Here is a 72089-nt window from a genome sequence, read left to right as displayed (position 1 = left end):
GGGCTGCGAGGGCCATTGTTACACCACTGTATTTGTTTACACAGGCCAAGAACCTAAGGAGGATGAGGTGGAGGAGGCAGAGGATGAGCCCGACAGCCCTCCCCAACCAAGTAAGTACTGTATACAGTAGTACAGTACATTGTGTTTCACTACTGTACTGTACTTCTCTTCCTTTGAGGAATGTCCTGTTCCTTCTATACTTTGATGATATTGTCAGATTGGCAATATTATTCGAAGATATCATTATCATTCATATCATTCATAAGATTCATCTAGTGCAGCGTTTTTCAACCGCTGTGCCGTGGCACACTAGCGTGCCATGAGCGATTGTTAAGTGTGTCGTGTGGTTTAATCTGACCATCAGAGCTGTCAGTCAGATCTGCCGTACTGTGGACCGGGTAGCGCTGAGCTCTTCAAGTAGTCTCAGGTGTGCCCGGGCCATCACCTATGCAGACACAGCAGCGTGACATCACATGTCACGCATGCCGTGTTTCCAGTCAGCCCACTCGCCTGACAGCTCTGCAGCCTGCCCTGCATGAAGGCCACCAGCACCCCCAGTCAGCCAGCACCACTAGCCAGCCAGCCCCGCGGCCACCAGTCAGCCTACCTGTCTCACCGGTCAGCCCCGAAGCCACCAGCACCACCAGCCAGCCTGCCTCAGCATTCAGCTAGCCCCAAAGCCACCAGCACCGCCAGCCAGCCTGCCTCTGCATCCAGCCAGCCCAGCAGCCACCAGCACCGCCAGCCAGCCTGCCTCAGCATCCAGCTAGCCCCGAAGCCACCAGCACCACCAGCCAGCCTGCTTCAGCATCCAGCTAGCCCCGAAGCCACCAGCACCGCCAGCCAGCCTGCCTCTGCATCCAGCCAGCCCAGCAGCCACCAGCACCGCCAGCCAGCCTGCCTCAGCATCCAGCTAGCCCCGAAGCCACCAGCACCACCAGCCAGCCTGCTTCAGCATCCAGCTAGCCCCGAAGCCACCAGCACCGCCAGCCAGCCTGCCTCAGCACTCAGCTAGCCCTGAAGCCACCAGCACCGCCAGCCAGTCTGCTTCAGCATCCAGCCAGCCCCACAGCCACCATCTCTACCAGCACCCCTAGCCAGTGACCACCAGCCTGCACCCTGAACTCTGCTGACAGGTAGGGGCAGAAAAATGTATATTAATATTTTATGTGGGAGCCAATGTACTTTTTTTGGGGGGTGGAGCAATGTGGGGTTTTTTTTCTTTGAAGGCCAGAAATGTCTTTTTTTTGTTTCTGGGGGTTTTATTCCTGTGGGGGCATTGGCCCTGATTCAGAGCCAGACGCTCTGACAGAGCGCTAGCTCTGAATCAGGGCCGGCCTTCTTGTTTTGTAGAGCGGCCTCCTGGCTGCTCGCATAGCTGTGGGTGACCACCCACAGCTATAGCGAGCGGCCAGGAAGATGGTTGCGATGGTCAAGACCATCGCGACCATCGGCTTGCAATGAGACCCTTGTGGTAGGGTCTCGTTTCCGCAAGCCCAAGAGAGATTTCGGCTCAAACTGAGCTGAAATCTCTCCCACTGACATCACTCGTGATGTCAGTGGGGCCACCCCCAAACGGAGGCGTTCACCTGGGAATGCCTCCGTTTGGGCAGCCACTACCCCAGCCCGCCCACCAAAGGGGGCATGCTGTCACTCAACATGGACAGCACGCCCCCTTTGGTACGAGACCCGGAGCGACGGTTTGCCTGTCGCTATCCGGGTCTCGTGCATGCGCACGACGGAGCCAGCTCCATTGTGCACATGCGCACTGGGCCACCATCGTCCCACTTGTGAGCGCATAGCGCTCATGAGCGGGTCTGAATCAGGCCCATAGTGTATGGGTTTTTTTATGTGCGAGCCAATATTTATGTTTTTTCATACTGTAGGTCACGCATGCAGCATCGCTGGATGGTGTGCCTTGGCAATTTTAAGATCTTGTGTAGTGTGCCTCGGGTTAAAAAAGGTTGAAAATCACTGATCTAGTGTGTATGCCCTTTTATTTAGTAAACAGTAATGTTATGTTTACCCTCTACTTTCCCGCTGAGTACGTTACTGTGTTTTTCTTATCTTTACACAGAACACCTCCATATCATAGTTGTGGAGCTGGAGAATGTGGAGAGCAGATATCCTGGTAAGCTTTAACCTTGCATTTTTTATAAAATTACATGATTTACTGTAACATTAAAGCATTTTTTTTTACACACAGACCGGCTAATCATTGACGAGTCAGCTATGGAGTCGGGGAATTCCACAGCTTATGAGATGGTCACATTTATGTAATGTACTGAAGGTTTTTCTGCTGCTGCTCCAGACTCCCAGATTTGGTCCAATGCTACATTCTAAAATATGGTGACCTAAAAATATGAATAATAAAAATATTAAGCTAAGACATGCACCATGCATGAGGCAGATTACTGTATATCTTATGTGATTTGTGGGCACTACAATGTGTCAATGTGAATTGATGACACTACAATTCAACAGTACATAATGTTACATTGCATAATGTAAAGGGTATACTCAATAATCATATCTTTTTTTTAAAACAGAGCTAATTCCTGTGGTACCACTGCGGCTGGACCAAAGGGGCCACGCGGGTCACGAGGCCCACGGACCAACTTCCAATGGGGCTACACCCGAGGTAAAGTACATCAATGCTTACTACTATAGTGTAGTATAGTATAGTACTTATATTTGTGTTGTAATACTGTGCAATTTTCTTTTTATTGGCCCTGTTTCGGGTGATTGCCCACCTATTAATTGATTTATTTTTTCATTTTCTCATACGTTTTGTTTAAGTTCTTTATTTATTGCATTTTTAATTTTTTTGTAATAAACCTTTATGTTATACACCATGTTTTGTATTTTTTAATTTAACAATTTATAGAAGAGAAAGTTCAATTGCCTTTATCGTAAAGACGTCAACAGGTTTCTGTCTACATTGTCTAAAGAAGTTTCCCCCCCCTCACTGTACTGTGTAATCACTAGGGCAGACCTTGAGCAGACAGCTTAAATGGCTAACAAAGCATCCTTGATTATGGTAATGAAAGGCTCTTGCTTGCTTTATGGGAAGGTGTCCCACAGAGCAAGTTCTTATGCTGCGTACACACACTGATATTACTGGAAGATTTGAACAATAATGATATCGTTCATATCGTCATTGTTCAAATCGTTCAGTGATCGTTCAGGTTTTGGCCCCTGCCAACCCCTGAAGATCAGCGACGCGCGGGCACGTATGAACGATAGCGATATTTTCCATCGGCCATGCATGCTGGTTACTATAGGTCCCTATAGTTGTTGGGCAGTTGGTGGTGTATTGGACTATCTATATAGATCATCCAACACACCAAGACAGTGCATGGCGTTCAGCCAGCGATATCGCACTGCTGGCTGATCGCTAAGTGTGTACGGAGCATAAAGGTTACTCACCATAGTTGCCAAGTCCACTTATAACTAGCGGAATTGGGCTTTGTTCAAGTTGCTTGTTTGTTTTTTCTGGTTGCTTGTTTTTGGGCTTGGGTAGCCAGGTCCCAGTAATAAGGTAAGTTACATAGCTGCTTCACCAATCCTTTTTGTCCTACACTTTACCAGAGAGGGGCCTGATTCAGCAGTGAACACTAATGCGCTGCTGATCATACATTCCTGTTGTTTGAGCATGTGCAAAAAGGGTCCTGCGATATCGCATGCAGGCCTGTATGCCTCTGTCTGATTGACAGACAGAGGAGTTTGCGGGAAGGTGTGGGGATGGCCTGCCTTCCCGGAAATGGGGACATGTTGCTCCGTTTTCTGACTTGAGAAAATAATGCATAAAGCAATATTACCAACACATTGTAAATGGACCCAAGGTGCATCTGAGTAATGCACCTTCATAATAGCGGAAGTACAAAATGTCCCATAGTTATAATTAGTTAACTCAATGCCATTATGTCACAATGTAAAGATGATGTTATCATTCCCAGAATAACCGGAATTACAATTAATTGAGTAATCTGTTACTTAAAGAGAAACATAAATAAATAAACTTTCTGGGTTAAAATGTGCTAGAACAATAATAAACCTGTCATTATCCACATTCACTACTAAGCATCAGTGAAACAAAGTAATTATGGATAAAGCAAGCCTATTGTATACATGGATATTACAAAAAACAGAGTAACGTTCAAATTGTGAGATGGCAGAAAGATATATAGCAGTCAGAATATCCAAAGAATCTTGGTTTTAATCACATATAAAGAATTATAAGAAATACAATAAAAATACACGGCATACTGTAGAGTTGCTACTAAGTGTAGTGCTAATTTGTAAGCATCTGAACATCAATCCAGGCAATCATTAAGATTTTCAACATATGGTATAAAATGTTATCCCACAGGAACATATCATACTAGAAGTGTAGGTATTAATCTCCTTAGGGTACATAAAAGTTCCTTAATAATCCATGGTAGATGGTATGCACAAATATGAATGGCCCATATATAGTGTCCATCTACACAGGATAAGAGACTTTTTATGTAGTAATATGTTAGCTCCTGCAGTGTCACGGTGGACGACCGCGTAAGATATACCTGGTCAGCTGAATAGTTCCAGGTGGCAGCCTGAATTGGGTAGTCCTGCACCAGAAGTTCTACTCGGCTCCCACGATCGTCAGATAGTCAGGCTGCAATGTGACCAGGACTGACTGTGCGTGTAGCGGCAGGCGGCGTATATGTGCTCGCTGCGTCTCCTCCATTTGTGGGCAATTGGACCTAAATGACACTCCATTGTCTCAATCACAGATCCAGGTGCTTTCTATACAGAAATCCACTGATGCGTATTGCCCTTACATATGAGGGCTTTATCAAAGAGGCGCAGTCGTCCACCATGACACTGCAGGAGCTATCGTATTAAAAAAAACAGCCAAAATTATTTATCTCATTCAGCCTGAATGGCTGTACTGTCTTCAATTTGTATATCCATCGGGTCTCTAATTGAAGGAGAAGGTTATGCCTATTCTCTCCTCTCACATTTTTGGGCACTTGGTAAAAAAATTTGTATCGAATAGTGGCCAGCAGGTAAGTACAGTATGTTTGAGTGAGCTAGGTACTGTAGGTGTGTAATAATGTTTTACTTTCGAAGGTGTGTGTGTACTGTGTTTTTTAACTATTTAATTTACAGTGGAGGTACGGGTGCTGGCCACATGCTGGCACTTGTAGTTCCACAAGTGCCAAAGGGCAGGCATACTGGCACCTGCAGTACTACTGTAATAGTTTGGAAATATATACAACATTATTACCCTCGTACCCACTGCTTCAGGGGTGCAGGGAAGAGCCCCGGGCTTAATCCTAAGCCCGGGGTTTTGGGAGAGGGGGGACACTGTTTTAGGGGTTCTCCACCTCCCCTGAGATTCCCACCTTAGGCTGGCCCTGCAGCCAGGTGCTGGTTCCAAAATGATGGTGGAACCCTACACATTTTTTTCCTCATCATTTTAGGAACCAGAACTGGCTGAGCAGTCCGGGACTGGTTATTTATTTTGGGGGGGGACCCTATGTAATTTTTTTTTAAATCAACTGGGCATGTGCCACAACATAGCGTGACTAGCAGGGCACTACATGGCATATGGAGCAGCTCCACTTGGCATGGGCCAGAGATCCCATGTGCAACCCCCGGAGCTGGCAGCCACACAAGCGCTGACATGCCAATAGTGCCGCAAGTGTGCAGATTAAAACGCATAGTCAATTTTTAATACAGAGACACCACATTCACTCAGACCCCATTACTAGTTTCTAAGTCATGAAATCACTATAGTATCTAAGTTTTGGACAGTGCCACAAGTGTGCGCCTTAAAACGCTATTTTGCAGTGCCGCAGTGACCGACACATTCATAGCAGCACATTAGTTGTCCTAGCAGATGGGGGATGGTGTCCATGGCAATGGTCACCATTCCTCGCCTTTTCAGGACACAAGGACAGACCTTGAGCTGACTACTTAAATGGCTAATAAAGCATCCTTTATTATGGTAATGAAAGGCTCTTGCTTGCTTTTAAGGAAGGGACCTAATGCACTGTGTGTTACTTCCGACTGGCTCCACTGGGCATGCGCAGTACTATGAGACTCCATAGCCACAGCATAGCACAACTATCAGGGTGTTAAATGGTGTATGGAGTGGCTCCACTGGGCATGTGCCAGAGATCCCATGTGCAAGCCCCAGACCTGGCAGCCACCACAGAGCAGACATGCTGACAGTGCCGCAAGTGTGCACTTTAAAATGCACAGTCAGTTTGTAATACAGAACAGTGACCCCACTTTCAAACAGAGCCCATTACTAGTTTCTAAAGACTTGATATCACTATATTGTCCTAGTCTGGGACAGGGCCGACAGTGCCGACATTGACAGTCACTTTGTGATACAGAGACCCCACTTTCAAACAGAGCCCACTACTAGTTTCTAAAGTCAGGAAATCAATATAGTGTCTAAGTCTGAGATGCACTGTGTGTGCCCGGTGGGCATGCGCAGTTCTATGAGCCTCCATAAGCCACAGCACTCCGCGACTAGCAGGGCGCTACATGGCGTATGCAGTTCCGAACACCACTTTCTTGTGCACACAGTGCATCAGCAGTACAGTGGCATAAAGTAGCATAGAAATGCCAGGTGGTGTGAACATTATTGAGTTCAGTAAGGGTTGGATAACAATACTGAACTTCAATTGCTTGGTCTTTATGCAGCTGGGAGTGAGTCTTTTTGGTTAACACAGATATCTGTATAAATGAATTAACTCACACACAACTAAGTGATTTCTTTTTAATCCTGTTGTGAAGATTTAAAAAAATATATATATTATTTTCCAGATCTCGAACCTGGGCCAAGCACTTTTGCAAGATGATCACCTAACCTTCTGTCCACACGCCAGCCATATCAAGAACGGCACCTGTTGTGTATGTGATGTGACATCTGTGAATTACAGAAGGCAATGTGTACAATGTCAATAGCAGGCTCATCCTTGTGCACTACACCCACCCGCTGCTGTTTTTAATAATAAAAAAAATGTGTCTTCCTTTCAAAATATTACACTAGTACATATATACACAGTACCCCACCATTAGAGAATAATTCATCCCGTCTCATTGAAAGCTGTGCATGCATTATTAATCTACAGTATCGGTAATACCATCATAAGAACATGGCAATTACACTACTGTACAGTTATGTACAGTATGCATGCTGATTTTTGTCCCATTCTAAGAGCTTATGTGATAGTAAAAAGATTGGTTGTGTGAACATGCTATATTCAAATACACTGCTTGAATGTGATATCCATCCAATTTAACAGTATGGTAGTTAGTGCAAATGACATCAGTGGAGCACTCGCCACCCAGCGGTTATGTGGTGTATTACATGCCGTAACGTATCTTTCACTGGAGAATACCACAGTATGCCAAAGTACAGCCATCACGTAATGTTCTATGGCACGAAATAGAGGCCTGAATGGCGCACTATAAGCAACAAACTAGCTGGGCCCATCTGTAGGTCTGTGAATGAGGACCATGGCAGCACCATTAGATTTAAAGGCATAGGTCAGCGTGGTCAGATGGAACCAAAGAACAAGATTAGAAGCAGAGCAATTGTGTGTGTGCATGTGGGGCGGAACTAAATCCCGGGAGCAGTTCCTTGGCTACTCCAGATGATTACAGTCAAGATGATGGTAATGCTAGAACCCAGTAAAGAGGTAGCTAGGGCACATCTACTCAGTACAAAGACCGTAAGTATAAAAAAGTGACATCTCCTTGGCCATGAGTAGATTTTTGGTCATTTTAGTTTGCTCAGCCTTGGTGGAGCATAACGTATGGAAGCCTGACTGAAGAGGGCTGGAAAAAGAATGGATGGGGAGAGGGAGTGAATCAGGCAGTTCTAGAAATGATGCTAAAATAATTTTGAAGCAAGGGGGAGGAATGAAATGGAAAGGTAGCTAGAGAGAGAGATATTGTCAATAAATTACTTAAGCTGGGTATACACTGACAGATACATTGGCCGGTCAATTGATCGGCCAATGTATCTGCTGCCCGTCGGCCAGTGTGTACCCGCGATATGTCCGTGAACATCTCTGTTCACCGACATATCGCATTATCTGTGCTGCACAGCCGATGGACAGATATGTCTGCCAGTACACACAGCGGCAGCCATGAGGAGGGGGGAGGGACACACCCACAACATGCTCACCAGCTGCCAGGTCCCGCCCTGGGCGCCAGGACCCAACGGCACAAGCAGATGATGGTCATTTACTGTGTATGAACAGCTATCATCTGCAGATTACTCACCTTACAGCCATCATCTGCAGATATATCTGCAGTACCCACCTTTAGGTAAGAGACAGGAGAGATAAGCACATTTATCAACAATGCATAATCCCTTTAGCACTCACTAAAGGGTATGGTATAAGAGATAGTAATTATTAGACAATGTCTAGATAGACACCAGATGTTAGACAGCCAATAGTTAGACAGGGAAAACAGTTTGACACAGAAAAATCAGACACACTAAAGTTAGACATGTAAAAAGTTCGACAGGTACAAAATGTCAACAGGGTCAAAAGTTCTACATGAAAATGATCGACACAAAAATGGTCGATAATTTTTTTTTTGTTTTTTTAGCCCTAGTCTTCATCCTAACCCTCCCTTTGGTGCCAAACCCTAACCCTCCCTCCTGGTGCCTAACCATCTGGGTGAGTGCCTAACCCTAACCGTGGGGGTAATTGCCTAACCCTCCTCTTGGTGCCTAACACTAACCCTATCTCCTGGTGCCTAACCCTAACCATCTGGGTAAGTGCCTAACCCTAACTGTAGAGGTAAGTGCCTACTCCTAACCCTCCAGTAAGTGCCTAACCCTAAACCTAACCCTAATCCAAAAAAAAGAAAAAAAAATGTGTTGACCATTTTCATGTTGAACTTTTGACCCTGTTGACCTTTTGTACCTGTCAAACTTTTTACATGTCTAACTTTAGTGTATCTGACTATTTTCTGTGTCGAACTTTTATCCTTGTCTAACTATTGACTGTCTAACATCTGGGGGTAAATTTACTAAGATGGGAGTTCTATTTAAGAAGTGATGTTGCCCATAGCAACCAATCAGATTCTACTTCTCATTTATCTAGCACCTTCTAGAAAATTATACCTGGAATCTGATTGGTTGCTATGGGCAACATCACTTCTTAATAGAACTTCCATCTTAGTAAATGTACCCCCTGGTGTCTATCTACACATTGTCTAACTTATTATTGTCTATCTATAGTCGGGAACCCCTCATTAAAGGGGTTATGACATCCTTTCTGTATTTAGCAAACAGCGGTAATTTAAGATTACTGCTGATTTTCACTGCATCGCTTTTGCTTTCTTTAGATGCCACCAATAGGGACCCGGAAGCAGCCTTTCCGGTCTCAGCAAAGTCTTCCAGGCAGTGGCGGGTTCCTGTTGCGCATGCACATGACAGAGTAGGCCATCACTTTCAACAATAGGCTTCCACCAGTTGAGCAGAGCACCCCACCGACAAGGAGGACTATGCTGGACCTCACTGGTAGGGAAAGTAATGATGACTTCTTATAGTGGCATATTCGTTTGTATCACTGTGATACTAAATGAATTTGCCGCTGGTACAGTGGTGGACCTCCTGCAGACAATGGAGTCATATGCTGCCGGGCGCCAGCCCTGAAGGGGGCACCTGGCTCCATTGTCATCCAGGCCGGCCACTGCTGAGGAGGAGCTGCATGGAGTCACACCCCTGCACCCTCATTTGCCGGGTGCCTGCTGAGTGTGTTACCAGCAGACGCCCACCCCTTCACTCCCCCCTATGGTGCCAGCGGCAGCCAGAGCTCACTACTGAGTTCCGGGTCCCACAGTGCACTATGGGAGTGATGTCATGACATCACTCCTATAGTTCCGAGGAGCGGATGCAGGGGACAGACAGCAGCAGCACGGGAGTGGGCTTTTTTTCTGTATATGTGTGTGTGCACGTGTGGGGGGGTACAATACTGGGGGCACTACAGGGGGCTTAATACTGGGGGCATTACTGGGGGCACTACAGGGGGCACAATACTGGGGACATTACAGGGGGCACTACTGGGGGCTTAATACTGGGGGCACTACAGGGGGCTTAATACTGGGGTCACTACAGGGGGCTTACTACTGGGGGCATTACAGAGGGCTTACTACTGGGGGCATTACAGGGGGCTTACTACTGGGGGCACTACCGGGGGCTTAATACTGGGGCACTACTGGAGGCATTACAGGGGGCTCACTACTGTGGGCTTACTACTGGGGGCTTACTACTGGGGCACTAAAGGGGCTTAATACTGGGAGCTTACTACTGATGGCATTATAGGGGGCTTACTACTGGGGGCTTAATACTGGCAGCTTACTGCTGGGGGCTTACTACTAGGGGCACTACAGGGGGCTTATTACAGGGGGCTTACTACTGGGGGCACTACAGGAGCTTTACTACTGGTGGCATCATATGGAGACACTACAGGGTGCATTACAGGGGCCTTACTACTGGGGGCATCATATGGGGGCACTACAGCGGCATTACTATGGGGGCATTATATGCGGGCACTACAGGGGCCTTACTATTGGGGGCACTACAGGGGCCTTATTATTTGGAGCACTACAGGGGCCTTACTACTGGGGGCACTGCATAGGGGGACAACTACTGGAGGCACTGCATAGGGGGAAAATTACTGGAGGCACTGCATAGGGGGACCATTACTGGGGGGTTCTACATAGGTGGGCGCTGCATAGGGAGACTTCTACTGAGGGCACTGCATAAAAGGGACTGCATAGGGGGGGCGGAAGTTGGGGGGGTAAATTTTAATTGGGGGGGGCACCAAAATGTATCTTGCCTCCAGGCACCTGGGATGAAGTTACGCCACTGCGCTGGTATTTAATATTTGTTAATAAATGGAGCCCTTCGTTTGAGGAATAAAGGGAAAGTGTCAGTGGAGAGGGACAGGCTGAGGTGCAGAATACACAGAAAGCTAAAAGCAAAGGAGGTTGCGGACAGAGAGCCGGAAGATCAAACTGGAGAATCTGCATATGTCACAGAGAAAGGTGAACATAAGGTCGAGGGAATGTCTATTGGAATGGATGGGAGATGATGTTTACTGATGATGTTTACTACAAACTGGAAAAAAAATATCACCCCAATTAATCTTCACTTTCATAGCCCTATCTACCTTTTGATCATAGTAATGATGTTTACATTTGAGAGTAGGCATAGCAAATGGAGAACTGTTTGTATAAAGTACACAAAGTTAGTATAGTTCCCATCAGAAAGACTAGTAAAGTATATTTAAGAGTTTGCACTAACAACATTAATGTAACTAGGGCATAAGTCATGGCGTGCTATTAGTCAAATTATTTTGCATTATGCAATGTTAACAGTTCAGGTTATGTACTTCTTCTGAGATAGTGCAGGCTCAGGCAGTATACAATCTCTCACAATTCCTATCAATCCTGATTAAAGTAAATGTCAGCAAGATAACACAGCATATAATAAAGGAATTGTCCAGATCCACGTTTGTGTTCTGTGGGCATTATCTCCAGGGGTCATGTTTGTTTCAGAAGGCTTCGGGTAAAGAAATATAATGTATATACCTTTTAATAACTCTACCTAGAAAAAAAGAACCTATAGTTTCTTCCCACCCTTTAACCACACGCAGTCAAGAATTTACAGTTTTGTCTTCGTTCTGCCTTCGGTGTCACATAAAGGATTGGACGTTTTAACCACAAAGCAAAATATGGATTTATATTAATCTGATGTACGCAGAGACAAAACATATTCCCCATTGTATAACAAGTAGATAGGTATATCTCCTAACCACCGCATCTGGTAAAGCCTGTAGGAGCCTCATGCAGGTTACTCCGCATGCTTTTTCTCTCATCCCCTGCGGCTCCTCTCCACCTCTTGCGGTAGGATTTTCCATCTGGACATTTGCTGTTTCTTTGCAGAAACATGCTAATTAATATGTAATACTCATAGCCATATGTTTGTGTGTTAAGCGAACTGTCTCTAACATTTTATTGTTGCAGTGTGACTGGTTTTCTCTGCTATAGTTGCTACTTGTCACTTAGTAATTAGTATATGACTATGCTAATGAAGAAGAAACCCCTCTAACTGCTATTTTTATGTAGGTTACTGTGTGACAGCATCCCACTGCCACACTTGTGTGTTTTACTTTCTCCTGTTTTATCTAAGGAATATTGGTACATGTTCTGTCAATTATAGACAGCTGTCAGCAATATCTCTTGTCAGTTACATAACCAAAGATGACTAGCATTTTATATATTTATATTTAGCAACTTTGATTATTGCCTGAATTGTGTTTTAAATAACTTCACATCTTATTGACTTCATCATTCTTATTGCTTAAGGTGCATACACACACAATGATTTAGTAAATGAGCGATTTCAGTAAATGATTTTCACTAATTTTTTCAAGGGAAAAATTAACGAAAATCGTTTACTAAAATCGTTCATTTACTAAATGTAATGAACGATATTTTTGAACTACAAACGAGTTTTGCATATTCCCTTACTGAAAATCATTGAGTTGGTCAGTCTGACTGAACTACAAACTACAAACGTGAACTCGCATGAACAATAATTGTTCATCATTTTAACTGAGAAAGTGAACGATTTTTTCAACGATTGAATGATAAACGATATCGTTAATGATAATCATTTAAAAAATCATTGTGTGTATGCACCTTACGTATTTGTTTATCGGCGTGTAATTAATATACACTTTTTACTGTCTATTGGACCACATTTTGTTGGTTTACTGGGCAGCACCAATTTATATGACATCATTTCATTTCCACGTTTGACTCGTTAGGTTTCACTTGGGAAACCACTTGTCATATAGGCTTGCTACACCTAGAGCAGCGCTCATACACCTCTTTTATCATATCTTCAAGCTGATCTAGGAGAGAAGCCGAGATTCAAGGCTGAGAAGTCGCTTCTTCACTATATTCAACTATTTTCTACTTTCTTTTCATGCATTCATTTTTATTTTACTTTATTTAAAAACAAAGGGCCTGATTCAGAGCCGCTCGTAAGCGGTCGCTCGTTCGCTCCGAGCGATGTTTGCCCAACTGCGCATGCGTACGGATCGCTATACGCATGCACGAACCAGTCAGTGCGGTCGAAATTCATGTGCTCGCAAAATAGCGAGTGCCTGATAATTTGAGAGACAGAATGAGGCGTATATGGATGGTAACAGGGGAAGGTGCTTGAAAACGGGGAGTGGTGATCCGATCGCAGGCGTGCTTAAAGGTCAAAACAGCCGTTTTATGGGTGTGCATAATTAATACAGCAGCGTCATTGACCACGTCACTGGGTTATTTTATAGCCAGAACTGCTCGCAAAATTGTGGTAGCAAAAACCAACCACAAGAATAGCGAGCAGCTCATACCCTGGTCGATGTACTCGATTAATCTAATAAATAGCGGACATGACGTAGGATGCGAGCGGCCAAGGGGGCGTAGTTTCCCAAAAAACGACCGCAAGTTTTGTTCGCTCGTTCAAACCTAGAGGCGTGAACAGACTGCAAAGAGCGAACGGTTCATTTGAATAGCCACCGCTTTTTTTGAACGAATGACCGCAAATAGCGACCGGCTTTGAATCAGGCCCAAAGTCAGTACACAGCATTGTAATATGATTTTCTGTGTATGAATATTGTATTCGGCTGTAAGATGATAATTATATGATCATTATATTAACTAAAAAGAAACTGAAGGAAAACAATGGTCTGTTCATTGCTACACAAAGATGTGCAGTCTTGTCTATTTTATATGAAACTGGAGAGGTGATATATTTATAAAATACTTATACTGTATATGCCTTTGGAAATATGATTTTATTATTTGTTAATTAATTATAAGAGAAATATAACATATTGAGTCCAGTAATTAAGCTTGAATGCTTGGCAATCCATTATCTACTTTGAGAAAGATTACAGTACCAGTTGAAACTCGTCAAAGTGAAGATTAGATTGCACAAGATATCCAGTTTCCTAACAGACTCGTACCATAGAAGTCTTGACGGCCCACCCGGGTATACATCTGACCCAACTTCTGTTATATATGCCTACTTACATCAGAGGGGTCTATTCATTAAACCTAAATTTTAATTTTTCATGTACTTTTTAACAAATATATCTATCACCTGTATTCATAATTAGACTTAACGTAGGAGATATGATGAATATCTCCTGGTTAAGTAAGTCTCCGTTAATTTCCACACTCCCCACATAGTAATATGGGGATGTGGAAATTACTGTATTTTTCAAACACAGAAAATCTTAGATTATTGCTAATGCTGGCCATACACGCTACAATTATCGGGGCGATCTGCCTGATATCGGCGGATCGCCCCGATAATTGTAGCGTGTGTGCGGGTGACCGTGGGTTAAATATTGCTCGGTCGGGCATGCAGGATTGTCCAGCATGCCCATCCGATGCGATATTTACCTGGTAACTGTTGGCCGCATCGGGCAGTGTATGCCCAGCGCAGCCGACAGACAGACATTTTCTGTTTTCCTTCCTACGGAAGGAACAGGGAAATTTCTCCTCCCCCGAGGGCGGAGCGCGGATGTTCGGCTTTACACTGTGAGATTTCTCTCACAGTGTATGCCGGCGACATCTGCGGCTGGCAGCCGGCCAGATAAAATGTCTGTCGGTCTGACAGACATTTTATCTGGCTGTGTATGCCCAGCATAATTGATGTTGTTAATGTACGCCATATGCAGTAGGCATACACAGCAACCCGAAAGTGCTAACAATCTGCCATTTAGATGGCACCACAGCTTGTATAGCAGATATTCCCCCAGTCTGTGCTCTCCTCCTCCCTCTCCTCTTATGGCAGCGGCCGCCCTCTCCTCCCGTAGCAGGACAAGCTTACTCCGGTCGCTGGGCTACTGATTATAGCAGTCTTCTCCGGGACCTCACGATTCCTCCTTCAGGTCCCTCCGGCTCCGAATCAACTTGCATCCATCCCCGGTGCTGCATCCTGCTGCAGACAGGAAGCGTCTCCCCTCTGCTCCCCGTTGGCACTTGTAAGTAAGCTTAATAATTAACTGTTTATTTACTATAAACAGTTAATTGAAGAAGCACATACAAGAGCCACCGGTTTGCAGAGGGGAAACGCTTCCCATCTGCAGCAGGATGCAGCGCCAGGCAGAGCATGGATAAAAGTTCCTTGAAAAAATAAAAATAAATATATTTTATATTCCATTACCGCAGCTGTAATCTGTGCTGCACAAGCACCGCTACTGTGATTAGAAGTGGCGCATGCGCAGCACTGACTGCAGCTGTGGTAAGGTAGGAGCAGCACTGATTACAGCTGTGGTAAGGCAGGAGCAGAACTGATTACAGCTGTGGTAAGTTAGGATGACAGCAGCACTGATTACAGCTGTGATAGGGTAGGAGCTGAACTGATTACAGCTGTGGTAAGGTAGGATGACAGCAGCACTGATTACAGCTGTGGTAAGGTAGGAGCAGCACTGATTACAGCTGTGGTAAGGTAAGAGCAGCACTGATTACAGCTGTGGTAAGATAGGATGACAGCAGCACTGATTACAGCTGTGGTAAGGTAGGAGCAGCACTGATTACAGCTGTGGTAAGGTAGGAGCAGCACTGATTACAGCTGTGGTAAGGTAGGATGACAGCAGCACTGATTACAGCTGTGGTAAGGTAGGAGCAGCACTGATTACAGCTGTGGTAAGATAGGATGACAGCAGCACTGATTACAGCTGCAGTAAGGTAGGAGCAGCACTGATTACAGCTGCGATAAGGTAGGATGACAGCAGCAGTGATTACAGCTGTGGTAAGGTAGGATGACAGCAGCACTGATTACAGCTATGGTAAGGTAGTAGCAGCACTGATTACAGCTGTGGAAAGGTAGGATGACAGCAGCACTGATTACAGCTGCGGTAAGGTAGGATGACAGCAGCACTAATTACAGCTGTGGTAAGGTAGGAGCAGCACTGATTACAGCTATGGTAAGGTAGGATGACAGCAGCACTGATAACAGCTGCGGTAAGGTAGGAGCAGCACTAATTACAGCTGCGGTAAGGTAGGATGACAGCAGCACTAATTACCGCTGTGGTAAGGTAGAAGCAACACTGATTACAGCTGTGGTAAGATAGGATGACAGCAGCACTGATTACAGCTGTGGTAAGGTAAGATGACAGCAGCACTGATTACAGCTGCGGTAAAGTAGGATGACAGCAGCACTTATTACAGCTGCGGTCAGGTAGGAGCAGTACTGATTACAGCTGCAGTAGGGTAGGATGACAGCAGCACTGATTGCAGCTGCAGTAAGTTAGGATGACAGCAGCACTGGTTACAGCTGCAGTAAGGTAGGATGACAGCAGCACTGATTACAGCTGTGGTCAGGTAGGAGCAGCACTGATTACAGCTACGGTAAGGTAGGATGACAGCTCTTCTTTTCATCGCCAAAATGACAGCTTTTCGGGATACATACTTATGGAGAGGAGGAATGATGAATTCCTCTGAAAATTAGGTAGAACTTAATTTGAGTTCTAAACCTAATTATCTTCATCAATCTTTGAGTAATGATGAATAGGTTGTCTGGTAGGAACTGATTGTACACTTATGTATTTCCTGTAAGGAACCATATGGAGTGTTTTCTATATGCCGTCACTTACTTAACTGTCCAATAGGAAGTGATTGTTAGCATCATTTGACATTTGTGAGTTGTGCACACAGATAATAACCCTGTCTTAGACTAATGCACAAAGGGTCTGATTCAGAGCCGCTCGCTATTTGCGAGCGCACGCTCTGAATCAGGACGGGGAGTATTTTATTTTTTAGTTTTTCCTGTCTGCTCCCTAAGCTGTGGGTGCCCACCCAAAACTAGTACGAGCGGGCAGGAGATGGTCGCGATTAGCACGACAATCAGCATTGCGAAGAGATACTAAGATAGGGTCTCAGCACTCGCAATGCCAAGTGGACTTCCAGCTCTAATAGAGCCGGAAATCCACTACTGACATCACGAGTGATGTAAGTAGGGATGCCCACAAACAGCAGGCATTCCTTCGGGAATGCCTCCATTTGTTCAGCCACCCCCCCTACCCGCCTATAAAATGGGGCGAGCTGTCGATCAACATCGACAGCCGCTATGTTTTCCTGCGAGCTCCGGAGCGAGTGAAGGTCTCACTCACTACGGGGCTCACGCACACGCGTTGCGCATGCCGTGTGTGCGCACTGGGCCACCATCGACCAGCTTGCGATCGCAATGCACTTGCAAGCGGGTCTGAATCAGGCCCAAAATCTTCATTTTTTTCTCTTAAGAATGTATAGGAGACAGCTTTACTGAGTTCCATCTGAAGGAAGAGAGTCTTGTCTCATTAAAGGGTTGTCTTATGTGCCTCTATCAAGGGAAACTACCCCAGGAAAATTCTGAAGCAGCCCTAAATGGGGGGTGGTGTCTGTGGAGGAAGCAGGGTCTGATGGCATATATGGGGCATCTAGATTGTCTGATGTTATATAAGGGGCATATGGAAGAGTGTGATGGCATATAAGGCCACATGAAAAGGTTTTATGGCATATAAGAAGCATCTGGATGGGTCACACAAATGGCCTGATTCTGAGATTCATGCAATGCTCATTTATTTGTGCAGATTGAGCTATTTTTAGACATTGCACATGCGTGAAAGCCGTACTGTGAATGTGCAGCAATTGGTTTGTGATTATGTTTGCACAGAGGAATCACTCATAAAGTGAGTGACAGGTAGTAAGCAAATGGGGGAGGTAATAGGGGGTGGCTAAGGAAACACAGGTGTGTCTGACTGTTCTAATGTCGTTTCATGGGTGTGCATAAATTATCTATTGCAATCTCTTTCATAGCATGAGAGCTCTCAGCATGTAAGGAGAGACGCTGTGTTTGAGACAGGTCAGACTTCACTCAGAAGCTACATGGCTGAACGATCTGCTTTGATGTTCCCGATGTTTACTATGTTACACTTTGTCAGACTAATAAGAGAAGGCATCAGAGGGTGTTCCTTTGCTTGGATAAGCTTTGGAAGATATTAGCATATTTTAGCACCTGCGATCTGTAAGAGATTGCAGTTGCGATTGCATTAGCTTAAATCTTTGAATCATGTCCAAAGAGCGATCATTCAATATGCTCGGGCAAAACTGAGGTGTTCATCACTAATAAATCTAGAGACAGTGTAAGGCCTCATTCAATGCACTGTTTGTGGAAAACATAGTAATTACCCAACCCTCATTTTAATTACTCGCAATGATACTGTCACTTAATTTTACTCTGCCCCCCCCCTTGCCCTCCATATAATTTTATTTGCTAACAGAGAAGTTCACTTCACTGTTATATTGTCTCCTGCTACAAGTAGCTAGCATAATGCTGATGTGAGAGGCTAAGTCCCTTTTCCTAACAATACAACAAATCCTATATCCCCGCAACCCATGCACCTCCCCATTCCCATCTACACCAAAAACACAATCTCTTGAAGCCAAAGCAGTTTCATACTTATTAATACTATTAACTACTTAACAGAAAACTTCATCCTATGCATTTTGTATCTTCTCCACAGTCCAGAAGACAGCTCCTCTACACTGATATATGCCAATTCCACAGTGTCACAAAACTGACAGTACTGGGAGGGGCTGGGTACATCTCAAAGTTGTCCATGAATGCTTAGGATATGCCCCAATAGGGTAGGGTTGGTGCCCAACACAGTCCTGGCACCCTAGGCCTAATGGTTGATCAGTAACTGATCATTCTCCTTCCCTCATACCCTGGTCACATCATCTCCTACATCACCCTTCTTCCCTCACATCCTGGCCCTCTCCTCTCCTTCATCACCCTGCTCCTTCTCTCGCACATTTGCCCTATCCTCTCCTCCATCTACCTGCTCTTTCCCTCACACCCTATGACATATCCTATCCTCAAATAGCCAGCCACATCCTCTCCTCCATCATCATCGTTCCCTCACACTGTGGCTACATCAGCTTCTTCATCATCCTTCTTCCCTACAATCTCATCCTCCTTCCATCACACTCCATCTCCTTCTCCTCCATCATCCTCCTTTCCTCATGCCCTGGTCCCATCCTCTAATCCATCATCCTCCTTCTCTCACACTCCAGCACCATCCTTTCCTCTGTCATCCTCCTTCGCTCACACCTTGACCACTTCATCTCCTCCATTAGGCACCCCGGTGGGAGGTTAGGGTTAGGCAACCCCCAGGAGACTTAGGGTTAGGCTGCGGAGAAGGGGGGGTTAGGTTTAGGCACTTAGAGGAGGGTTAGGTTTAGGCACTTGGGGGGAGGTTAGGGTTAGGCATCCCTAAAGGAGGGTTAGGGTAGGGAGTAAGGTTAGCGATACTTACCAAAATTAACAATCAGGATCTTCACCCCTGCCAGGCTGCCGCTATCAGGATTAGAACCGCTGGCATACTGATTCCCTCCAGTGTCCCAGCAGCACTTCCTCTCATGCTTTCATGCCCACCCCATCTATCGCTACAGCTGGCATGGCCAGTGTTTGTAGTACACTGAGCCTATGCAGGCTGCTTGTCACTGATTGGCCCTAGGCACAGCTTAGAGAGCAGTGCACTGAGCATAGCTGCGGTGCTGGCACTGTGTGACAACCATCCACAGCCGATCAGACTGCTAAATTGACTGCCAAACCAATTGGCAGCAGGTGGCCATGGAAGGAAGTCCAGCCCAGTGCATGTGCACCCAGTGTCCCCCCTTAATCTGTTGAAAGAGTGAATATAGCCCAGTGGGAAATGTCCCATTCTTCCTGTGGCCCAATCCGCCCCTGCCATCTATTTGACATGGGCCTCTATTCACCCATTTTTAAAAAGTTATTTTTACTATAAGCATGTCATTGCAATGGGTTAGGGTATTGGCCCAGGTTGTTTTTGTTCCCTGTTTCCATGAAGGGGTGGTGGTTTAAATCTCACACCACCTGGTTGCAGTTAACCACCAGGTGAAAATAAATTGTTTTGAGGTTATATGCCATTACATTTGTTATATTTTTCTTTGCTCTTACTTCGTTTCACTCATTTCTAAATATAAAAGTTCCCCCTTGTAGCACCTTTCACTTTTACTGGGCCACAATAATGTGATTTAGAATTAAATTAGTCATAATGACCCTGAACCTCACACTTCATTGGAGAAATGGGTGTGTGTGGGAGGGTTACTCACTATCCCGCAAGCCACATAAGGAATTCTCTTGGAGATTCTTGGAGAGTACACTATGGCCCTCATTCAGAGCCACTCGCTATTTCCGGTCGTTCGTTCTAAAACAAGGGGTGGCTATTCAAATGAACCGTTCGCTGTTTGCGGTCTGTTCACGCCTCTAGGTCTGAACGAGCGAACAAAACTTGCGTTCGTTTTTTGAAAAAATACTCCCCCTGGCCGCTCGCATCCTACGTCATGTCCGCTATTTATTAGATTAATCGAGTACATCGACCAGGGTATGAACTGCTCGCTATTCTTGGGGCTGGTGTTTGCTACCTCAATTTTGCGAGCAGTTCTGGCTCTAAAATAACCCAATGACGTGGTCAACGACGCTGCTGTTTTAAATATACACACCCATAAAACGCCCGTTTTGACCTTTAAGCACGCCTGCGATCGGATCTCCACACCCCGTTTTCAAGCACCTTCCCCTGTTACCACCCACATACGCCTCTTTCTGTCACTCAAATTATCAGGCACTCGCTATTTTGCGAGCACATGAATTTCGGCCGAACTGAGTGGTTCGCGCATGCGTATTACGATCCGTACGCATGCGCAGTTGGGCAAACATCGCTCGGAGCGAACGAGCAGCGACTTGCGTCCGGCTCTGAATCAGGGCCTATATTTTGTAGACTGTCCAGAAATGCATTTTTTATATGTCAGAAACCTCTTCGATAGTTACAACCACCCCAGGCATGTCAGTATTAGTAATGCCATCGGTGGGCTAAACACTGTTGATGGCATAAAAACCATTGATGTTTTTCACCTCTCGATGACCACCACATTGAGAAGGTCATTCGTGACTTTGGTTAGGAGAGTTTCAGTGCAGTGAAGGGTAAGAAAACCAGATTGAAGCAGGTCAAGGAGGACATGGGAGAAATGAAAAGAAAAGAAAAGAAAATTAGACCAAGAGTCAGGTTGTGGCCTAGGATTGGCCGATACTCACCGCAGTGCCAGCTTCCCCTGATATCTCGGGTGGTCAGACGCCAGGTGCAGTGGCAGGTGGCACGCTAAGCATTATTCTTAGAGCCATGTGGACATCCGTGTGCCGTGCCTTGGTTACTGTGGTTGATATGATAGTTCACATCACCTGACTACCCTTTACCCAATGGTAGCATGGTAGTGGTCAGCTGACACTGTCCACCAATGATCTGCTACCTTAGGGTATAAAGCCTGTCTCCGGACAGAAGGAAGTTGCCTGTGCAACGTTGTTGCTACCTAGTGTCTGCTGCTGCTACCTCATTCCAGGTTCCCTCTTCGTAATATCCCTGAGTCTACGAATACCAACTCCTTGTGCAACAGTGCATCCTAACATCTTGCCTGTGTGCAAACAAGTGCCAACTCTTTGTGCAACAGTGCACCCTAACATCTTGCCTGTATGCTAACAAGTGCCAACTCTTTGTGCAACAGTGTGTCCAAACATCTTGCCTGTGTGCTAATCATTGCTTGTGTTCCCACCAAGTGCCCTCTTGGTGCGCAATTGTGTGTCAGGACACCACACTGGTGTGTGATCACCAGTGCCACCCCTTGATGCAACTCTGCATCTAGCCACCTTTATTTGTGTACTATTTCGATTGACACCTCTCAGTGCAACTGTGCGTCAAAAGACCTTTCCAGTGTACAAGTTGCAATCTCCTCATTGGTGCCGTTTACTTCTTACTGAAGTAGTTCTCTAGGGCCACTGTTGTAATTTCTCTATTCCTGTGGGTACCGGACACCTTACCAAAGGACCACGACCTGCCAGCTAGGTACAGCTAAACCCATATCCCGCTTGGAGGGGACACTGGTGAACACCTCCCAGCTGGTTAGACTCCGCACCATTGGTCAGGTCTCCTCAACGTCCAGTATTCGTGGATGAGGCAATTTTACATACAGGCCCCATGCCTCTAATTCCTTCCTCAGCCCGGGACCTCAGCTTTCATCCCTTCAGCAGGGGATTCCGCACAGCCAGTCGTGACACCAAGACTGCAACCAGACAAGCTGGAACAGAGAGTGATGGTTAAATAGAGATGTGACTGAATAAGACCAGAGGGCTTTATTCATAAAGAATATTTAAAAGGGGCTGTTAAATATCATAAAAGATCAAGTCATATCAATGCGTTTGTTATGGGAGAACAAAATGGCTGCCAAGGAGCCATACTTGTATTTGAATTTTATCTGTGTCAGCATTCATAAGCATATAAATAGAAATTAATTGTCCCAGTGAGGGAATGTGTCGTTTGGCCCACATTCTCACCATAGATTTGTATATTCCAACACTATGTGCCTTTTGTTTGCAGTAGTAGAGAGATATATACAATTGTAACATTAGATGCCCTAAATGTTGCTATTCACATATATTCTCATGCACAACAGTAAACCGTTTACACATTGTTATGCATTGTAAGTCATAGAGAAATCTAGAATCCAATGGTTGAATCCCTTAATTAATAATAACAGATTAGGCAATACTGCTCCCTATTGATATTACAGTAGAGTACCAACACATGGACCTTTAAAAGGAGATTATATTATCCTTGCCATGCCAACAACTTGGCCTCATGGGAAGAGCGTAATCGGACTGCATGTCTTCCATTTGAATCTCTAGGCCAGCGGTGGCCAACCTGTGACTCTTGAGCCACTTGCGGCTCTTCCATTGTTCTGGTGTGGCTCACCTGCCATCTCCGCTCACTGACACTGACTGCCTCCTCTGATAGGAGTGCAGCTGTTCAGAGGAGGCTTGTCCTTTGTTGCAGCAGTTTGCTTTGCTCCGGAGGCATGTATATTGGGATCTCACACCGCAAACAGGAGGCAGAGCTCATCTTGTGACTGAACCTGCAGCCATGAGGAGGACGTGATCACAGACGCCATAGCCTACCTACGTGAGCTGTGGGAATTTTACTTTTGTTTTTTAATTTTATTTGTGATGTGGGGGGGGCTGGAGTGGCCCGTGTAGTGGGAGGGAGTGTGAGGGAAGGTGGCTGGACTGGAGTGGCCCGAGGAGAGAGGGGGGGCTGGAGTGGCACATGAGGGTCTGCTGTTATGACACATGAGGGGCTGCTGGAGTGGCATATGGAGAGCTAAAGTGACACATGAGGGGGCTGCTCGAGTGACACATGGGTGGTTCCTGGAGTGACACATGGAGGGGCTGCTGTTGTGACACATGAGGGGCTGCTGGAGTGACAAATGGGGGGCTGAAGTGACACATGAAGGGGACTGGAGTCACACCAGGGGGGTTGGATTGTATTATGTGAATCTGTTTTTTTTCAATGTATTTTTTGTGGATGTGGCTTTTTCGGTGTATTGTTTGTGAATGTGTCTTTTACAGTGTATTTTATGTGGATGTGGCTTTTTCAGTGTATTATTTGTGTACATGGATTTGTCAGTGTATTTTATGTGGATCTGGCTTGTTTCAGTGTTTTTTATATTGTTCTGGCTTTTTCTTTCCCTTTAATAGTTACCTTCTCGGTGATTGTGTATGCGCGTTTACATGCTCCTACAAGTATCATACCAGGGGTGTGGCCAGCTATGATGTAGTTATATTACCACTGCCAGAATGCCGGCCATCAGAATCCCGACAGTAGAATGCCAACCTGGGACTAAAGATAGGCATAGAAATCCTGATGCCTATCTTTAGCCTGGTGATGAAATTCTGACGGCCTGCATCCCAAACTAAGGTAAGTTGGGATAGATAGCTCCTAGCCGCGGAGGTGGAGGGTTAGGTTTAGGCATCCACGGGGGGACATATGGTTAGGCACCCCCTGAGAGGGTTATGGTTACGCTAGGGAGTGGGGGATTTGGGTTAGGCACCCCCAGGGGAGGTCATGGTTAGGCAACCCCCTGGAGGGTTAGGGTTAGGCACCCCTGAGGGAGGTCAAGGTTAGGCAACCCCCTGGAGGGTTAGGTTTAGGGTGCAGAAAAGGGTCAGTTAGAGTTAGGCACCACCAGGGGGGGTTAGGGTTAGGAACCACTAAGGGAGGGTTAGGGTACTTACGTGCCCTTGTTTGGAAATGTCTTCATCTGGCTCCTGGCATCAGTATGAGAACTGGCGGCTCTTGAGCTGTCGGTATTTCATACCGATTCCCCCTTTTTTGCACATGCTCCTTCAGTGTGCACATGATCTCAGCTCTTTGACATACCTACAGGTATTTTTGGACTCTTTGCCTCTGACTGGTTGACCACCCCTGCTCTAGGCGGTTGCTGGGATCAGGGGTCTGTAGAATCATTGTTAGTGCCCTGTGGGTCAGTGCACAGCATACCTTCTGCCTGAAATCTCTAGTCTCATAGCGAGAGGAGGGCACCCAGAGTGTGATTTTTCATAACACTTGCAGTATCCAGAGAAGAGTAGTGAAGCTTAACTGCAGCTAAGTATTTTTGGGCATTGTTTGTATATTTTATATTCACATTAATATTCATAATATATTGTTTGAACTTTGCTAGTATTTTTAGTGTATTTAGTGTGATTACTCATTTAGTGTAGTTACTTACAGTATTCATTAATCTTGTACTTTTCCATACACAAATATATAGTTAGATAAGTTGATTTAAACTCTATTTTCAGTTATACTTCATAATATTCAGTGTGTTACTTATTTTTATTAAATCAGTTGTATATGATCATTTACTTACATTTTTTAATCTTTTCATAATAAATCACCTTTAATTCAAATGTTTTGAGTGGTTTCATTAACTTTTGTATCCAAAGAACTTAAATTCCACCAGTTACAGTGATATATCTTGAAGTTAAAGGATTATTCATGGACACACCTCTCCTGTGATGCAATGTGAAAAGTTGGGGCCCCAGCAATGCACTTACCAGGCATGGAACAGTAGAATAAAATTCCATCAAAAAACATTGGCCCTCATTCAGAGCTGCTCGCTATTTGCGGTCGTTCGTTCTAAAACAAGGGGTGGCTATTCAAATGAACCGTTCGCTAATTGCGGTCTGTTCACGCCTCTAAGTCTGAACGAGTGAGCAAAACTTGCAGTTGTAATTTTGAAAAATACGCCCTCTTGCCGCTTGCACCATACGTCATGTCCGTTATTTACTAGATTAATCGAGTACATCGAACAGCGTATGAACTGCTCGCTATTCTTGTGACTGTTTTTTTCAACCGCTATTTTGCGAGCAGTTCTGAGTAAAAAAAACCAAGTGACGTGGTCAATGACGCTGCTGTATTAATTATGCACTCCCTTAAAATGCCCGTTTTGACCTTTAAGCATGCCTGCATTCGAATTCCACACCCCCGTTTTCAAGCACCTTCCCCTGTTACCACCCACATACGCCTCCTTCTGTCACTCAAAATAGCAGGCATTCGCTATATAGCGAACAAACGATTTTCGGCTGCACTGACTGGTTCGCGCATGCGTATTAAAATCCGTACGCATGGGCAGATGTGCGAACATCGGTCAGAAGGAACGAGCGGCCGCTTTCGAGCGGCTCTGAATCAGGGCCATTGATAGTACATATGCCAGAGTAAATATGTCTCTGGGACTGGAGGTGGATATTTTATTGGTTGGATGCTACTGTGTCTGCTCCAGCCCAGAGACCTATGCAGTACAAACATAAGGGAAGTCATTGGTGCATGGTGTAGAGAGGGCAAGGCTTATCAGCTGAAGTCCCCTAGAAAGTTTTATTCAACGGAGAGGGCAGATGGCAGAAAAGTCAGGAGCTCAAACTGGGGTTTTACAATTGGAAAATGTCTGACAGCTTAAAATATGAGTTTATACCCAGATCCTGTTTTCCATTCCCTGTTCTTCTCTTTGACCAGCTAGCCCTGCCACTAGAGGCACTCTGATCAGTGATTATCAGAGTCAAGTAAGTACCAGGAGATGGGTAATGAGGGGAAGAGGGTGATAAATGGGAGCTTTGCTATTGGACAATGATGAGGAGAATAGAGGAAGACCACAGTCTTCACTGCTTTTCTCTCTCAACAGGCTCATTATGTAATCCCAATATGGTGATAGATTCTAGGGAGGAGAAAGGCAAAGCTGAGCGTTCCATTCTTCTCTGAATTGCAGCCATCTGGATAAATCTAACATTTCTCCATAGTAACCCCTTCTCTAAATTAAACAAAGCCGTGGAAAGACCTGTTATCACAGGAAAGGAGTGATAAAGGGCTTTTAATTGCTTTATTAATAGAACCCAGATGGTGGGCAGCAGGCATGTCTGAAGTTTCTGCAGGACCACGTTGGAGAAATGGAGATGAAGGGATGACAGGCTAAATGGAGGATCCATTAAGCTCTTCATCAGTGCAGAGGATAGTTAGGTGGGTGGTTGTAGGAGCAAGTTGAGGGCTTCTTCTGATTTTTTAGGAGCACAAGAGATGATTGGAGAAGAATCAGGCAGCTGTAGCATTACTTGCAGACTGGAGCGAGAACCAAAATGGCATCAGAGTGGCAGGAGGAGGATCCAGAGTGATAAAGAGGCAGGTGGGTGGCCATAGTAGAAGCCTCTGGGATGCTTCCTTAATCAGGGACAGCAGGAAGAAGAGTAGGCTGAAGCCCAGCCTTAACTAAAGAAGCTGAAATAAAAACCAGTGCTGCACTTGGGCTTCTCTTAATGCATTTTGAGCCCATAAACTAGTAAAACCTGGGCCCAAGAGGAAAGCTCACCAAGGACGTCACTTTACCAGGGCCATCGACTTGTTACAGTACAGAATTCCTGCACGTATTCATAACATTTCCATAGCATGCTAAATAGGTTGTGCTGTTGTTTCTGCATGTTCTGCTTACATTTTTCACAGATGGCTGTCACCCTTATCATGTTTCCATCAGTTCAAATACAATGTTGTTGCTTTTCAGTCAAGAGCCTAATTTAACAATTTCTGCCATGTTACCATAATTCGATGCTGTCACTGAGTGTAATGCAAACAATTATTTTCAACTGTATTTAAAAAGAAAACATTCCTAAGGGGTCTATTTACTAAGCACTGTTAGGAGACAGAGTGAAAAGTGATAAGGTGCCAGCCAATCAGCTCCCAATTGTCATTTTTCAAACACAGCCTGTGAGATGGCATTTAGGAGATGATTGGCTAGCACCTTATCACTTTTCACTCTGTCTCCTAACACTGCTTAGTAAATAGACCCCTTAGGAATGTTTTCTTTTTAAATGCAGTTGAAAATAATTGTTTGCATTACACTCAGTGACAGCATCGAGTTAGTGTTTTGTTATTTACTTTTAAGATTGAAATATTATTGTAATTTGTTAGCTTTTCTAGCCATGACAACACATCAGTTTGCGGAAATAGAATTCATATTTTCCACTAATCATTCAAAGAGATAAAGGCAAAACCCATTCTTGCGCAATAAACCTAAACAACCTGCACCTCAAAATGCACCTGGGGAATAACACATAAACCTTCCTATATACTGAAGCAAAAAACACAAAGAATAGGTGAATCTATATGAGTGCTGGGTTAGGACTATGAATGCATTCTAATGAATGAAATACTGATATCTGTGATGATCACAGAAAAGATATGAACTTAATGAATATTAAAAACAGACATACAAAAATGGAATAACAGAAACAATACACAAATGGACAGGATAAGGACCACCTATACACTCCCTGGTGATCACTGGGTAAAAGTCCTCGCTCACATGGAGCAATGAACAGCAATGTTCTCACCCTTGGTGGTGGATGTGGTGGGCTAGCTTCCTTAGCTCTAGGTCCCGGGCTTTGATGCATGGCACCATCACAACAAGCAAAACAGGGGGGAGCCCAGATGGGAATGATGGTGTATCCAAAGCAGTCCTGGTAGCAGAGGTCGTCCGCACAACGCGTTTCAGATTAGTCCTTCTTCATGAGCGGATGCTTTACCTCTCATTTCGTTGGGGTTTAAATACCCATCCTCATTAGTTCATTTCTAATTGCAGCTCATCTGGCGCGACGTCCATAACCGGAAGTGACTCATGTGTTCACCAATTCACTTCCAGTACGGGAGTATGCGTTCCATCTGATGGAATCTCAGAGCAAATACTTCCTGTTCTCTCATATAATGGAACAAATGTCCACCAGGCAACATCCAATATGAGAGCATGTGTTCCACCTAATAATGTGTGGGATATGGAACTTCCTGTTCTCACACAGTAAGGGAACAAATACAAATTATTTGTAGGTTCCCTTTAATCTTCTCAGAGACATTACAATCTAACATCATGGAACGATGTTTGGAACTCCATAAATAATTTTCTTGTCCACCTCCTCTAAATACCCATCTACTGCCATACTTCATTCCTGCAGAGTCTTACCCTATACCAGCGGACGGGATTAGATGGTATGATCCTAATTCATAGAGGTATCCTCATTCATTCCAAACACATGTAAAAAAATAAAATAATTAATAAATAACAAACATATAGCATACAATCCACAGAAAATATTAAGAATATATCAAAATGGTTAAATATGAACATGCTTACGAGTATGAATGCCAGATATAAAGTACTAAAAAAACTTAAAAAATCAGTCTAAAAACCATTTGACCTCAAATTCTACATTGTGACCATTGGCACTTAGGGTGTCAAGATTAAAAATCCATCTCTTTTCATTTTGAGCAAGGTTTTTTTCAATATTTCTATCTTTCCAATTTCCTTTTGCTTGTTCAATTCCTAAAAATCTCTTTATATTTCCCTCACATTTATTGTGTTTGAGACAGAAATGGTCTGATAGAGGATGTGTAGTTAATCCTTTTCTTATATTGTATATATTTCCAGTGGATCTGACTTTTAAACTCCTAGAAGTTTTCCCAATATACATCAGACCGCAAGAACATTCCAACAAATATACAATATTTTTAGAATGGCAAGTGATAAAATCTAAAATCTTATATTTCTTTCCCTTCACCTCAAATTCCATAGTTTTCTTACTAGGGTTATTTTTAAATATTGTCCTGCACATGAGGCATGAATCACACCAGTGGAAGCCTCTATTTCTTTCACTGACCACTCTTTTTTAGATAATGCACTTTGCACAAGTGTGTTTTTAAGGGAGGGAGCTTTTTTATATATGAAAAGTGGTTTGTTTGGTAATTGTTTTCTTATAATCAGATCATCACAAAGAATCCTCCAGTTTTTGGATATTAATTGTTCAACATTTTTATGATGGGCCCCATACTGCGATATGAATGCCCATTCGTATGTTGTTTTTTTATTCCTTTTTCCAATTTTTCTTTTAACAAATTAGTTCTTTCTATTTTTTGTATTTCTGTTTTAGCTTCATCTAATAGGTGTTTTGGATATCCTTTTACTTCAAATCTCATATCCATCTCTTCCATTTGTCCTTTTAAAACCTTTTCAACTGTGCAGTTTCTTTTTAATCTTTTGTATTGTCCCAAAGGGATATTTTCAAGCCATCTTCTGTGGTGTTCACTATTCATCTCTATATAAGAATTGGAATCGGTGGGTTTTCTGTGAGTTTTGGTCTGGATTTTATTTTCTTCTATATAAATATTCAAATCTAAAAAGGCCATACTTACTTGACTAATATTAAAAGTCAGGGAAATGTTAAAATCATTTTGATTAAGATTTTGTTAAAAAAATTGTAAACTTTCTATATCACCTTTCCAAATATAAAAAATATCATCAATAAAACGCTACCAACATACCTGGTTCGCCCCAGTAGCTCTAATGCTGTCTATGGTTATCATCTCCCAATAGGACATAAATAAATTAGCGTAGCTGGGGGTGAACCTGGTACCCATGGCTGTGCCTTAGGTTTGTAAAAAATAGACACCATTAAAATAAAAGTAGTTATTGGACAAAATGAAAGAGATACCTTCAATAATAAAATGTTTTAAATCCCCTGAATAATCATTCATTTCTAACAATATTTTATGGCTTCTTGACCTTTATTCCAGTCAATTATGGTAAATAATGTACTGAAGTCTGCACTAATCAAAGTATAATTTTCTTCCCAGTGAATGGTACTTAACTTCCTTAAAATGTCACCTGTATCTTTCAAAAAAGATGATGTTTTTGATAGAAGTGGTTGCAGAAATGAGTCTATAACTGCAGACAAATTTGAGGTAATACTATTAGTTCTGGTTATGATGGGCCTTCCTGGTGGTTTTACTTTGTTCTTGTGTATTTTTGGCAGTATGGATATCATAGGGATCGAGGGGTTCTGGATATTAATAAAATCCATCTCATCTTTAGTAATAACACCTTTTTCCCATGATTTTTGTGCATGTAAAGTTATCTTCCAATTGTCTATTTATCTCTTTTATATAGTCTTCTTTTTTCATAATCACAACACTACTGCCCTTGTCTGCCATTTTAATTATAATGTCATCATCTTTCCGTAAGGAGATGATAGCCTCAAACTCTTTTTTTGGTGAGATTTTTCTTTTTAGTTTTTGGTATATTTTTTAATCCTTTGGTTACCATGGAGTTAAAACAAGTAATGTTTTCTCCCTGGACATGATTCGGATAAAAAGTTGACCTTGGTTTAAACTTACTTATAATAGTACTGTCTTGTGTGTCAGTGTCCATACTGTTGGGTTCTTTCCTAAGGAAAAAAATTTTATACTTAATTTCCTTATAAATGTTTGCAAGTCAACATAAATATCAAAGGTGTTGACTTGAGCTGTAGGGTAGAATTTAAGGCCCTTCTCTAGGACCTTTTGTTCTTCTTTGGTGAGAATATGGTTACTGAGCTTGAAAACTCTGCCCATTTCTTGTACATTTTCTACTATAGGTGGATTGGTTTTTGGAGTATTTTCCTGAATAGGCATTTCTTCTGTTAAATTTTCCCTTATAGTACTTTTCTTTTTTCTTTTGTAGCCCGCCCTTTTACCCCTACATTTCTTGTTGTGATTATTCTCTACTGTGTGACCACTGGGCCCACCTTAAAAAAGGTGGTTCTGGTTCATTCCTTCTTTGTGACCTGAGAGTCTCAAATCTATTTTTGGTGGGAAGCTTACAATTATGTTCTCTGTTGTCATATATTCTAACTTTGGAATAATCATCCCTATATTCATGGAGAGTGTGGGGTTTTCTGGAATATTTATGTGGGGACTCAAATCTATTTTCACTTTTTGTTCTCCATCCTTCATTTGATTTTATTGGAGGAAATCTATATAAAGGTTGGTGTTCCCAATGGTTGGATCTCTGAGTGTTATGAAAATTTGTGTTATTTACACTTTGGTTCTTGACACCTGGATTTTTTGCAATTCTGGAGAGTGAATCCATCTCTATATGCTCATTCATATCTCTCTTAAACTTATTTCTTTTTTTTAATTTTAATTCTTTGGTATTTTTTTCTAATTTATTTAGTATAACTGTTTCTCTATGTTTTAACACTTCTGAATTCAAAAAGGGTTCAATAAGTATTTTCAGTTGATCAATTTCTTGATTTAATTCTATCAGGTCTGTATTTCTTTCTATTATAATCAGATCCATTAGAGCTAATGAACAAATTTTTAATATATTTTCCCATTCTTTCTGGATTTCCTCCCTAAGATTATTGAAGGAGGGTTTTTTTATTAATTGTAAGCCCATAGGGACTAAATTGAGTTTCCTATAATGTTCTAGTGAGATTACTTTCCACCATAAACGATTCTCTTTAATCATATACCCTTCTAATTTCTCCAAAAGGGAAGTGAGATCTTCTTCATTAAAGTTAGAATTGTTACTCTCAACTGGTAGGAATACTTCCTTCACTTGATTCCTTCTGGAATCTCTAAAAGCAAACATATCTGCAGCAATACAGGTAAAGTGTGTTGGTGAGTAATATTCAAAGTGATAAAGGCAAAACCCATTCTTGCGCAATAAACCTAAACAATCTGCACCTCAAAATGCACCTGGGGAGTAACACATAAAACTCCCTATATACTGAAGCAAAAAACACAAATAGGTGAATCTATATGAGCACTGGGTTAGGACTATGAATGCATTCTAATGAATGAAATACTGATATCTGTGATGATCACAGAAAATATATGAATTTAGTGAATATTAAAAACAGACATACAAAAATGGAATAACAGAAACAATACACAAATGGACTGGATAAGGACCACCTATACACTCCCTGGTGATCACTGGGCAAAAGTCCTCGCTCACATGGAGCAATGAAAAGCAATGTTTTCACCCTTGGTGGTGGTTGTGGTGGGCTAGCTTCCTTAGCTGTAGGTCCTGGGCTTTGATGCATTGCACCACTGCAACTAGCAAAAAAGAGGGGAGCCCAGATGGGAGTGATGATGTATCCAAAGCAGTCCTGGTAGCAGAGGTTGTCCACACAATGCATTTTAGATTAGTCCTTCTTCAGGAGCGGATGCTTTACCTCTCATTTCATTGGGGTTTAAATACCCATCCTCTTTAGTTCATTTCTAATTGTTGCTCTCCTGGCGTGATGTCTGTAACCGGAAGTGACTCATGCATTCCACCAATTCACTTCTGGTACAGGAGTATGCGTTCCACCTGATGGAATCTCAGAGCAAATACTTCCTGTTCTCTCATATAATGGAACAAATGTCCGCCAGGCAACATCCAATATGAGAGCATGCGTTCCACCTAATAATGTGTGGGATATGGAACTTCCTGTTCTCACACAAAAAGGGAACAAATTAATTAATAATTAAACCAGCAGATAATGGCAGTAGTGTTGTCATTATGAAATAAGAAGACTATATAAACGAGATAAATAGACAATTGGAAGATAATGTTACATAAAAAAAATTGAAAGGGGATCCTACCTCTAAGATTATCAAAGATCTCACAGAATTGATTAAAAAATCATGGGAAAAATGTGTTACTATTAAAGACGAGATGGATTTTATTAATATCCAGAACCCCTCGATCCCTACGATATACATACTGCCGAAAATACACAAGAAGAAAACCACCAGAAAGGCCCATCATAACCAGAACTAATAGTATTACCTCAAATTTGTCTGCAGTTATAGACTCATTTCTGCAACCACTTGTATCAAAAACATCATCTTTTTTGAAAGATACAGGTGACATTTTAAGGAAGTTAAGTACCATTCACTGGGAAGAAAATTATGCCAGTACTTTATTTACCATAATTGACTGGAATAAAGGTCAAGAAGCCATAAAATATTTTTTAGACATGAGTGATTATTCAGAGGATTTAAAACATTTTATTATTGAAGGTATCTCTTTCATTTTGTCCAATAACTACTGTTATTTTAATGGTATCTATTTTTTACAAACCTAAGGCACAGCCATGGTACCAGCTTTCCCCCCCCAGCTACGCTAATTCATTTATGGCCTATTGGGAGATGATAACCATAGACAGCGTGAGAGCTACTGGGGCGAACCTGGTATGTTGGTGGCGTTTTATTGAAGATATTTTTTATATTTGGAAAGGTGATATAGAAAGTTTACAATTTTTTAACCAAAATCTTAATCAAAATGATTTTAACATTTCCCTGACTTTTAATATTAGTCAAGTAAGTATGGCCTTTTTAGATTTGAATATTTATATAGAAGAAAATAAAATCCAGACCAAAACTCACAGAAAATCCACCAATTCCAATTCTTATATAGAGATGAATAGTGAACACCACAGAAGATGGCTTGAAAATATCCCTTTGGGACAATACAAAAGATTAAAAAGAAACTGCACAGATGAAAAAGTTTTAAAAGGACAAATGGAAGAGATGGATATGAGATTTGAAGTAAAAGTATATCCAAAAAACATATTGGATGAAGCTAAAACTGAAATACAAAAAAAATAGAAAGAACTAATTTGTTAAAAGAAAATTGGAAAAAGGAAATAAAAAAACAACATACAAATGGGCATTCATATCGCAGTATGGGGCCCATCATAAAAAGGTTGAACAATTAATATCCAAAAACTGGAGGATTCTTTGTGATGATCCAATTATAGGAAAACAATTACCAAACAAACCACTTTTCATATAGAAAAAGCTCCCTCCCTTAAAAACAAACTTGTGAAAAGTGCATTATCTGAAAAAAGAGTGGTCAGTGAAAGAAATAAAGGCTTCCACCAGTGTGGTTCATGCCTCATGTGCAGGACAACATTTAAAAATAACCCTAGTAAGAAAACTATGGAATTTGAGGTGAAGGGAAAGAGATATAAGATTTTAGATTTTATCTCTTTCCATTCTAAAAATATTGTATATTTGTTGGAATGTTCTTGCGGTCTGATGTATATTGGGAAAACTTATAGGAGTTTAAAAGTCAGATCCACTGAACATATATACACTATAAGAAAAGGATTAACTACACATCCTCTATCAGACCATTTCTGTCTCAAACACAATAAATGTGAGGGAAATATAAAGAGATTTTTAGGAATCCAATAAGCAAAATGAAATTGGAAAGATAGAAATATTTTAAAAAAAACTTGCTCAAAATGAAATGAGATGGATTTTTAATCTTGACACCCTAAGTGCCAATGGTCACAATGTAGAATTTGAGGTCAAATGGTTTTTAGACTGATTTTTTTTAGTTTTTTAAGTATTTTATATCTTCCATTCATACTCGCAATCATGTTCATATTTAACCATTTTGATATATTCTTAATTTTTTCTGTGGATTTTATGCTATATGTTTATTTATTAATTATTTTTAATTTAATTTTTTTACATGTGTTTGGAATGGATGAGGATACCTCTATTAATTAGGATCATACCATCTAATCCCCTCCTCTGGTATAGGGTAAGACTCTGTGGAAATTAAGTACAGCAGTAGATAGGTATTAAGAGGAGGTGGACAAGAAAATAATTTATCTCGTTCCATCGTGATGTTAGATTCTAATGTCTCTGAGAAGATTAAAGGGAACCTACAAATAGTGTGTATTTGTTCCCTTTTTGTGTGAGAACAGGAAGTTCCATATCCCACACATTATTAGGTGGAACGCATGCTCACATATTGGATGTTGCCTGGTGGACATTTGTTCCATTATATGAGAGAAGAGGAAGTATTTGCTCCGAGATTCCATCAGGTGGAATGCATACTCCTGTACCGGAAGTGAATTGGTGGAACGCATGAGTCACTTCCGGTTACAGACATCACGCCAGGAGAGCGGCAATTAGAAATGAACTAATGAGGATGGGTATTTAAACCCCAATGAAATTGAGAGGTAAAGCATCCGCTCCTGAAGAAGGACTAATCCGAAATGCATTGTATGGATGACCTCTGCTACCAGGACTGCTTTGGATACACCATCATTCCCATATTGGCTCCCCCCTGTTTTGCTTGTTGCGGTGGTGCCGTGCATCAAAGCCCAGGACCTAGAGCTAAGGAAGCTAGCCCACCACAACTACCACCAAGGGTGAGAACATTGCTTTTCATTGCTCAATGTGAGCGAGGACTTTGCCCAATGATCACCAGGGAGTGTATAGGTGGTCCTTATCCAGTCCATTTGTGTATTGTTTCTGTTATTCCATTTTTGTATGTCTGTTTTAATATTCATTAAATTCATATCTATTCTGTGATCATCACAGATATCAGTATTTCATTCATTAGAATGTATTCATAGTCCTAACCCTGCGCTCATATAGATCACCTATTCTTTGTGTTTTTCACTAATCAATCATTGCTTTGAAACATACACTATTTAGCTCACTGATAAGCCTATTGTATAATAAAGATATTGGGCCTGATTCAGCTTTGGAAATAGAGTGAGCATTAGAACTTACAGTAGCTGATCATCTTGGTGAAACCGTGCTGCACTGCAGGTGGGGAAGATTTAAAATGTGCAGAGATTTAGATTTGAAAGGAGTGTGTCCAAACTGACATCTAAATTGTAGAGTAATAATAAAGCTGTGCAGTATTTGTTAGCTACATGCACAAGCAGCCAGTATTTACTCTAAATGCAAAAAAAGTATGTATTTACATCCCTTGCATTGCAGTATGGTTTGTCCATGTTCACAGTTAAGTGCTGATTCTCACTCTATTCCCAAAGCTGAATCAGGTCCACTGTCTTCTATTCATAGAATGACATTGTCCAAACTTTTCTTCTGAATATTTCCCCTACATATGAACATGGAACATGGAAGTTATCTAGTTTTGCTATCTGAATTAGGCTTTAGATTAAATCTTCAACCCCACAACAAAGTAGAAAAATTTGCAGTATTGTCCCAACTCTGTTTATAGACTATAACTGCCACAAAAAAAGAAACAGATGTTCTGCATGATGGTAAAGAACAAGTATAATTTGTATAATTTTACCTTTCACCCTCTCTTTCCACTCATACTGTATCTCCAACTGTCTCTCTGCTATTCCTCCTGGATGTCCCATCACTTTCTAAAACTTAAAATGTCCTAGATTGAGAAGATAATCTTCCCACCCTCCCGAATACCCTCACTTCCCCAAATTTCATTATTTATTGATAGCACCACCATCTACTCTAGACAGCAAGTTCATCACCTTGGAGCCATCCTCAACTCCTCCCTCTCCTTCAAACCACATATTCAGCACCTCTCACAGTCCTGCCATTTGCAACTCAAAAATGTTGCCAGGATTAGACCTTTTCTCACCCTGGAGTCAATTAAGACCCTCATCTACTCACTGATTATCTCTAGACTGGACTACTGCAACCTCCTTTTATCTGGCGGCTCTGATTCCCATCTATATATCCTACAATCTGTCCTTAATGCTGCTGCCCAGCTCATCTTCCTTTCTAAAAGCACTACATCTGCCTCCCCTCTCCTACTAGCTCTACACTGATTCCCCTTCCCTTTTAGAACCCATTTCAAACTTCTCACACTAACTTACATAGCCCTCACCCAAGCCACTATTCTTTACATTGCTGATCTCATCTCCCTCCACACTCCAACCCTCCCACTTTGCTCCACCAATGAATGTCGCCTTTCCTCCCAGCTGATTACTTCCTCCCACTCTCATCTCCAAGATTTTGCCCATGCTGCTCCTCACCTCTGGAACTCTCCTACCTATCAGTGGGGGGGCTGAGTGGCATTACTGTAAAGTGGAGGGCTCAGGGGCATTACTGTAATGTGGAGGTGCTGAGTGGCATCACTGTAATGTAAAGGGGCTGGGAAACAGTATGGGTGACATCATATACACAACATCATAACATTGCATATTCAGGGGGCAGGGATGGCATAGTGCCCTGTTACAGCTTTGGTTATTGCTGTTTGGTGGGTGGGCCAGGGGGGTGGCTGCCCAAATGGAGGCATTCCCATGAGAACACCTGCCATTTGGGGGTGGCCCCACTGACATCACAAGTGATGTCAGTGGAGAGCTTCTGGCTCTGTTAGAGCTGAAAGCTCTCTGTGGCTTGCGGCAACGAGACCCTACCACAAGGGTCTCATCGCAAGCCCAATGGTCATGATGGTCTTGACCATCGTGACCATCATCCTGGCCACTCGCAATAGCTGTGGGTGGTCACCAACAGCTATGCAAGTGGCCAAGAGGCCGCTCCAAAAAAAAAAAGCCTGGCCCTGATTCAGAGCGAGCGCTCTGTCAGAGCGAGCGGCTCTGAATCAGGCCCACAGTGTGTGGGGGAAGTATCAAACCTTCTGAAGAGTGGTGAAGTGGAGAAGTCTCCCATAGCAACCAATCAACTTTTAGCAAAAATGTATCAAGTACATTGTATAAAATGATAGGTTAAAGCTGATTGGCTGCTATGGAAAACTTATCCACTTTTTCACATCACCTCTCTTTGGAAGGTTTGATAGATTTCTGTCTAAGTGATATTGCTGTAATGTAGAAGGGGCTGGGAGGCATTTCTGTAATGTGGTGGAGTTGGGGATTTACTGTACTATGGAGGGTCTGGAGGGAATTACTATAATATGAAGGACATTAACATATAATTAGTGGCATAGCCAGCTTTTAACAGACTGGGGCACCAATGGGATCGTGGCACCAATTTTTCTAACTCACAATAACTCTACACTCTACCTTGACCACAGCCACAAAGGCATCTGCAATATCCTTCTGAGCAGAGAGCAGGCAAGGTGAGTGGTCCATCATTACTGCAAAATCACCCTTCTACCCAAACACTGTGCACACTCATGGACTTACCAATAGCCTCCTAGTCCTGACTCTGAGTCCAGAGGCTTGCAACAACTATCCTCTTTTTCTGGCTCTCTCATGCTGGCTCTCGTTAGAGTATCTGGTCTCACATTAAGTCTCATCCTGGAGAATGGGGGCCAGTACAGTAACAGAGCTTTATCCCGACCTGTGCCAGCCATACCCTTAAGCCCATGATGTAATGACACTCCTAAGGGTGCTCCGGGCAGCTCCACAGGCTGCAGGATTTTTGCCCAGAGCATCCCATGGACACTCCGAGCAGCTCGGCAGTATCACTATTGTCAAGATGCAGCCTGGGATTTGACTTTACTCACTGCTGAACTGGTGTCTTTAGGTTCTGAAGTGTTCAGGCACCACTTGTAGTGATGAGTTATGGCTGAGTATTCTCCCCGGGGCCTGCTAGGACTTCCATGTGTGCATACTGGTTTCTGTATTAGCAGGCATGGGCACAGCCATGTTGGTTCATCTCACCTGATCAGTCTCCTCCAATGGCAGCCTTGTGGTCTCCCAGCTGATCTCATGATCCAATGACCAGCTGCCTAAGGGTATTTAGGTCCGACTCCTGCAACAGGAAGTTGCTGTTCAACTTCACTGTTCCTGTGATTACTATGCACTCTGGTGTTTCCTAAGAAGATCCTACAGTTTGTTGCTGCAGCCCTCACGCTGACCATCAGTGCTACTTATATTAGCTTCCATGCTAAATATCTGTATGTTACTTCAGCTCTAGCAGAACTCCAGTGTTCTTGTAAAACCCTGTGATTTAATGTGCTGCTGAGCTCTCTAATCACTTCCCTGTGTTCCTGTGGTGCCATCTTTCATGCTAATTGCTAGTTAGCTTAAAGCTGAGGCTCTAGCTATTCCCAGCACATACCTGTGTCCATTTCCTTTTTGTTTCTCTGTGCAAATCAGCACTTGGACCTCTAACAATTCCCAGTACATTCTCAAGTTCATTCCCAGTGTTCAAGTATTCCATTCATCACCAGGGTCCAATTATTCCATTCATCACCAGTGTTCAAGCATTCTCAAGTTCATCACCAGTGTTCAAGCATTCTCAAGTTCATCACCAGTGTTCAAGAATTTTCAAGTTCATCACCAGTGTTCAAGCAATTTCAAGTTCATCACCAGTGTTCAAGCATTCTCAAGTTCATCACCAGTATTCTAGCATTCTCAAGTTCATCACCAGTGTTCTAGCATTCTCAAGTTTATCACCAGTGTTCAAGCATTCCCAAGTTCATCACCAGTGTTCAAGTATTTACTTCATCAACATTATTCAAGTATTCCATTCATCCCTGCACATCCAGTACACCTTCAGAGCATTTTAGTATTCTCAGTCCATGTGCTTCAGTCCAAACTATTTTGTTGTGTTATTCCTAGTGTTTCCTGTGTTTTATATATATGTATATCACAGAATTTGTGACTATTTGGCAAAAATATCTGTATAAAAACCTATTAATTAAAAATTATTCTTTACTGATTTACACCATGTAATTACAGTATCAGAGTCATCCAACCAAAATTAATGTTATCATGGTAAAAATTGGTCTGCTTACATACACTTTATAAGATTATTGCATGCAATAAAAATGAAAAATAATTCTGCAGTATTCAAGGGAAAATGTGACAGATGATCAGTCTGCTAAACAATTCCCAGTTACAAATCCACTAGTGTATGACAACTGGTAAGACTGCAATACAATTGGTTGTTTCAGTAGTTCATATAACTTGTGACAAAATATGTCTTTCCAATGCAAAGAGTGTACACACATGGCAGCAAATCAATCTATTATGAAGATTCTATACAAATGTTTAGATATCAAAGCTGCCCTGTGGTGTGAAATCAGGTTAATGACCAAAGTTACTAGATGCAGTTGTTCCCAATACACACTGTTTAGCATACATTGGGGAGATGTATTATAGCGGCACATTAAGTGCCGCTATATTGCTGCCTGATTCGTCTCTTTACCGAGGTGAAGCAGGAAGCACTAATGATGAGATGTTAACACTCACCCCTCCAGCGATCCCTGCCTGAGTACACAGCGTATCAGTCTAGTGCTAATGTGCTGTGTCTCTGTCCCGCCCGGCTCCGCTGAGCATGCGCAGGATCTCGCAAGTATAGTGAGATCCTGTGTGCAGCCCTGTAGCCAGCAGCCACCTCAGTAGGGACAGCGCTGTCCCTGCTGTGAGGATAGGGCATCGCCAGGCATAGTCGATAGCTATAGCTATAGTGTGCGGAACGGTCAGATGTTCATACATGGCCCAGGCTATCGGCGCTGCTATCTTATAGATAGCAGCGCTGATAAAGACAGGGGTGCATAGCACCCCTGTCATTTACCGCCAATCTCCCCAATCATACATCGGGGAGAAGCGGTTTCAGCACACATAACATGCGCTGATACCACTTTGGCGCTTCTTACATCTTCTCCTGTATGTCAAAATGATCAATCTGTAGTGAAATAAAATAATAAGCAAATCAACTAATATCTGAGAGAGAATATAAATGTGGAGCACATAGAGGAATCACAGTGCACACTTTCAGCATACAGTATGTCAAAGAAAATCATTCTGTAGGAAATACAATATTTTAGCAAGTAAATTAATATATGACACAGGATACATAGAAAAATATCACCTGACAGAGAATTCGTTCTGTTAAATAAATTCTCAATAGCTATGTAAATAGGCAGCTGTGCAGACAGACCTTGCTATTTTTATATTGGATCAACATACAGTGTCACCATATGTACAGTATACAGTAGCAGCTTAAACAGTAATAGACTTTGCCAATCTTATGTACAGGAAATACATGTACAGGCTGCTCGATTTTTCCTTTTATGTTATTAATACCAGACAACAGGTAATAAGAATTATAATTCTCAAAGAGTGTAACAGTTTAGCATAACATGTAACAATTTATTAAAAAACAAAGCAAAAAAGATAAATACATAAATTACTGGTACAAGTACAATATGGAAGAAACAGTTTAAATATTGTAATTCAATAATGCAATTGCTATGATAATATTAACACATAAAAATTGAGATGTATCTGTAAGTGATAGTACTTGATACAAAGTATATCAAAGATTGCAAGAGATACTGGGGGAAATGTATGAAGCATCAAAGCTGAATCAGCACGTTAGAGACCCCTAACTAGAATAAATGATTTTAATATTATACCGTTTTCTTTTAAGGGAACTTTATTTATTTTCTTCAAAAAGAAGTTTGTAGAGAAATTCCTAGAAAACCAAATATATCAAAACTCTCTAGTTATAATCAATTGGCTGAGTGGTTTCACCAATTAATACCCAATACACTGAGCCTATAGTCGTGGGGCTAATCCCATCCACTGCATAAAAATATTTTAATTTTACAATGTTTTCCTTTAAGAAAAATGTATTTATTTTCTTTAACCACTTGCCTGGCTCGGTCATATCAGATACGACCATACCAGACTGGGCTTTCCCTGACATGGTCGTATCTAATTCGACCAGTCAGGAATGGCCACTAGGCGGCTACGGGAAGTTAATCTTCCCACTGTCGCCTATATCAGAGGGACCTTCTGGTCCCTCTACATCCGTGTCTCCCCCTCCTTTGTGTCCTGATCACTGCTGGCCACAGTGATCGGGCACCATCGGCACCCCCCTCCCAGCATACTTCAATAGTGGAAGTAGCCAGGGCTCATGTAGCCCCGGCTGCTGCTGTGACCCGATCACTGTGGCCAGCAGTGATCGGGCAGCCTGGCCGGCCCCACCCCCTTCAGTGAGATGCAGCAGCGGCTCTGGTATCCGCCGCTGCTGCTATGTATCGGAGCCTCCAGCGGAACACCCTCCCGCTGCGGCTCCGGGAACACACAGTGATCAGTGTGATCACTGTGTAGAAGCAGCAGCAGCGCAGCTCTGGTAACCGCCACCGCTGCTGCTGAGTAGCCAGGCCTCCCACTGTGGCTCCGGCACAGCAGTGATCACATAGTGATCACTGGCTGAGTAGAAGCAGCAGCGGTGGCTCTGGTAGCCGCCGCTGCTGCTATGTATCAGAGCCGCCAGCGGAACACCCTCCCACTGCGGCTCTGGCAGTGATCGCACCGTGATCACTGGCCGTGTATAGACAGCAGCGTCGGCTCTGGTAGCCACCACCGCCGCTGCTGCTGAGCAGCTGAGCCGCCAGCGGGACACCAACCCGCTGTGGCTCCGGCACAGCAGTGATCACATAGTGATAACTGGCTGAGTAGAAGCAGCAGCGGTGGCTCTGGTAGCCGCCGTTGCTGCTATGTATCGGAGCCGCCAGCGGAACACCCTCCCGCTGCGGCTCCGGGTACACACAGTGATCAGTGTGATCACTGTGTAGAAGCAGCAGCAGCGCAGCTCTGGTAGCCGCCACTGCTGCTGCTGAGTAGCCAGGCCTCCCACTGTGGCTCCGGCACAGCAGTGATCACATAGTGATCACTGGCTGAGTAGAAGCAGCAGCGGTGGCTCTGGTAGCCACCGCTGCTGCTATGTATCGGAGCCGCCAGCGGAACACCCTCCCGCTGCGGCTCCGGCAGTGATCACACCGTGTATAGACAGCAGCAGCGGCTCTGGTAGCTGCCACTGTTCTAGGTATCCGGGCCACTCCCTCTGGCCTCAGCTGCTCCTCCTCCTCCTCCTCCTCCCCCATAATGCCCACTTTTATAAGGGGCCAGGCCATAATAAAATTATATGTATGTTATATATATAGAGAGAGAGAGAGCAAGCAACGATACCCCCATTGCGCTAATTTAGAGAAATCAAACAACCTGACGGATACATTTTAAAGAGCTGCACCTTACTCCTATATACCTGTTAGAAAGATATAGTAAATAGACACAAGAAAAAACAAAAGGAGAATAAAGGGCGCTTATAGTTAAAATAGAACAGACTCTTTATATATAAAGAACACCAATTGGTACACTTTACTGGAAGATAAAAGATAACCATAAAAATTATCAGTCCAATATCAAGAGATGGAGTCCTTTTTCACTTAGAGGAACTGTTGTAGTAAAACTGTTGTTTCTCCTTTATAGGAATTGTAGATGCACTGTTCTTTTTCTGATACCCAAAAATTCTTTGCAGTTTTCACTGAAAGACACCCTCACACCAAAATACACCCGGAGAAGGGCCACAATGGCCACTATCAGTAAATGAAGAACACTTTCTTATTTAAAAAATGTATAATTTTAATAGCATAAAAGACTTTTATGTCTATAAAAAGCTTACATTCAACTAAAGCATATAAACAATGAAGAACCCAATGCATTGCATTCCTCAATGGAACTTCATCAGGGGTATATCTTTAGAAACAGAGATACACGGGTGTAAAAGTGCAAGGTATAACAAGTCAACATTTAACATTATCTAGAACAGTTGTTTTAAACATGAACTAAAGGCAAATCACTTATTACACATAAAGAAAGTATCCCATACATACCATTGTAGCGATAGACCCGCAATTCTATTTGTGACAAGACGGGATCACACCACAACAACTCAGTTCTCCTGCTACAAATTTTTTATTGGGTGAAATGATTCACTTGACAATTTGTTTAAAATTCATGGACAGGATGTAAAACAATGAATAAATTTGCCTATAAAAAGACATAACAGCAATTTATTTATTTGATGATTTAGTAATAATCCACTATTTAAATTGTCTCTACTTAGAATAAATTAGTTGTAAAGACACTAATAAATGAGTAAATTTGCCTATAAAAGGACATAGCATATACGACAATTTATTTATTTGATGATTTAGTAATAATACATCATTCGAATTGTCTCTGATTAAAAAACAGAAATAAATATAGCTACTCAGCTGGTAACATTATTTGGGAATACTCTAATATAATATAGCTCATAAATACATAGCCAGATGTAACTAATCAACTTGATAATTAAGTACTATTTACAATGCTCTAATATAGTGTGACTCAAATAGCCCCAATTTTTAACAGGCAAACTCAGATAATTAGTCATATCTAAACTAAATGACCTTTAGAGAGACTTATCATTAAGGATACCAGTCAGTAAATAGCAGCCTTTTTATATATTATAATACAATCAGAATTGCATATAATAAATATAATTCAAAAACAGAACAAAATTACCAATGTTGCCATTAACTGTATCCTGCATAGAGAGTCTCAAAACATAAACATAAATTCTAATTTTACTTACATTCCAATCCTTTACCACAGGAGCCAAAAGATAGCTGGTTCAGCAAAGCTGTACCTATTACTAATGAAGCAGCTGTGTATTTTTATACCCCATCCCAGGAAGTGATACCTTGACCTTTATAGAATGAATTAAACAACTAAACTAGGCTTACAAAATCTGGAATTCACTCTACACACTAAAATTTGTGAATTTGAGATTCAGTGCAAAAACACATACAATCCATATTTCCTTTAACTAAATAGTATATAGCAATATCTAGTAAATCTCTTCAACGAATCACACCTGGGGATAATAATTAGCCCCTCTTCTCATGAAATCATGCTCCCGAGTTCTGGTATATGGAACGCAAGCTTCAAAAACCTGCATTCCACTCGGCAGAAGGTAGTGAACACCTCCAATCTCCGGCGCTCACTTCCGGGTTCCGATGCTTGTGAAACGCAGCTTGCGTTCCACCCACGGCTTGGTATATCTGTGACACCCTGCATCCTCCAACCAGACTGACACTTCCCCTTCCATTTATGCGCCAGCATCCGGGCTATCCAACTACGGCACGCAAGCCTCACAGCTTGCGTTCTACCTCCCGACCTGATGTATCAGACCCACTCTCTATTCTCCAAGCCATTCCAGCCACCGGGGCAATTTAACCCTTCATTATATAACACTCGAGACATCTAAATATAAAGTTATAGGTGTGCAATCATATTAATGATTAATCATAATGTTATAAAGCGCAAACGAACAACTACTAAGACTAACATCAATATTCTATGAAAAAAAGTGGTTGGTGCTAACCATAATCATTATACTTATAAAAAAAATATATAGAGACTCTCTAGTCAGAATCACAGCTTTACAGAGACCATCCAAATCACTATGCAATTTTCCTAAAATATAACTTCCACTTGACCCTAGTGTTCATATCTGTTCATATATATATAGTTTAATCATGAAAAAGAAGAGACTCACAGACAGCAAAATATGGGGAGTATAGAGCAACTCTCCCTTATGTAAAAACGACACAATGTCTATGCTTTCATTAAGACCCCTAGGGGCAAGGGTATCTAATGAATAAATCCAATAGGATTCTCTTTTTGAGAGTTCTAATTCCCTATCTTTCCCCATAGGGTCTAATTTTATATGCTCCAGAGCTGAAAACTTAAAGCTTCTACAATCAGACCCATGTGCTTCTTGGAAGTGTCTGGGTAGACTGTGAATACGGATTTTATTCCTAATATTTCTCAAGTGCTCTTGAATACATATTTTCAAACATCTCTTCGTTTTCCCTATATAGACTTTATTACATCCACATGTGATTTTATATATTACAAATTCTGTATCACAAATTATTCTATCCTTAATCTTGTATTCCTTTCCCTTATCATCAATCCAATAAAATGGTGATTTGTCCATAAATTTACAGCAAATACACTTCCTACATGGAAAGCAACCCCTGCTTAAAGGGAGAAAACCAGAATTAGTACAACTAATTTGTTGTCTATTTTTTATATTAATTTGCTAGGTGCTAATATACTCTTTATATTTCTAGCCTTTTTGAACACAAGTTTAGGATTCTGTGGAAGAATTGGGCCTAATATTGGATCCTTCAATAGTATATTCCAGTGCCTGTTCAATATATTTCTTATAGATTTATTTTCTCGAATGAACTGGGTAATAAAATGTCTATAATTAGAAAACCTTTCATCAGGGATCTTTGTTCTTTCTATTAACAGCTCATCTCTATCTAAACCAAGAGCTCTCATAGCTGCTTTATCTATTTCCTCCTTCTTATAGCCTCTTTCACTAAATCTATCTTTCAGCATTTTCGACTGTTGATTGAATTTAGCTATGTTATTACAGTTCTTTCTAAGCCTTAAGAATTGGGCATAAGGTAAATTTTTAATCCATGTTGGAAAATGGCAACTTGTAGCTGGAATATAACTATTAGCATCCACATTTTTAAAATGTGTACTTGTATTTATTAACTGGTCTGGCTCACTTTCCAATATGACATCAAGGTAATCAATACTAGTACTACTCTGTTTAAATGTAAAGACTAAATTATATTCATTTTTATTAATATAAGTTATGAAGTCCTTAATACTATCATTGTCACCTTTCCAAATAAGAACAAGATCGTCAATATAGCGATGATATAAAATAATACTGTTCTTGTCAAATTCAGAATTAAAAATATACTGGTCCTCCCATTGTCCCATTAATAAATTAGCATATGAGGGTGCCACCTTTGTACCCATTGCCGTACCTTGCTTTTGTATAAAAAACTCGTTCTCGAATACGAAAAAATTATGTTCAAGAATGAACCTTAAACCATTCAGAATAAATCCTCTCTCTAAATCATCCATACTTGAAATATTACAAAGGGTCTTATTAACTGCTTCAATTCCTACTGAATGTGGAATTGAAGAATACAAAGCCTGTACGTCAATGGTCAACCAAGTATATGTAGATGACCATTTAAACTCTTTCAAAAGTCTCAAAAGTGTTGTAGAGTCTTTGAGATAAGATCTCAAATTTTTAACAAAAGGCTGCAATTTAAGATCTAAATAATGAGATAAATTGCAGGTTAAAGACTGGACGCCCCGAAATTATGGGTCGTCCTGGGGGAGTTTCCTTATTTTTATGGACCTTTGGTATATGATAAAACTGTGACACTCTAGGATTTTTATTATAAATATAATCTAATTCTTCAGCACAAATGAGGCCCTTTTTATTTGCATCATTCAATAACTTAAATAATTCCTCTTGAAATTGCTCTGTCGGATTACAAGTTAACCTTCCATAGGTCGTGTCATCGTTAAGAATATTATAGGCTTCTTTTAAATAAAGCTCACGATCTTGTATAACGACAGCACCACCCTTATCTGCTATCTTGATGACTAAATCCTTATCTTTTTTAAGCTGTCTAACCGCTTGCTGTTCACACGGATTCAAATTGCCATTATATTTAGTATTTTACACTTTTAATTTTCTAAAATCTTCTTTGACATTATCATAGAAAATGTCCAAATAGCTACCTCTAGAATCAACTGGGTAAAATTTAGAGGGTAGAGAAATCAAAGGTTTCACTTTTGGCCTATGATCCAAATTAGGAATAGGATTTTTTTAAAAATGCATTTGGACTGTCAAATTACGAACAAATTTATTAAGGTCAATAAAGAGGTTAAACTTATCCACATGGAGATCGGGTGCAAATTTCAACCCCTTTTCTAATAACAAAATCTGTGGGAGAGAAAGTTCTTTCTGGGATAAGTTGATAATGCTGTTCGAGTATTTTCTTGTTGGAAATAATTGGCTCACCTTTTTTGGGGGGAGTTTCCTCCCTCCTCTCTTTCCCCTCCTCCTAACCTTAAACCTCTCTTTAACCCTTGAGGGGAAACTAGCTCCATAAACAATTCTTCCCTCCTTTGTGTACTTGGAAATTTGACTTCCTTCTTTTCCCCTAAAAAATAATGGGATCGATACTCATTAGGAGAGGGAGATCTAAGTGGGTTTTTGGAAAAAGAATTCATCAGTTAAGTGGTTAAAGAGAGATTATATATTATATATATATATATATAATTTTAATCATAATTATATTTATGAAAAATGCATGTATAGGATATTATATACCCATGGATCACTGACATTAAATTGTATATTAGCCCTCAGTAAGCAGAGCATAACATTTTATCTAAAAACTACTCATTATTATACAATTCCATACAACAGGAGCAATGTAAGTCATATAGGGTTGGGTATGAAATCCCGGCTGTTGGGATGCCGTTGGTCAGAATACAGACAGCGGCATCCTGACAGCCAGAATCCCAACACCCATAGGAAACACAGGTAAGTGTTTTCCTAACCCCTTCCCTAACTCTCCCTCCTCAGTGCTTAAACCTAACCTCCCCCCTAGTGCCTAAGCCTAACCACCCCCTCCCCGCACCCTAAACCTAAGACCTCCTCCCTGATGCCTAAACCTAACCTCCCCCTAGTGCCCAAACCTAACCTCCCCCTCCCTGCACTCTAATCCTAACACTCCATCCCCAGTGCTTAAACCTAACCTCCCTTCCTAGTGCCTAAACTTAACTTCCCCCTCCCTACTCCCTAATCCTTAAACCTAACCCTCCCTCCCTGGTGCCTAAACCTAACCTTCCCCCTAATGCCTGACCCTAACACCACTACCTAACCCTAACCTCTCCCTGACACCCTGATACTTACCTTCAGGATGCCGGCAGTCGGGACACTGACGGGATTTCGGTGCTGGTATTCAGACCATCAGCATCCCGCACGCTGGGATGCCGACTACGTCCAGTTATGTACAGTATATACATAATTCACAAGTCTGCACTCTCAAACATTAAAAAGAGCTTTCTGGGTGTTTGCTTTAATAGCCAAAAAAGACAATCCACACTCCTAAATGGTATATCAAAACATTATTTTACTGTATAAAACATAATCCTAATAGCCATCAGATCCATAACAGTCAAAAATAAAGTGCCTTAGGGCAAAAAAGTGCATAGAGAGAGTCAGAGTACTTATCATGGTAAGCAGATCTGAGCAGAGGACCTGCAGCAGAGAGCCCAACAGCCGTTTCTGTGCTAACAAGCACCTTCTTCCAGGGGCAGCACTCCTGTACTGAATCCACCCGGGATTCAAATACCTGTCCAGTCACCTGTCACCGCACCCCTCAATTATCACCCACCAATCCGGTGCACTCCCCTGAATCACAATCCTAGCTTCAGCATTGTTCACACCTGTCTGTGGTTCCCCGGCTCACCACTAAGTGAAACCGGAAGTGACGCTCGCATGTGAGTCACATGTGCGTTCCACTTACCGGGCACATCCTCCCGCAGTGGAACACATGCGTGTCAATTGTGCGCTCCACTCGTAGGAGACAAGCTCCCACTATACAGCGCAACCAAATTTATAGGTATAAGCTAACATGATTTCACCAATCACTAAAAATAATAATTAGCCCCCATACTCTATTAATGACATGCAAAAAAATGGAGAGCAATGCTGAGAACCAAATAATTCGAATTTTAAAGGGTGAACACGGACCCCGGTGAACATGGAAAGGTGAAACAAGTGACATAATCACAATAACAACACATAATAAAGTATCATCAAAATACATTAACCGGAGCAATATCAATCTATTTCAAAGCTGTTGTTCAGCGAAAATTGGTTAACTTACATTTAATTCCTCATTAAGACCAGTTGGGGAAACCGATTGAAGATCTTAGATCCATATACTTTCACATTGTAATAGACATTTATTGTGATCTCCCCCTCACTTAAATGGCGGAATATAGTCAATTGGCATGACTTTAAAGTCCACCAGACTATGACCCATCTCTACGAAATGCTTCACAACAGGTGGAGTGTTTCCATCAACCTTAACAAATGTTTTTTTTATAGAAGAACAATGAAGTGCCATTCGGTCCTTTAGCATACAGATGGTTTTGCCAATATAAATTAGTTCACATGGACATCTAATCATGTACACCACGTACTTGCTTTCACAGTTTAATCGATCTTTGACCTTGTAGGGTTTTTTAGTCCTTGGGTCTATAAAAAATTCACCTGTTATCAGAAACCTACAATTTATACAGCCTGAGCATGGAAAGACACCGCATTTTTAAGATAGCCAGTTTGTATGACTTTTAGTACCCACATCCGAATATGTAATAATATCCTTTATATTGCTACTACGTTTGTAGCAGAACATCGGTAATTCCCGGCATCTTTTCCCCAAAACAGGGTCCGTTTGTATCATGTGGCAAAGGCGTAATATTGAACGCTTAAGGATATTTGAACTGATGGAGTATGTGGTTGAAAAAATAATGCGTTCTGTTTTATCTTTTGTCTTTGATGTTAATAACTCTGATCTCTCAAGGTACAAACATTTATTGATATCCTCCTGGACTTCCCACTCTGGGTATCCTCTCTGAGTAAACTTGTCTCCCATCTTTTTCAAAGCTGTCGGTAATTTTGTATTATCAGATGTAATTCTCAAAACTCATAATAGTTGTGAGTATGGGAGACCTCTTTTCAAAGGGACGTGGGTGAAAGTTATCTGCAGAAAGAAGTGTTTAGCAGACTAACACATACAGTAGCACAAATACATATTTAAAATTTACTCCTCAATATTTATTTGTAGTACAGTCATTAACTGGATGTAATTTGCTTATTTTATTAATAGAAAATAATTAATTATATCATACTTTAAGTAGACTTTTTGGTGCCCTGTGCCAGTGAGAGTATTGGCACCCCCCCATTTGTTACATAGGGACATAAGATAGTGTACCTGAAATAGGGCCTTGGCCTCATGGAGAAGAGGCATGAAAGAGATGTGGGATATTCCGGGGTTTAAAGGAGAGGAAGCTACAAGTGAGAATAATAATAAACAGGAAAATTGACAGGCCCAAACAGCGCCCCATGCCCTGCGGCGCCCTGTGCCATGGCATTGGTCACACCACCCTAGTTATGGCCAAAGCCGGCCCAAAGCAATTTGATGCCCTAGGCATGATTTTTGTTGGTGTCCTCAAGAAAATAATGCCACCAACAAATTTAGGAGTTCATTCAGAGCCGTTTGCAAGTGCCCAGCACCCGCAAGTGGCTCTAGGGTGCTCCACTGCGCACGCGCCATGCTACTTGTTTTGCTACAAGACAGGTTGGTTGTTGATGGTGAGTGACAGCTCACCCCATTTTGTAGGCGGGGAGGGGGGGTGGCTGCACAAATACAGGCGTTCCCTTAGGAATGCCTGACGTTTGTGGAGGCCCTCCCTCCATTAGTGCAGGGAGTCCACTCGGCCTTGTGGTAGCCGAGACCCTAACAAAGGGTCTCGTCACAAAGCCGATGGTCGCAATTATCGCAACGTCCTCCTGCCCACTCGCACAAGCTGTGGGAGGTCTCCCACAGCTTAGCGAGGGGCCAGAGAAAAAAAAACACGCCCATCAGACCTTGTGAGCTGGTCTGAATTAGGGCCTTAGTGTTTATACATGGACACCAAAATTAACACATTGGTTTATGGCTTTTTTTTTGTTGTTATTGAAATAAGTGCTAAACACACAAAATTGACAACTATTCAGGCATCTTCCTTGTTATGGCCCATGGAGCAGAGGTGAACGGCGTAAAATTAGTCAGTCAGACTCATTATTATACTGCTGCCTGATGCAGGCTCCTTCATAGCAGTGGGCCCAGGTCGGTGCAAATTCACCGGTTGTACCACCGCTAGATCTGCCTCTTACCAAGCACCTCTCTCCATGTCGCACAGCACCCATCACCCAGCAGCACAGATCACAGAGGCAGGCAACAACACCCATCACCCCTTTCCCACACAGCAATCCAGCACACCACCCTTCACACAGAACCCTTCTGCCCTCTCCCAGTACAGCACACCGTACCCAGCAGCACAGGTCACAGCCATACCCATCACCCCTCATCCGGCTAGCAAATAGCACCAACACCCCTCACTACATGCTTAGCTGACTTTAATCAAAACACTTTTATAACACAGTCACTTACTTTTTAAAACTGTCTGTCTGTTTGTGCATCTGCACCTGCTGAATCCTCCTCACTGCACTTTTTGGGGGTGGCATTGGCAGGCTACAAGGAGTCAGTGCAGGCTTAGCCTGCTGGACTCCACAAAGGCCCATGAGAGGAGGAGCTGCTATGGCTGGGCATGCACAGCAGCCCTCTTCCAGAGACCAGTGGCCATTTTTGTTGAGGCCCAGCCAGAGCTGCCTGCTGCAGCTGCTGCCCGTTTCAAAGCTGAGAGCTCCAATCCTGGTCGCCTAACCACTAGCAGAGCCCTGCCAATCAGGTGACCCACCTCCGCAACCACCGCTGGCTGTTCCACTGCTGCCTGCCACTCTGTTTGCTGCTGCCGGGCCTGATAGAAGACCAAAAGAAAAGAGATTGTCATTGTGCGATGCACTTAAAATTAAAATATAACCTTGATTGTTCACATCATAAAAAATATATTGGTATTTATTTGTTAAAACATTAAAGTATTAGTGGTAAAGTGGTGTTGATAGAAAGAAAATTATGTGAATAAAAATTGCTTATTTACTCCAGCCGTTTGGAGTTCATCTTGTGACCTAAATTGCTGTTCATATATTCGTAGTGTAATATCATAGATAAATGGGAGAATTTCCTGCGCACTGAGCAAGTGAATCAATAGTGAGCTGCTTACACTCGTAGGCTACCCTCTGCCTATAGGTAAAGATTCAATAAAGGTAGTAAGTTTGTGTAGCGCTCAACCTACTGATTGCTGATTGTACAGTAAAATCATTGAAACCAGATCCACACTTTACTTACTGATTTTGGCATATTTAGGGCAATAAGAGGAACATATTTCAGCAATCTGTAGGTTGAGCGCTACACAAACTTACTACTTGTAGTGTAATATCAGTAATATTACACGTAATGACTAAACATATATGCTTACTCAAATGATCTATCGTGAATGTTTCTTTTCTCAAGATAATTTCTTTATTGTAATCCAAATATTACTGTATCTCTAAATTCATGTTCTGGAAAATAAATACTCTATCCTCAAAGAGACCCTGTGTATAATTCACAAAGTATCCAGTGCACTGCAGGTTTCTATTGTGTATCACTTGCACTGAATTATCACAAGGAACACAGTATCAGATCATCCATCAGATAGCTGTCCAATATGGAAACATTGCTAGATTCACTTGAAACAATATGCAGTAGTTCTTTTCAGCACTATTATGGAAAGCTATATGTGGGACTCAATGGGATATCCAATTACTTCCAAAATGAGCTATAGTGCATGTTCCAGAGAACTGTACTTGCATCTAGATAATGCAGGTATTTCTCTGTGATCCTAATATGCACACACATATCACTAGTAATTGTACAAAGACACACTTAATTATCATAAGGCAATATACATAATAATATCACTTTGCCTGTAATTAGATGTGGTCATAAACATATATTAATGACAAGGCTTTATGTCACAAATGGAGCCGTTATTGTGGCAACAGGAAAATAATTTCACAGTACATACGAGGTGGAGAGTATTCTCTTTATATAGCACAGCTATATTCAATACTAGCTGCACTAGCTGCACTATTGAATACTCCTTACAGTATGTGCACTCAATTTCATTATGAATAGAGGGATAGCATTGATTAGACTTAGATAGTTCTCTTATATGGCTCTATATATGTAATAGGCGTCCCTTTGTATTACTTAGTGCACTTTGGGTATCAGTATATATGATCGCTGCTTTGCTAAATTAGCCTGTTATCCTGCTATCTCTCCATATGTTATTCAGATGCCAATGTAAGAGGGGCAAAGGGTGGACTATTGCGTGCGCATGCTGCCGTGCAGGTGTGGTGGGACACTTATCTCTCGCACCCCGTGGCTCCCACCTTCAGGTCGCCAAGGAACTCCTACCGACGGTCCTGGTCTCTCTCTGATTTGACACAGCTGGGATGGTCTATCCTGTAAGATAAGTTGGACACACTGAGGGCCTAATTCAGACCCGCTCACGAGCGCTGAGCACTCGCAAGCGGGTCGATGTTGGCCCAGTGCGCATGCGCACGAGGGAGCCGGCTCCGTCGTGCGCATGTGCGAGACCCGGATAGCGATGGCTCCGGGTCTCGCTACAAAGGGGGCGTGCTGTCGATGGTGAGTGACAGCACGCCCCCTTTGGTGGGCATGCCGGGGGCATGGCTGCCCAGATGGAGGCATTCCCATGGGAACACCTACCATCTGGGGCCGGCCCCACTGACATCACAAGTGATGTCAGTGGGATTGCTTTCGGCTCTGATAGAGCCGAAAGCACTCCAGGGCTTGCGGCAATGAGACCCTACCACAAGGGTCTCGTCGCAAGCCCGATGGTCGTGATGGTCTTGACCATCATGACCATCTTTTTGGCCGCTTACTATAGCTGTGGGTGGTCACCCACAGCTATATGAGTGGCCAGGATGCCACTCTAAAAACTAAGAGGGACGGCCCTGATTCAGAGCGAGCACTCTGTCAGAGCATCTGGCTCTGAATCAGGGCCTGAGCCTCTAGGAGGGACCTTGGTGCCATGCCTACTGATGGACAGACAGACCTTATTGGGACTAGAAGATGGTAATCATTGGCACTTTTGGCCTCAGACTGGTTACACCCACGTGCCAAGCACCAGGATGCAACCCGAACAGAGACACCCGAGGAAGGAAAAGAGGTAAAGGAGACAGGGCCGTAACTAGGGTAGTGCGACCTGTGCCATGGCACAGGGCACCGCAGGGTAGGGGGCACTGTTTGGGCCTGTCAAATTTCTGTTTATTATCAGTCTCACTTGGAGCTTCCTCTTATTTCATCTCCAGCATCTCCTTGCTCCCATCTCTTCCCTGGCCCTTCCCCATAAGGCGATGGCCCTTTTTTGGGTGCATTATGTGCCTTTGAAAACTGAGGGGGACGCCAATGCTCTTTCTGGCACAGAGCACCAAAAAGTCTAGTTACGGCTCTGAAAGAAGATACTGTAACACACACAACGATGATGCAACACGTAAACACAGAATGCTCTCACCAGAAATGCTCTTTTCCCCTTGATGGGTAAGTGGTTCAGGTCACAACCCCTGCAAGAGAACACACCAGCCTAGTGCTGTGAGAGAGCAATACCAGCGGCCTTGAGCCAGATGAGGACAATACCTGCAGCCTAGTTCTGTATGAGAAAAAGGCCTAAACAAGGGGATACAGTGTCCTTGGCCTAACGTCACATGGTGGTGGTCCAGTGGGTATGATGATGCACAGTAGCCTAAAAGGGGATACAGTGGGTACAATGGTACACAGTAGCCTAACAACAGAATACAATGACCTCGGCCTATCACCGCATGGTGGTGATACAGTGGATGAACAATGATACACCGTAGCCTAGCAAAGGGGATACAGTGGGTACAATGGTACACAGTAGCCTAACAACAAAATACAATGACCTCGGCCTATCACCGCACGGTGGTGATACAGTGGATGCACAATGATGCACAGCAACCTACCAAAGCAGACAGAAGGGGCCTCACTGAGGGCTTACCTGATCCACTGACCTGCATCCTGGACTCCTTCCAGCAACAGTCCGTCTGCTCCGGTAACTCCCACACACTGCACCTCGCTGGGCCGCACACAGGGGTTTAAAAAACCCACTGCATGGCCTTCTGGGGTTGATGATGCGGTGGGCCCTCAATGGCTGGGTGCCTGGTGATGACGCGCCACACCACGTTGGTGCGCCTGGCAATGAGGGGTCCAGTCCTTGCCGGCGTCTTCGTGGGAAGAGGGATGACCTGCCCCGGACCTCCCACATTTATATGCAATCTGAGAGAGGAGATGGTAACAAAAGAGGAATATTTAGCAAAATCTCTCCTTGTATGACTTGTCTCGGCATGCACCCTTAGCACATAGAGGACACAGATCTGGACACATGCTGTCCATATCTGGCTGCATCTCACTGTAACATGGCATTAATCACACAGGGATTTCTATGTTCTAATCCCTCATCACAGGCCGCTTATCCCATGTTTGTCCCGCTAGTCATTCAATCATTATTCATTTAAACATGTATTTCTTGCCAAGTTTCACCAGCCCGCATAGCTGTTGATGGACTTTGTTCTTCACCAGCCCTCAAGGCTGCTACATGGCCCAAAGGCAACATCGCACCAAATGTCATCAGCCCTCAAAGCTGCTACACGGCCCAAGGGCCACATCTTGTTCAAACACCACCAGCCCTCAAGGCTGATACACGGACCAAAGGCTGCATCACGCCAAGCGTCACCAACCCTCAAGGCTGCTACATGGCCTAAAGGCTGCATCACACCAAGTGTCATCAGCTCTCAAGGCTGCTACATAGCCCAAAGGCCGCATCAAGCCAAGCGTCACCAGCCCCCAAGGCTGTTGCAGGACTTTGCTTTTTAGAGATACCCCTGTGTTATAACATTATCACAGGCCTAAAAAGAGACAAAATACATTTGGGGTATTCTACCCAATTGGGTCATTGTCGGTCATGGAGCCCTCACAGAATCCTGTTCAAATCCTGGCAGCCCAGATTCAAGTTCTTACCCAAAAGGTGCAGTAACTTTCTCTACTGGTAGAAGAGTTTTGGGTTGCTCCTACCCAAGCAGCTGTGGTTGAGTCCAAATTAAATTTGCAAAATCATTTTTCAGGTAACCAAAAATACTTTTTGAATTTTAAAGAGAGTTGTAAACACTACTTCAGACTCTGGCCCAGATCCCCTGGCATGGAGATTCAATGAGTCGGGATTGTTATTTTCCTGTTACAGGGAGACCCTCAGACTTGGGCCTTCGATCTCTCATCTACTAATGCTGCACTTCAGACTGTGGATGCCTTCTTCTCAGTACTTGGGTTGCTTTACAATGATCCAGACAAGGCAGCTATGGCAGAGGCTAGCCACCAATCCCTGAAGCAGGAGAACAGGGCAGCTAATGATCACTGTATGGAGTTTCGTAAATGGGCTGTCGATTCTGGATGGAATGGTTCTGCTCTCCAGAGTCAATTTCGTTGGGGACTCTGATCAAATCAAGGATATCCTGGTCCAATATCCTTCTCCAGAGGACTTGGAGGCCTTATGAAGCTGGCCATTCATATTGACCGATGGCTCCAGGAGCGCAGAGTAGAAAAGAACTTGCCATCTCTGGTTCCACGATCTCCAGTTTGGATGTCTTCACCTGAAACAGAGGAGCCAATGCAATTAGGGGCTTTTCGTCTTCCATCAGAGGAGAAGCGCAGCAGATGTTCATTGGGTCTTTGTATGTACTGTGGCAGAATAGGACATATAGCTCAGGTTTGTCCTGTTAAATTGGGAAAAGGCAAATTCAGTCCTTATCTCCACAGTAATTCAATTACAAGATGCTCACATCCCTGTTCCTGCCTTCCTGGATAGCGGAGCCACAGATAATTTTATGGATACAGCCTTTTTTAACATGTTGGGGCTAACCCCTGAGCCCTTACCACATCCATTTTCTGTTGTTTGTCTCAATGGTGATAATCTGTCCAAGAATCCGGTTTGCTTCCATACTCCTCCTATACAATTGTCTGTCAGATCTTACATCTCGAAGAGTTGACCTTTCTATTGCTTCAATGCCCACTGGCTCAGGTGGTACTTGGATTACCTGGCTTAAAACACATGACCACATGATTCATTGGCAAACTAGAGAAATACTTCCGTGGGGGTCCCCCTGTTTCTCCCAGTGTCTCTCGACCTATTTGTCTTGCAGCTGCCATCCAGCCTGAGTCCTGATGACCTATCCCCACTCCATATTGTGATCTTGCTGAAGTATTTTTAAAGAAGAAGGCCGACATTCTGCCACCTCATCAATCATATGACTGTGCAATTGATCTCTTTCCTGGTTCTAGACTCCCCAAAGGCAGATTATACACCCTGTCTAATCTGAGAGTAAAGCAATGCTGGAATACATCCAAGAGGTCCTGAAGAAGGGATTTTTCTGGCCAACCAAGACTCTAGTGGGGGAAGGCTTTCTTTTTGTCCAGAAAAAGGATGGCTCACTCTGTCCCTGCATTGATTTCCAGGAGTTAAATAAAATATCCATAAAAAATTCATATCCCTTGCCACTCATTTCTGTTCTCTTAGATCAGCTTCAGGAGGCTTCTATATTTTCTAAGAAGGATTTAAGAGGAGCCTATAGTCTTGTCTGGATCAGAGAAGGAGATGAGTGGAAGACGGCATTCAACACCCATTCCGGGCATTACGAAAACCTCATCATGCCATTTGGTCTCTCCAACACCCCAGCCATCTTCCAAGTCTTCAACAATGAGGTACTAAGGGATTTTCTTGGAGTCTTTGCAGTAGTTTACTTAGATGACATACTAATTTATTCTAAGTCTCTAGAGCAGCATCATCAACATGTGAGGCACGTGTTACGGAGGCTCTTGGAGAACAAATTGTATGCAAAGTTGGAGAAGTGCAAATTCAAAGTTGAGGAGGTCTCCTTCTTGGGTTATGTCTTTCCCTCTCAAGGATTCTCCATGGACCCAAACATGGATCCACTATGCTGAAGGCTAACCAGCATTTCCTTGGCTTTGCAAATTATTACCACAGATTAGTTAAATCCTTCTCTTCCATTGTCTTACCCATTTTTGAATTAACCAAGAAAGGGGCTGATGTTACTAATTGGTCAACCAACGTCATTCAAGCTTTTAGTCTGCTCAAGATGGCTTTAGTTTCTGCTCCTGTTCTATGATATCCTAATCCAGATCTTCTGTTTGTGGTCGAGGATAAGAATCTGTCCTATATAGAAACCGCCAAGAGGCTGAATGCTAGGCAGGCACGATGGGCCCTGTTCTTCACCCGTTTCAACTATGTCATCTCCTTTTGACCTGGGTCCAAGAATCTGAAGGCGGATGCCCTCTCTCAAAGTTATCTCACCATTCACTCTCCTGTTGTTTCAGAGAAAACCATCATTCGGGCTTCCCGTATTGTCTGCTATGTCCACTGCCTACTCCCTCAAAGCCTTGGACCTATTTTGCTATGGATTTCATGGTAGATCTTCCATCATCTTCTCACTGTTTGGACATCTCGATCATTGTTGACCGATTCTCTAAGATGGTTCATTTCATTCCCCTTGCCAAACTTCCTTCAGCTAAAGAGTTATCAGTACTTTTCATTCAACATGTCTTTAGATTTCAATGCCTTCCATTAGATATTGTCTCTGATTGAGGAACTTAATTTGTTGCTCGTTTTTGGAGGTGTTTTTGTGCTGACCTGGGTATTAATGTCAGCCTGTTATCAGGCTATCATCCACAGTCTAACAGACAGATGGAGCGGGCTAACCAGTCCTTGGAGCAGTACCTCTGCTGTTTAGTATCCAAGTACCAAAATGACTGGGTTTCTCTTTTGCCTTTTGCTGAGTTCACCTTCAATAACTCCTGCCATACTTTTTCCTCCATTTCTCCTTTTTTCTGCAATTTTGGGACTCATCCTAGAGTTAATTCCTTTGAGATTACATCAACCAGGACTCCCTCATCTTCATCTGTTTCAAGGTTATGGTCGGTCTGGAAGAATGTGCACTTCTCTCTTCTCCAAGCATCGGGTTGTTCCAAGGTACTTGTCGATAAATATCTTATACCTTGTTACTTCAAGGTGGGAGACTGTTAGTTTGGCTGTCCTCTAGGAACAATAACCTTTGCCAGATATCACAGAAGTTAGGTCCCAAATTCATTGGCCCATTTATAATCATCTTGCAGGTTAATCCTGTGGCATTTCTATAAAAATTACCCAGTACCCTTAGAATTAACAACACATTTCATTGTTCACTCTTGTTTCTTTCCTCCAGGTTTGCTGCTTGACATTCAGCCAGGCCTTCACCAGTTCTTATCCAGGGTTTTCAGGAGCAAGTTGTTGAGAAAATCCTGAATTCTAGAATCTCATTGGGGAATCTTCAATTCCTGGTCCACTGGAAGGGCTATGGACTGGAAAAATGCTCTTGAGTTTCTGAAAGATCTCTGCATGCTCCTATGTTGAAGAAAGGATTTTTTGAGAACTTTCCTGACAAACCAGATTCTAGGGGTTCCTTAACCACTCGTCAATGGGGTGGGTACTGTCACAAGCTGCTTTCTTGCTAGGAGATACAAATGCCGGGCTATCAATCACTGAACTCCTTCTACCTTCTGCCTGTCATTCCTGAACTAACCAGATTGGCTCCTGTAGCTTTTGCTATCTTGGATGGCGGCACACATGCTCTTTTATCAAAATGTGTAGTTACAGCTCTGCTTTGGTGTGCACAGATGTCATCTGCGTTTAGCACCCCTGTCCTAAAAGAGTCCTACAGTGAACACTATCTAATCTACTTCTGCTAAACTAGGTCTTGGGAAAATGCCTTCCCCTTTCTTTGTGTATGGTCTACACCAGTAGTTCCAGCTTTACCTATAGATATCTTTCCAATCTGTCTGGTGGGAAGGAAAATCTGGTCCATTTTCCAGCATCTGGGAGCAAATTTTATTTGTCCCATACATTCCCAGATTTTCTGTCCCACCACACGAATTGGAAAGATATAGCTATAGGTGTGTACACAGCTTAAAATAACTGACACCATACCAAATGTTTGACTCCCCTGCAGGATGTGCTCTGTTGTATGTATTTTAATAGATAATGATGTGTACTTGTCTGTTCTAATATTAATTATATATATAAGAGCTAGTGTTCCCGCTAGGCTATTTTAGCGGGGCGCCACGCTCTGCCCTATTTCTGAAGGGCAGAAAGCACCCTGCCCTCCAGCGCAGCACCCCGCTGAGACAGCCTGCAGGTTCTCCCTCCACCCGCGGGTTGCCGTCTCCCGTGGGTGGTCAAAACGGTGGCACAGCAGTCACTGCAGTTGAATGGATGCCGGGCGCAATGGCCCAGCATCCATTCACAGTGACTGCAGCACTTGGGGGCCGTAATGTCCGTAAGTGCCGGGCATGCCCCCAGGAGTGACAAAAAGGGGATGTGACATAAAAACATGCACTCTTTTCTTTGGTAATGCCCCCTCTTCGGGTGCACGTGCCTTGCGCACAGAAGTGCCCTATCTCTAGGTCCGGCACCCTGCCTGCTGCCGGACATAGAGTGAACACTAAGAGCATAGACTAAGGAGTGGGAGGGGTCAGGAATAGGGGCCTGTGTGCTCTTTAAATGCCATGGCCTATTTTTAGTACCAGTCCAACCCTGACCTGAGGTATGCCAATCACCATCTGACTCAGAGGACCCAGCAGCCTGAAGTAGAGGAACAACAGCAGCTTATTGAGATACCGCAGAGCCTACGCAGGCCTAGGTTCTTCCATGGGCAGTTAAATCTCAATGCATTGTCTGCTGGCGAGGTTATCAAAATGTTTTGGCTGACATGTTCAAACATTATGATGCTGTATGACCTCATCAAGACTCAGCTTGAGCCAGACACTGCATGGTCTTGTGCCGTATCAGGCCTGCACCAGCTGCTGTGTGCTCTAAATTTTTTTGCTACTGGCTCCTTTCAGTCAGTGTCTGGGTGAGTTCTAGGTCTTTCACAGCCTACATTTAGTAGGCACCTTGGTCAAGTCATGGCTGCAATTATCCCCCCTCTGTTCCACCTACAACTGTTTTCCTAGCCACGAAGCATAGTGCCATGAACTTAGGGTAGCCTTCTATAGTTTGGCTGGCATGCCTAATGTCCTTGGAGCTATAGATTGCACACACATTGGGCTGAGACCACCCAGGAATACTGCACACCTCTACATCAATCGCCATCATACCTATTCTATGAATGTGCAGGTGGTCTGTGATGCAAACCTTAAAATCATGAGTGTTGTAACTGGCTATCCTGGTTCTTGTCATGATGCCTACATCCTCAGAATGTCATCCCTCAATGCCAAATTTGAGTATGGTAAAATGCCCAAGGGATGGTTGCTGGGTAAGTTTTTTTTTTATATTTTTTACAATTTAGATACTCTTCAAAACTTAGGTTTTTTTTTTTACTAATGTTTTTTTTTCAGGTGATTTAGGCTATAAGTATGAGTATAATGATGCACATATATCCACTCAATCCGTGATAGAACGCACCTTTGGACTATTAAAAACTAGGTTCAGGTGTCTTGATAAATTGGGAGGCATTTTATTATATAATCCGGTTAAAGTGTCAGATATTGTGCTCTGCTGCTGCCTATTGCATAATTTGGCTTTAAATCAGCAACTACCCCCAGATTATGCAATAGACAGTGAGCAAGCAGGTGTGTTGTTACCCTCGAATGACTCTGTGAGGGGTATTCAATATGGGAGCGAAAAGTCCGTGATTTTTCAGGGATACAGTATCGGGCCCGTGCCCGCTTTATCCCCGTATTCAATATAAAATCTACGAAAACGGGACCTGGCGAAGTGGGATTTGCGATAAACTACGACATTTTCCTGGAAACATTGTAGGACCCCCCTAAAGTTGTAAAAACATGGGGGATCACTATGGGTACCCCCGTTTTAGCCTGCAAATGAAAGTCAGGGATTTAAATAGCCGCAGCAGGTGTTTTTTTCCCGACATTGAAGAAGTGTTGCAGAAGAGCACTTAGGTTATTTTTTTCATTTTTTTAAGTGGTCCCATCAAATTTGGGGTACATGAAAATAGATACTAGCATATTTTTATGTCCCTAAAATAAGTTTTAAAAAATTCTGCAACTATGCACCTGCCACTAATAGCCTATTCTAGAATACACCTGCCGCATACTTGCAGAATAGCCCTGAACCTATTTCCCTATTTTTAAACACTTTTTTCCCATTTTTTTTTTTCACCCCAATTTTTTTATTAATTTTTTGGGGTGTCCCTATTTTTTTGTTTATTTTTTTGTACACAGTTCTTTTTAAAATGTCATTCCCAGGGGTGCACGCTATTTTTTTTAAGCCTGCACCCCTAAACCCCAATTCTGCACTTTTTTTCGCCACCTATTCAGTGGTGAAAAGTTATCCCCGTTTTTTTTCAAAGACTTTTCGAACCTGCGAAAAGTCTTTGAAATTGAATACATTGTAAAACTAAAACCTGCGATAATGATGTCATAGGTGCGATAATAACGCAAAAACTGAGGTTTCGCTCCATATTGAATTCCCCTATGTGAGTTCAGAAAGTGGATGGCAGATTAGGGCTTCCCTAATTGCAAACTATTTCAGGTGTAAGTATGTTTCCTTTTTTTTTAAAGCTAATTAAACATAGCCTATAATCATTCATATAAGTGTTTTTGAACACTCAATTGTTGATTTTAATTCCTTAATTGGGAAACACATATCCACATTAACCTGAACACATATTTTGGGTTAACTAACCAAGCCTTTTTGTTGTTTTTGTGACAAACTATTTTGAACTTAATGTACATGTTGTTGTTTTTTGCCTAAAAAGCTTTTTATTTACCAGTTTTGTTGTTTTAAAAATGTGAATGTAACTTACTGACATGTGGTGGATACTGTTTGTTTTGCAAATTGGAAGCACACGACTTTGTAACATTAAACATTGTATCCACTTAGTTTGTTTTTTGTGTCCGCTTAGGCAAAAAGAATAAAGGCACGATACTTTTTTGCCTACACGGAAACTTACTACACACAGTAAACTGTGTTACCGCTTAGGCGAAAAGAGTAAAGGCGCAATACTTTTTCGCCTACACTGAAAGTAACACCACATTAACTTTGTTTTCAAATTTACATTTGATCAATACACACAATACAATTTTATTAAAAATCCAAATCAATAGAATAACCATATTCTTTTGTTATTTATTGGATTAACAAATAGGTCCAACAAATCTGTTTAAACATTTATTAAACAAACACAAACCATGAAACTTACTAACACAATAATACATTTAATAAACACAAATTAGCACTTTGCAACATTATAACCAAAAAACAGAAATGCAAATATATTTTATTCTCCATTTACTAATTAATTCAATGACAACTAGAAAACAATGTAGTCATTTTGTAGAAATACTGTAAACAGCTCAAAACACAAATGAACACACAAACATTAATACAACCACAAAATTAATAACATTAAAGCTTTTTTTTAGGATATTTCGCAGCTGGTGGAATATCCACATCCCTGCCTGTTATCCCTCCTCAGGTTCTGAGGCCTGAGCTAGTTTGTGAAATTGTTTCTTGGCTTGTTGTTGGGGTAATGCAACTGCAGGTAATGCAACTGCAGGTGGCAGGTAATGAATCTGCAAATCTATGTAAAATTCGGTCAGCTACTGTACTTATATTGTTACTTAAATCAACAATAGCATTAGTGTGTGCCTGTTGAATGTTAGTAATATTACTAATTAAGGTTTGTGGTGTGGACAGGAACTCACTCAATAATGCTTGCTGTTGTGTGATGTTTGCATCATTAAGATTTTGAATGGCTGAGGCCATATTGTGCATATTAGAATTAATATTCTCTAGTGTAGCATTAATATTGGTTAATGCATTCATTACCTTATGCAGGAGTTTATTATTTACAGCATTTTGCCTCATTTGAGTGGACATAAATTCAACTTGGGTTTGCTCAAATGCAGAAATGGCTGATAGGAAATCTCTGCCCATTTAGTTTTCCGGGGGTGGTGTTGATTTCACGGGTTGTGATATTTGTGAATCTGCAAGTGGTGCTGTGGGTGAAATTGCCTGCAAATCAAGTGTAAACATATCCAAATTCAGGCCTTCTCCACTTGGCTGGGCCCTGGGGCATTCGTCCAAGAGTGATATGTCAAATTCTATCAGAAAAAAAAGAAAAACTCAATAAGCACAAACCTTCGAAAATGCTACACTAAACTGTATTAAAACAATTTACATTAAATATCTAAAAACATAAAGAAAATTATAAAATACATTTTCACATTTGTAGGTTTAAGGATCCATAACACAATCAAGTCCAGGTTCTTCAGATGTTTCCAAAAGAGGTGTTGGGCTCTGAACATTTTTACAAGCAAATCATCAGTAGAGGCCAGCTGAGTCCATTCTGAAGATAGCCCTTAATTCAATTGAAAAACAATTTGTTGATTTATTTTAAACACACGTCTTCATTTTTGCGTATCGTCAACACTTGACAAAATCAAGTTTGTCCCATAAACTTATTAATCAAATTGTAACCTCATTTACAAACTTTTACAGATAAAAAATGTTCATGACAAATAAACATTGTTAATGCAAAACAATGACAGACACTGTTTCATTACTTAATAATAATTATTTAAAACATTTGTAATATTTTTACTCCATAACAAAGGAGAGTTATGTGATTTGGTAATAGTTAATCAACAATTACAAACACAATTACCTGGCAATTCATCATCTAGTAGGGGATCAGGTGAAGGATCAGGTGCAGATTTCCTTTGTGCTGCAATCAAACAGTAACAATACACAAATTCCTGACACATAACAAACAATTACACATTTATCAGTGAAAATTAAACTTTAACAGTATCAAAAACTAAATTGTAAAGATTTTCTAAAAAAACAATACAAAACTAACAAAATTAGGTGCAAAAAATCAAAAAGTAGATGTATGCAGTTAAAAATATAGATACTCACCAGGCACATGCCGACGTGGTGGTGCATCAGTGTCATGCACATTCACAGCATGATGATGACCAACTACCCACCAGACCACCCAATAAGCCAAAAATGATGAGTATTAAAATTGTATATCTATTTTGCTCAAAATGATGCAATTTTTTCTACGTATACCTATTAGGGAGATATTGGGGCTGATAGTGTAGGGGATGTACACGCCCACATGGCATTGGCCACACCCACACAGCACTGGTCACAGCTCCTCACTAATCCGCCCCTGGTCTTTACTGAAACGAGATATACAGTTATAATGGAAACGTATATTCATGATTTCAAAGTGTTTTTCATGCCGTGTTTCTCTATTAAAATCCAACCGGCATCTATTGAATATTCCCTCCTTATTTCAGCAATTAATCAGTTACCAACTGAAGCTTCATCCCTAAATGGGAACTGCTCAGAATGTCGATAGGTTCTGAATGTTGACACCAGAATGTTGACAAGTACTGAATGTTCCATGTAAGATAAATTCTGAATGTTGACAGTCAAAATGTCAACATGGATTTTAAATCAACAACCAATATGTTGACATGGTTAAAACTGTTGACACATTCAGAGTGTTGATATAGTTTTTTTGCTTATTTTTAGGATTAGGGTTAGGTTTAGGGTTAGGATTAGGTTTAGGATTAGGGTTATGGTTAGGATTAGGGTTAGGGTTAGGTTTAGCAGTAGGGTTAGGGTTAGAGTTAGGATTAGGTTTAGGGTTAGATATAGGGAGTGTTGATATAGTTTTTTGCTTATTTTTAGGATTAGGGTTAGTATTAGAATTAAGGTTAGGTTTAAGATTAGGTTTAGGTTTAGGGTTAGCAGTAGGGTTAGGGTTAGAGTTAGGATTAGGTTTAGGTTTAGATATAGGGAGTGTTGATATAGTTTTTTGCTTATTTTTAGGATTAGGGTTAGGTTTAGGGTTAGGATTAGGGTTAGGATTAGGGTTAGGTTTAGGGTTAGGATTAGAGTTACGGTTAGGATTAGGGTTAGGGTTAGGTTTAGCAGTAGGGTTAGGGCTAGAGTTATCGTTAGGGTTAGTATTAGAATTAAATTGAGGTTTAGGCTTAGGTTTAGGATTAGGGTTAGGTTTAGGGTTAGGGTTAAATTAGAATTAGGTTTAGGTTTAGGGTTAGCAGTAGGGTTAGGGTTAGAGTTAGGATTAGGTTTAGGTTTAGATATAGGGAGTGTTGATATAGTTTTTTGCTTATTTTTAGGATTAGGGTTAGGTTTAGGGTTAGGATTAGGGTTAGGATTAGGTTTAGGATTAGAGTTACGGTTAGGATTAGGGTTAGGGTTAGGTTTAGCAGTAGGGTTAGGGTTAGTATTAGAATTAAATTTAGGTTTAGGCTTAGGTTTAGGAGTTATCGTTAGGGTTAGTATTAGAATTAAATTTAGGTTTAGGCTTAGGTTTAGGATTAGGGTTAGGTTTAGGGTTAGGGTTAAATTAGAATTAGGTTTAGGGTTATGTTAGGTATAGGATTAGGGTTAGGATTAGGAGTAGGATTAGGTTTAGGGTTAGTGTGGTGGGTTAGGGTTAGGATTAGGGTTAGGTTTAGGGTTAGTGTTAGGTTTAGCAGTTAGTATTAGGATTAGGTTTAGGGTGAGAGTGGTGGGTTAGGGTTAGGATTAGGGTTAGGTTTAGGGTTAGGTTTAGCAGTAGGATTAGGTTACAAGTAGGGTTAGAGATAGGGTTAGGTTAAGGGTTAGGCTAAAATATGCAATAAACTGTATGTCAACATTCTGGTGTCAATATGCTGAATTTCAACATTGTGAACATGTCTACATTTTTACCATATCGACAATTTTGAAGGCCAACATATTTGTTGTTTACCTAGTCCATGTCAACATTCAGAACCTTCCAACATTTTGGTATCAACATTCTGAATGTTGACATTTTGAATGTCGACTTTTTATTCCACTGCCTCTTAAATATGGACAATAGTGATATCGTGCCTAATTATTTGCTAATCTTTAATTTATAACTTTACTTGTAAAAATATGGACCCTTTCCCATTAGATTATACTTCCCCCTTCCCCCCAACACACACACACACATTTCCCGATCCGATCCTTTTTTTTCCCCATTGCTTTGTCACTCTTGTGCACATCACAACCTAATGAGCATGGCACTCGCAATGGGAGCTGCGGTGCATTTCGCACACTTTAGGTGTGATCAGATGTGCGCATATGCCACAGCCATGATTAGATCACGCAAATGTGCATGATGACCTCATTTCTATCAGGCTTCAATTTTATAATAGGGTTATAATATAATTTAAACATTCACTAGATCTATTGAAGGTTGTTCCTACTATCCAGAGCTGGATAAATACTTCCTTGATCTATAATTTTTAATGCCACAAATGGATCGTACTTAATTTTTTTGATAAAATATTTATATTGTTTAATGAAATATAGCTAATAATACAAAAAAATTTAACAAATATGTTTGCAAATTATGGTGAACTAGTGAATTTATTGTCTCAGGGCAAACATTGAAAATGTCCTATATGGTGGTTTCTAAATGAAACTATATTGGGAATTGAGAATTGGAAGGTAGAATTTTATACATCAGGTATTATAATATTATTATTATTATTATTATTATTATTATTATTATTATTATTATTATAAATAATAAAGTTGATCTTTAAGATACCCTGGTACGCCAGAGGCTTGGACACTGGGGTAAACGTAGCCAGTGGCATAACTAGGGTAGTTTGAGCCCTATATAGATAGATATATATATATATATATATATATATATAAGATTATAGAACGGTGCACTGGTTCAAATCAAAGTATATTGATGAAAGTTTAAAATCCGTTTGGTGCTATCAATGTGACACTTTAATCCTTTTGGTGAAGGTGGCAGCAGTGTTCCTGCGTTCCCGAGTAGCAATCAGGAGTAACGTAATCTAGAAATGAGGGTTGGAAAAAACATGCGCCTTATAGTGTAGTAATTTTAAAGTGAAGTGCACGTGTTCAAGTTATAAAATGTGCATACCAAATAAAAAACTTTTAGGCTTATCTGTAGTGCTTTGCAGGGATACCACATGGTGGGGTGGACCAGGAGTTCCAAACAGCTGGAAAATCTTAATGAGAAGGGCTCAACCAGAGCCAGATAAAAACACAATATAGTGTAGTATTCCTTCAAATAGATATTAGCGTGATTTTAAGTATATTGCGTACCACAACAATACTTGAGTAGCTGCATATAATGCCGTGTGTCCTGCTCACTCCTTCAAAATTTCTTTTTGGCCCCAGTAGAATGTATGCAAGTAGATTCAGGTCAGCTTCAAATAAACAAAAAATGACCATTTTCAGAGATGCTTTTTTTTCTCAAAACATGGGGTTTATTAACATATAATACAAGGGGATATGGAGTACGACAAAGACTAACAACAAAGCATTTAAAAATAAATATAGTAATAAATTGCTTATCTGCAGAATGGTCAGCAATATGGAGAGAGGCAGGAACAGGGTAACCCAAAGCGTTTCATCCAGTTGGCTCTACTTTTATTAATATCTACATTTTGTAATATATATTGTTTACTGTTTTATTTATTGCACATTGTCACTTTGTAATTATGTTTCAGGCACAAGGCTGTGGCACAAAATGGTCTGACCTTTGCCTAAAAATATTTAGTGAGGAGACCAATCAGGGTCATCCAGAATGCAATGAAAACATAGATATATTTTTTTGGGATTTGGAAAAACTCCTAAATAAAGAAACAACAATCTGGTGGGACATTAAGGGCCTAGAATTCTCCATAAAAGTTAATAGAATTCCAAGAGGCCTACGTATCAATAAAATCCCCAGTTTTGGGCAGGATAATTCCACATGTATAGACAAATGGGACAATATCCTCCACAATTGTTCATTAGACCTCATGAAGCTAATTATTAATGAGAAAAAGAATCATTTAGAGGCCATTGAGCAACAAAATCAAAAAGATAAAGAGGGATGCAAAATCAATGAGGTAGTACTTCAAAAGAAACTTGAGAGAGCAGAGGAAGAGGTGATTAAGATAAAGGAGAAAAAGTTTATAAGAGATAAAACTGACTATGAAAGTAATACAATAACAAATTGGAGTCGCCCTAAAAATATTAATAATACTTATGAACACAAAAATGGCAAATTCCACTATAAAGAATGGAAAAAGCCACATAAGAGATCATATGCACAAAGAGGTGGTAACAATCCCCCAATCAGACAGGAAATACCTAGGCACTAGAAGGGACGGTTAGGGTCAGGCACCTACACCAGCGGTTAAGGTTAGGCACCAGGAGGGGGGTTGGGGTTAGGCACCAAGGGGAGGGTAAAGGTGAAGATTAGGGTTAGAAAAAAAAACATGTGTCGACCATTTTCATGTCGACCATGTGCATGTCATCCTTTTGAACCTGTCAACCATTTGTACATAGTAGAAAAGAAAGGGGGGTTTAACACCCTATTGTTCCTCAGCACACTGAACCATACCAGCAACAATATATGAACACTATATGGTAATAGAATTTCAGAGATATTAGTTGCATGCATTTGCAAATACATGGGATTCTGCTAGGCCTCATCAAGGCTTCTCTGTCACTAGCAGTCCCTACACTAAACGGTTCATGTCCGGGGTGCAGAGCACCCCAAAATAACGTCCAGCCCAGGACCCCCCCAGGGCATCACACGAAAAATGGAAAAAGAGTGACAGTGCAGTGTAAAGTATAGAAGTGTGCAAGTATTTACTAAGTATTAAGGGGTTAAAATATATGTGAAAAATTACATGAACAATAAACAAACATAAAAAGGTGATGTGAAAAGTAACTATGTGTATAAGTGGTGATGCCCTCAGGAGGCCCAGCCAGAGCAGCCTCAGGGGCCCTACGCCCAAATGCTCACCCCAAATGTAATTAAAGCCTCATAATAAAGGCACATATATATATTTTGGCAAATGTAAGGCCTCATAATAAAGGCACATATATATATTTTGGCAAATGTAAGGCCTCATGATAAAGGCACATACATAAATGCTTCCGAATTGAGAGCCAGCTTACCTGGGAGTCACCCAGGTAACTCCAACTAGCACTACTAGAACCAGCATGCCCTGCTAATGCTGGCTCATTCATGCGTCTCATAACCACAAACAAAAAAATGGCAGCTGCTGTGGGCTGGACGTTATTTTGGGGTGCTCTGCGCCCCGGACGTGAACCGTTTAGTGTAGGGACTGCTAGTGACAGAGAAGCCTTGACGAGGCCTAGCAGCATCCCATGTATTTGCAAATGCATGCAACTAATATCTCTGAAATTCTATTACCATATAGTGTTCATATATTGTTGCTGGGATGGTTCAGTGTGCTGAGGAACAACAGGGGGTTAAACCCCCCTTTCTTTTCTACTTGGTATGACCCCTCCCTTTCATGCACCTGAAAAATATACTACCAGATTGATTGAGCAGCTGCCATTTCTTTGTTTGTAACCATTTGTACCTGCAAACCTTCTTACATGTCGACCTTTAGTGTGTCGACCTATTGTCCCTGTTGACCTATTGCCTGTCTAACATCTGGTGCCTATCTAGACATTGTCTACCTTTTTACTGTAGATCTTTCAATCCACATCCCTTTTTCTGTGGTGACACTTGTAGTTGAATAGTAATTTCATACATAGCTCCTCAACACCACTAACGTCAGCATTCATTTGTAAGTTATGTCATTGTGTGACTGCCGCACATCACTGCATGGGCAGTGTTTAATAAAATTATGTGTTATTGTGCTGAGACTTTCAGATGTAAAAAATATATCCACCATAACATAAAATGCTATATAGTATGCAGTACTGTATTGTACTATACATTGGAGACAGGTATAAAACAGCATCCAATAAAAGTAGTTCTTGCACAGAAAGCATCATTTGAATACATCGGAGACTTCAAGCAGGCACAATGGTGTTTTTTAAAAGCGACACCTGGTGGACGAATAGCAGTATTGTACTCGCCAACATCTCAGTACACCAAGCTGCTAATCAATACGCCATACTGCAACTGAATACGCCACGCTGCAACCAGCTGCAGGAATACATAATGCAACTAGCAATTTCTCCAGTGCTGTTTTCGCCTCTTATAGGCGCCATTATCTTCCTCATGCAGTGTAAAGAGAGAGAGATATCCGGACATCTTCTTTTTTGTTTTGTTAAATTGTTAATAAAATTTGTTTAGCTGTGGTGCTAATCCATCTCAGTGCGTCTTTAGATCATCACACTATGGAAGCTTGCACCAGCACTATGTCAGATGCAATTTCTGAACATGGCATCCTGTGAGTACACTACTGCATTTTAAGACACAGTCACTGTCACATCCATGTCTGCCTAACTGCCCTGGAATGGCCACTAATATCCACTTCTCGTGTCCGAGTTCACTCTGCATCTCCTGGCAGTAACCATTTTGAAGCATATGCAGTACTGCGAACATCAGCTAACTGTGCAAATATACTAGCAAATACAGGCAGCCCTCAGGCACAGTAAAGTAATATAGTAACAGGAAGTGGGGGTTACCGATATTTCAGAATTCAATCATTCTTTGATCAAGGCTGTGTGAAAGAATGATTTCATTCTGAAACAT

This window comes from Taudactylus pleione, unplaced genomic scaffold, assembly GCF_031769625.1.
Source record: "Taudactylus pleione unplaced genomic scaffold, aTauple2 ptg000109l, whole genome shotgun sequence".
In the NCBI taxonomy this organism is placed as follows: domain Eukaryota; kingdom Metazoa; phylum Chordata; class Amphibia; order Anura; family Myobatrachidae; genus Taudactylus; species Taudactylus pleione.
This window is presented reverse-complemented; position numbering follows the sequence as displayed.